The 68,936-nt window shown below is 38.6% G+C and overlaps 2 protein-coding genes and 1 pseudogene across 2 annotated transcripts; 2 read left to right on the forward strand and 1 right to left on the reverse strand.

Annotated features, from left to right (window-relative positions):
- The first annotated feature begins 6,937 nt into the window (after positions 1 to 6,937).
- Positions 6,938 to 43,374, forward strand: LOC110057105 (sodium channel protein 1 brain-like). Its single transcript, XM_089291274.1, has 25 exons — positions 6,938 to 7,084; positions 8,103 to 8,160; positions 16,729 to 17,051; positions 17,750 to 17,901; positions 18,419 to 18,499; positions 19,205 to 19,333; positions 19,970 to 20,061; positions 20,805 to 20,999; positions 27,714 to 27,771; positions 28,438 to 28,582; positions 29,039 to 29,176; positions 29,592 to 30,011; positions 30,403 to 30,576; positions 31,095 to 31,439; positions 32,148 to 32,424; positions 33,011 to 33,234; positions 34,209 to 34,382; positions 34,860 to 34,970; positions 35,667 to 35,936; positions 37,465 to 37,518; positions 37,941 to 38,078; positions 39,273 to 39,386; positions 39,719 to 39,857; positions 40,508 to 40,639; positions 41,260 to 43,374. Exons 3-25 carry the CDS (start codon positions 16,740 to 16,742, stop codon positions 42,177 to 42,179), a joined length of 4,794 nt encoding a protein of 1,597 aa, XP_089147400.1. The 5' UTR covers positions 6,938 to 7,084; positions 8,103 to 8,160; positions 16,729 to 16,739; the 3' UTR covers positions 42,180 to 43,374.
- Positions 23,535 to 26,045, reverse strand: LOC149110833 (uncharacterized; annotated as a pseudogene).
- Positions 43,375 to 49,977: 6,603 nt separating the features above from the next.
- On the forward strand, positions 49,978 to 52,111 carry LOC110057108 (adenosine receptor A3-like). Its single transcript, XM_089291217.1, has one exon. It carries the CDS (start codon positions 50,278 to 50,280, stop codon positions 51,208 to 51,210), a length of 933 nt encoding a protein of 310 aa, XP_089147343.1. The 5' UTR covers positions 49,978 to 50,277; the 3' UTR covers positions 51,211 to 52,111.
- Positions 52,112 to 68,936: the final 16,825 nt, after the last annotated feature.

A 68,936-nucleotide genomic window follows, 5' to 3' on the forward strand; every position in this document is an offset into this window, starting at 1 on the left:
AAGCAGGATTTAAGATTGCATCATGCAGAATTGAAGCAAAGAGAATTCTACTTCATAGTTCCGAAGACTTACAAAGCATTACAAAATTGTTTTCAATAATTCCTCCTTTGCGATTCGACTAACATGAGTTCCAACGCTAAGAAAGTAGTTATCTGCACGAGACATAACACTAACGGATCCTTTTAGGGGGGCGACAATAATGGCAATAAACGATTAGAGGAAATCGCGATAACGATGACACTGACCACAGTTGCCGATTATAAACAGGAAGAGTTCAACACGAGTTTTAAGTACTGAAAGAATGTACCGACTAAATGTGTAAAGGAAACTAACTCGTATCGTTTGGTACATATTTTTGAACTAAAAACCATGATTGAGGTTCTAACCAACCAGAAAAACCGACACAACTATAAGCCTGTCATAGCAGAAAAGTTGCCTTCAAAGTCAGAAGAACTCTGCCAAATGGAATAATAATAACAAAAACTTTAAGTAAGGTTGACAAGTCGACACAACATAGTAGCTAAGCAGCTGTGTCGTTTTCGCTTGTAATAACATTCATGCGATGTAGTCGCTGCTGAGTTCAATCGTGTAGAACCAATTTCTTTTTACCGAAATAAAAATTGATGACTTTAAAATGCAAAACAAACTGACGGGTAAGCAGTATTTCATTTTGGAGGTTAGACAAGGAAATAAATCAGCTTTGTTGCTGAGGATAAACGTTGAGTTAATGTAAAAGAGAAAGTACAAGAAAACATATCAAGACAACAAAAGTTTAGCAGGAGGACTTAAAAGATAAAAAATCCGCAGAAAAATCTTTGGGAGAGAAAATATAAGGTGTAAATGGGTTTTCTTTGATCGCGATATTCTTACGACATGTGCTGCAAATATTAACATAACATATAGGATATATAAAAACTTCTACATAAAGGACAAGTTCGTGATTTTTATACTCGTTATTTGGTGCTAATTCGGACGAGCAGATTACTATAGCATTACGAAAATGACTTTAATAAAAACGCTTGTTAAGCGTTTTGATATAGAACAGCGTTCAAATTCATAACGGGGAATTATCCAAGGTGAAAGATAAGAGCATTGAAAAGTAGTATTTTCTCAGGGAGTTAACCTGATATTTGACGAAACATCTTGTCGCTGTTTGTATCCATGCATGGGTTTTAGTCTTACACCGGAGCACGCTATATATTTGCGGTCTTTTGTTTCCAAATATTAAAATTTCATGAGAAAAACATCAATATACTAAAATTTCCCACCTGCTGATAAAACCTCTTCCCATTTTCCGCGTCTTGTTGGAGCCTTCGTGTACGGGAAGCAGTGTTTGGAAGCAGCGAGCATTTTCAAACAACTATTGCAATTCATAAGTTTCAATTCAGTCTGGAGACCTTAAGTGACTGGTCAGTGTCATTTGGCAAAATTTCCTTGTACGTGAGACTTTCACGGCACAATAATCATAACTTATTTATTCGGTTTTCGGGCGATGATATCGAATGATTGTTATAGCATTGTGTTCCCGGTTTGTGAAATATCAATAGAAGTGTAGACTATACGCCAAGAGAAAGGATTTTCTTTTGATTCGCACGCATATGACTCCAAACTGAAGTTTGATTGTTTTTAGCTGTCAAGTGCCCGCCTCTATAGGCGGTAAATAAATTGCTTTTCGATACTCATAATTTTTCGTTTACCTAAGGTTTGAGTGCCTTAAATTGACATATTTATGCTAAAATGCGACTTCATCGTTAGAATAAATCGAACACCAACGATAAAAAAACGGACCGTTCTTCCACCTAGATAACAGGAATATCCAATTGGAACCTAAACTAATAATACCTTTAGTCCTTTCATTCTAAGCTCGCGAAAGAGTAAATTTATTTTGAGCGACTCTGCAATCGAAAGCCAATACAGTTTAATCAGCTTCACAAACTAGGGCGAGCCTACCGATTACAGGCGCGAAGAAATATATAATTGTTTGTTCTACGCACCACTGGTGTAGAAAAGAAATCTGTTTCTTTATATTTGACGCTTAAGAAACCTAAACACAAGAATACCACCAACCTATGAGGGAGCTTTTCACGAACATGATGGCGTCGAGAAACAAGTTCCAAGACTGCAGTCCTTCTGGAGTTGTTTTTTTTTTTTAGTCCAAGTGATTTCACATTCTTGGCGAGTTACAAAATGTGAAGTGATTACTGCCAGGAGATTGTTGTATTTCTTCAGACCTCCTACTAGCTCGTGGGCTCATAACTTATTGATTTTAAACATGATGTCTGGTGGCAAATCAACTCATTACACACCAATGCTATCCTTAGGGCCCTCCCCTTCGTTTTAACAATACGGAAAAAAAAAAAAAAAAACTAATGGGGCCCGCAAAGGTGTTTAATATTCATCAAACATGAACCCAAAATTGAGGCAATTCTTACCAAGACTAAGATCTTAAACTGTTCTAAATTTGTGTGCAATCGTTTCTTTTCTATTTTTTCGCCGATATTATATTAGATGGTGTTAAACCAGCATCACTAAATAAGATAGTATGTGAAGATAACGCGACCAGGAAGTTGTATGACAGTACAGCGAGGGCTTCTGCAATTTTAGCGACTACGGAAAGAAGCGAAGCGCAAGCTAAAAGAGCTTGGAATAGGCGAGAATTGACATCAGTTTCAGTTTAACAGGGACTAAAACTCTTGTTGTTTATCGTGAAGGTTTGACCAGGTTTAAATCTGATGAGAGCCCACGAGAGTCCGAGTAGGAGTGCATCAGAATTAGTGGCCATCATGACCGAAAAGCGAGATAGTTACTCTGTTGACAACTCTCACAGACTCACAGACTGATAAACAAGGTTCGGATGTACTGGTTTTCACAGTGTTTGCTTCTGACCATGCTTGGTGGTAGAAGTGGACTAGTTTGCTAGTTCACGATTTCCTTAATTAATCTTCCTCATGTTCTTCTAACTTAACGGTCAAATACGACGTTGATCACTAAAAAGAAATACACGCAAAGGTTGAATGAAAGAGAAAGACAAAACAAAACAAAACAAAAAAAAAAAAAAGCAAAACAAAGCAAGAACAAACAGTAACCGACTTTCAAATAAGGTTATATTAATCTGAAAAAATTGCAAAATATATATATTTTTTGTCACGCTATGTGAAGTGCATAGGAAGCTCAGTTATAAAAATGAAAAAAAAAAAAAGTTAAAAAAGCGTAGTACATCTATAATGGTTTTTGCTCATATAGTTTTGTGGAAGCCAACCAGCGATCAAAAAAAAAAAAAACTTCTTCAGCCGAGGCCAGGTATTGATACTCGGTAATTATCTGCTACAATTTATTTGACTCTCTCAACACTTAGCACAGCAGTGTTATGTTAAATTTTCTTGAACATTATTCTGGTTGCTTTACGTAGACTGGTGGAAATTGGCACACAAAGGTTACTGCATCCATCCTCTAAACCCAGTAACAATTACTCGAGTTCCAAACGAACCGTATTTTGCTGTTTCGTGGACCGATTATCCACCCCAATTATCACTGACCAAGATCTTTTCTCAGGAGGCGGAAAACCTTTTCAAAATTAAAGCATAAGGGATTTTTTAGGGTGGTTGTTGTTCACCGTGAGGTAGATGCAGTTTAAGGTGGGTGCAAAGTTACAAAATCTTGAACTGTTGTTAGTCATTAATCTTATAAGCGTTTATGCACTTCTGCCTTGTTTTCATGAACGCGATAAGCTAAAAAAAACCTCTGTATTGTGTAAAACTAATATTAAAAAAGCTGTTCATCGCTTAGGTCTCCCTACTTGCCGTGCTTACGTAACTTTGGCATAACAGCTTTAAAGGTGCTATGAGCTATCTCCGATGAACTGCTTTGATTTCACCCAAACGTAAAATAATTATTTCGTAGAGTTTATTATAAAACATGTTGTTTCTTTTATCAACAGTCTACTACCTTACTTGTATGCCTAAGTATGATTGGTTGGTTAGCTAGCAAGCTAGACCACCAGATATCATTGGTTTTTTTATGACATCGTGTCCTGCCATCAGTGCGGTTACCCGTGATTTTATTTCCCGCCATTTGTGGCTCCGGATGACCTATCTTTCTAGCATTTGTGGTTACACACGAGCCACATTTAGACCATTTGTGGTTCACGTGTCTTTAACCGCAACATCGCAGGTGTGAAGCTTATGAACATTTGTAAAATGAGGAAGATGATAATTTACGCTTTGAAAAAACTTCCTTCGCGTCTAATAATACATCGAAGATAATATTTAAGTTCAGTAAAAATTATTAAGGTTTAATGAAGAAATCTGAATGATGTTACTGTATGGCGGAAGTGTACAATGGCCTTTTAGTTATTAACATTTTCTATACCTTTATTTCTGAAATTTAATGCCAATTTTGGCAGGATTTCTGGTGAAAACGTAGCATACAAAACGTTTGACTGGCTTTTCAGCTCGATTACATCTCTTCCCATTTGGCAGATTAAGACTCGTTTGCATGGTATCTAACATGCAATTCATACCACACTTTGCGCTAGGTTTGGAACATGGCGAAGAAAAACCTCTGAAAGGATATATTCCACTTCAGCGATAGACATCAATCCCTTAAATTGCTGATAAGAAACCATTATACTGTATTTCTATTAGAAAACACCCTGTAAAAAGAGTTCTCTCAACCACCACTCGTGTTTAGGCTGGATAGTTACACGGAATATGTTTTCAATTTCTTAAATAACGTACGTTCAGGAAGTTCGGGTTCTTTGTTGACATAAAAGAATACAGAAACATCACGCAATCAAATTCGAGATAGTATCTCTGATCTGCGTAATTGGTTTATTAGCTAAGGGATAAGAAAGAACACGAATTCGCAGGTCGTATCAGCTATTCCGTCAAATCTAAGGCCGGAAATAGTAAAAACTCTGTTGCTGTTGTAATTCATCTATCAAGTAAGTGGGCGATGTAAATGAGTTAACTTGATGGTGTAGCAAACTTTAATTATTATTATTACTTCCTATTATTTCGAAATTCTTCGCTAAATTTTATCCGTGGATTTAACCCTGGTGTGTGGCCATTTAAAACTGTATTTAGTAGAATTTTCATCAACTGCTCCTATGCTATATAAGGAGTTTTTAACTTTCGAGTCTGCTAATGAAACCATCTTTCATTCTATAGAAGCTATGGAACAGTACTCTTCTTTTTCTTTGGTTCTTTCTTCTTCCCATTACATCGTATACGTAATTTATAAATAAAAACCAAAACGATTGGTCGGCCAGGAAATCGTGTGCAAGCTCAATTGAGTTTACTTTTTTACCGAAGATCCCCGTTATTTATACTAATTAAGGTGCGTAGGAGGCATAATTAAGATATTGATGTATATTCTAGAATTATTTTTTGCTTCATTAATTCTATATTTCGTGTTGTTTAACCCAATCAGACACCAGGCAATTCCAATAAACTTCATGTTCAACATTCACTCATTGTCTACCGTTTTTCAAGATATATATGTATCGTGGAAACGAGATAGATGCGGTATAGGAAATATTCTAAATCCGCTGGTTGAAAATTCCGCAGTCAAAACTTATTTCGTAGCAAGCCAAAACTCGGTCAAAAGTCTTCCGATCAACTTCGGAACTCTTGGCAAGTCTTCGGATCATCTTCGAAAATCTTCGCAATCGGCTTCAACTCAACTTCGAAAATCTCCCGACGCGCATCTTCAAATCGACTCCGAAAGACTTTAGCAAAACTCAGGTACATCAATTTTTGATACCAGAAAATGCGAGCTCATGTTGTGTCCTTTGGCAACATACTTGTGATACTGTTTTAGACCTAGAGTGAACTCAGTGCAGCCACTTGCCATCCGATAATACTAATCGCGTCATACTACAGAAAAAACAAAAAACAAACAAAAAAAAAAAACAGTTGTTTAGTCCTGCATACGAGCCAATTGGCCCATCAGGCCAGTGCTATCACCGGTTTCTGTAGCATGAAGCGACTAGGAGTATTTCTACTCCCCCCTGGATGAGATGAGAAGTCCATCGCAGGGTTACCTGAAGCATTAAATTCGCCGGTACCCATTTATGCACCTGGGTGGAGATAGGCATTGTGAGAGTAAAGTGTCTTGCCAAAGAACATAACACAATGTCCGCAGCCAGGGCTCGAACCCAGACCGCTTGCTCCGGAGCGCACTAACAATGAGGCCACCTCGCCTCCAGAAATCCGGGTTTAATTGTGTACCTTCAGTAGATAAAATGACTACCTTAATAAAATGACGTAATTATAAACATATATACTAAATAAAAAGGACGGTATTTTTTGCCAGAGATTGAAAATTACTTGTGATAAAAAAGGAGCTTCGCCACAAAAATGTTCACATCGACATGCATGTCGGGGCTCTTAGTCGAGGAAATACGGTAGCTTGTTTATTGATATGAATTGTGTACTTAGTTTGACAGGTAAGAACAAGAAAAGAATGCTTTGACTTGCAGGTGAATTATCAAGAGTTATTAACCAGTCGGATACGTGGAAACGCCAATAAACGACCCAATGATCTAATGGACTTGTAATGCATGTCGCTGTTCACTGTAACGAGTCTTCGACGCCCAAAGTCTCGAGGAGCCGATCAATATTTAATGCACTAAATGATAACATGCGATAAACACCACACAACGAAAACAAAGTCCGATTTTCACGTGGTGATCTCTTTCACACTAACATTGATTTCAGCGACGTTTTTCTTTCAAACTGAAAGTTGATTCCCAGGTGATTTGCAAATTGGAGTGCTGAATTGTTCGTGCAAATAGGAACAAAATAACACCAATTTTCGGCGCCCTTGTAGCGCGAACTATCATTGGCTAGGGATTTTTGTCTATAACCTGGGCAACTCTTTTCTAAACCGCAAATAATATTCCGAGTCAACACCTAGTGATGAAATCTATTTTAGCGGCCACGGGGTAATCCCAATATGAATTAAAAAGCTGTCATGATATTCATTTTCCTCAAACAGTGATGAAGGTAACATGTCTTTGAATCCAAGAGGAATGGATTCATGATCTTCACATTTGACCTGTGGATCCGAGGAATTCCTTCAGGTATCGTCAATATGACTGAATTCGTTTATCTAACTTCTGTTATTGGTAGCCTAACAAAGCGGCGGACAGCTTAGGCATTCAGCCAAATGTAAGTGCATGTTATTCGAAATGATCATGGCTTCCAGTTACAAGACCAAAGAAACCATGTCTCACTGCAATGGGAGACCTAAAGAAGAGCATCTTACGTGGTGCAGGGAATCTTTTTCACAAAACCGGTCAAATGTCACTATTTTGCGCAGTTTGAAAAAATATGCTTGTAGTTTTTTTAGTGTCAAATATACTTCACTCGCCTATGTGTCGCTTCGTGACCGAAATTTACTGATTTTTAAGCCGAATGCAAAGGATAATTTTACGAATGAAACATTTCTGTTAGGCCGTCCGAACAGCGTTTTTAAAGAGATTCGAAAATGAAATTTAAGAATATTGATGTTTAAGATCAAACACGAGATTTCCGAATACTGTAACCGCGTTTTGTAATCGCGTGGCACTTAAACATTATTCCCCTCTAACGAAGTTATTTTCGCGAGATGGATCGCATCTTAAGGAGAGTGATTTGAAAGTTTCGGCCTTGGCAATCTTAATTGTGTTAATCAACCACTAATTGGAATCTTTTACTGATTAATATGTGTCGGTTGTAAGATTTTTTGTTCCCTACATGAGTGATCCTTCCAAATAAAATCGAGTTTTAATCATTTCTAGCCTATCAGGGATGGTTTCATTGACTTTTTTCAAATAAATGACTTTTCGAAAGAAAAACAACAAAACCAAACAATTTTCTTGTTTAAATGTCTCCTCCTTCCACTCTTCCACAGAACAAAGTTGATTAAATAGTTATGCGAAACCATCGACATTACCCCGGACCAAGTTGGAATTGTTTCGTCAGCTTTGTTCCGGGAGAAAAAAGTGTTTCGATATAAGACCACATTAAAGTAAAGTAAGGCACCTTTTTTTTTCAGGCAAAAAGAAAAAACTTAAAAGCCTTGGAAATAAACAATTTACTGTACTTTTCGTTTCACAGGAACTTCTGAGAAGTCTTAATTTGCCAGTGATTCGTTTTAAAGACATCCTCCATTAAGGTACCTAGGAATTATCGCTAGATAGAATACCAAATACAATTTCTAGGACGCTGCCAACTCTAATAAAGACAGTATGGCATAAATCATATTATGGTTACCAAATGTACTCATAAATCGCCCTGATGTCGCATCACTCAAAACACAAACGGACCACAAAGCACAATCGTACACTTTCACCATCTTGAATGTCTCAAGCCTATACTGATTGGTGTTTTCTCAGTAAGCAAGATATAATAGTTCACACTTTGTGATTGCCTGGAAACTGCTATGAATGATAAGAGTATCGAAACAGAAATTATTTCTGGCGAGCGTTCATTGTATAAAATAAGGTAAGGAAAATAAATTTTTATTTTCATATTGTCAGTTCATAGAGTAATGAATGCTATAGAGTTCCCGGAATATTGGAAGATCTCAAAACAACAGCAGAAATATGCGATGTTGGCGAGCGCTTTTACAGCCGTACTCTTGCTATCACAATTTCTTTTTTTAACTATGTATTATTTGAGAAATTTGTGGCTCATTCTAGGAAGAAAATGTTTTCCAGTTGTAATTGATGAATTATAACGTGTAAGCTCCTATTAGCTAACAAACCATAGACTATAAACAAGGGGCTAAAACAAGTGTTATGTTATTTCGTAAGTGTGCAAATTTATTCTATTAACCATATAAGGAAATCAAAGCCACGTCGTCTTTTAAAAGCCAAAGAACAGATTTAAACGCCAAATACGCTGATGACCCTCGCCTAGCGCCATGAGAGAGCGGTACACCAGTATGCTCTATTTTCTTTGTGACATGTTGAATGTGCAGCGACAAAATATGTTTCCTTTCGCGAGGAATTGCGAGGAAGGGAACCTTTGAAAATAATAGTTTAAAATACCCAAGAAGAAAATAAGACCGAAAAGTTGTAAGATTATGTCGAGAGGGCAGAGACCGGAGACCACGATTCAAGCTCGAAAAAATACAGGCTATATTTTTCCGAGATTCCGGCCAACGATGTTACTCAGCTGTAAGGAAAATTTCACAGAAGTAGCTTAGAAATCATTAAAATCAGATGTTAACCGCGGATAGTGTGTGACGTAAAGACACCATAGAAGCAAACAAATAAATAAAATAAAATAAAATAAAATAAAGTAAAATAAAATAAAAGAAGAAGAAGAAGAAAAAGAAAATCGTCAAAAGCAGCATGCCAGTATTTGTAAGCTCCGGCTTCTCAGTGGGAAGACGGATGGACCACATAAATGGGATATTGTTAAAACCCTGGATTCCTCTTTATATGCTGTTTTGAAAACACATCAATTATCGGTCTTTTCTGTTCACTATCTTGTATCTTTAACAAGGTACTTCTAGCAGCGAACAGACTCACTAAAAACCCACTTCTATGACTTTTCCCGCAATTTTCAAGAGCATTGGCATCAAAAGAAAGAACTTATGATTAACAAGACATTTTTTCCGGAAGTATACAATTCTAAAATAAGCGTTAACGATTTTTAAGAAGACCAAACAGGAAGTGCTTAGAGTCCAGTTTTAATTTATGAACTTTTTATTAGCGATATTCCAAGTTCCTTTAGTAAAATCTTTTTGAAAGTGATTCCAACAACGAGAATACGAAACTACTTAGTATCCTTTTTTAAAAAAAGAAAGTTCTGTATTTTATATGTCATTTACATTCTTGCTATTGTAGCTATTAGTAATGACACCTGACCCCTTTCACAGACGGCGTATTCGTAATTAATCTTGATCAAAATGATTCCGAGCTTTAAAATACTTTTTGTCACGCAGCAGCATTGACCGGGTGGGCAAATAAAGGAAAAATAATTTGTTTCTTTTTGTGTCAAAATATATGAACTTCATATTTTGAACTTATGCCATTTCTACGAACCTGAAAGTGCCCTAGGCTGTTGGAATTAAAGGTTCGCACTCGGCATGCATGAATTAATATTTAAGACTCCCTGATTAGACATTTAGTTTGCACTTCAAAGAACATGGCCGATTTAATAACAAAATGTCTTCGTTTGAAACATCCGCGAAAGCTAGTCGATCGTAGTTGATCGAGAAAGGGCAATTCTTGAGATAAACTCGTTTGACATTCAGCCCAGGTATTATAAGAAGACGCTAATGGCACTATTCTACCAGTTCACTGACCCAATGAGGTACCTTGTCGCGTGTTTCTGGTCGCGTGTGGCCACGGAGCGGCACTTATTCGTCGCTAAAACTTATGTTTCTAGACAAGATGTATAAATTTGTGTGGCAGGCGCAGTAGAGATTCAGATCATCTTGTATTGTGAGAGATTTTCGATGGACCTAAGTTTTGTTACAAACGTATGTCATTACATCTTGGTATAATTTCGTGTTTTTACCACGGAACAAAAAAGTAAACATTTTTGTTTCAATTTCAGTATAAAAATGGCTGCTAGAGTGCTATTAGGATGGTCAAGAGAAGCTTTCTCGCTTTGCAATTTGCTATGCGCGTTATAATTTAAACTGAAAGGAAGGTTTACGCAATAAGGCAACAAGTCGAAAAACTGTTAAAACACCAGTTCCAAGACATTGGCAGCTGATGCAAGCCGTAGTCAGGATAACAGTCCACTTGGAGATAAATAGAGCCTGAAGTATCTCAAATAAATGAAATGTTTCCGTGATAACTAACCAAAACAAACGTATATGTATCAAGAAAATAAACAAGTGCGCCCGACAAGAGTTACTTAACACACACACACAAAAATTGCGTAACTGAATCCACTTACTTCAGATTTTCGATTTTTCCATGATTCTCTGCTCAGTGTAACGCAAACTTCTTCAAGACGGTTTATAGTCCTCAATCTTCTCACTACGCCGCAAAATGTCGTAGGACTCTAAAATTACTTCTAAAAAATATAAAATATAAAGGAACGCTGTTTCGTGACTATTTCGAGTATAATAAGACAAACAAATGCACTCTGTGAGAAATGCGTTAGCTTCCGTACATGAATTGTGTTCGTAAATGTAAGATACACGTAAACGTCAATCAAAAATCATCAATATGAATTCTTTTCTACGTATTCCCTCACCCAATTGGCCAAGAAATATAGCCTATTTTAACGTATTTGATTAATTTTTATGGAGGCCTCCAGGGTAAGTACTCGTATAAACCTTTTTTTTAGCTTGGGCGGTATGTAAATAATACTTAAAAAGAGACTGCTTTCTTTACACTTTAGTGATTCTCTTTGCGTATGTATCTGTCAATATTAGCAACTAAAAATTTCTTAACCCCAAACATTCTCTATAAAGCGTGACAATTCAGGACTATTTGGCATTACAGGTCAAATTAATCGTTCTTTTCACGGTCTGGGGCCAATTTAAAAGCGACATAATTGTCAGGTCATGCAGAGCAATAATTTTACGATATGTTTGAATTGCTCGTCTGAGAAACTTACTAACAAAGGCTGCATGGGTTTCTAGCACTCGCCAGTAAATATAGTTAATCGGTTTTCAAGCATTTGAAATAGCATTTAGGACTTTTATTTTAGCGCAACGATTTGATAAATGGCAGTTTCATGGCGTGTTGTCGGTACTATATAACGCCCAAACAAATACTCTGTGGCACAATTGAATAAGTTCTGGTCTTAGTCACTTCGTGCTGCAGGCCAAATATACCATACTTTTTGTAAAATGTCTAAATATTGGAAGCATATGATTGCGAGTCTTCGGCTCTTCGGCTCTCTTCATCCGTGCCACTGGAATAACACGGAAATCAAAGCGAAGGTAAAATTCAAAGATCGATCGATCAATTTACTTGTATTGCTACCTGTACCTAGCGGGTATGTAATAACGTCTTACTAAATGGCTCACGGAGGGACTCTTCTTAATTAATCAACACTCTATCATCTGCCTGCCTGCCTGCCGGATACGGTATAATATATTACATCGACTAAAATTCCTACATAAAACTGAAGCGAAGCGCCCATGTCCAAGCTGCACGGTTTTTACAGATCGTTCTCTAGTCTGAATTCACCCAAAATACTGATATGGTCACAAGTGAAATCTTTAAGGAGTAGATATTACCAACTATTTGTTGGGTAACATGAATTAAATATTCGGCATTATTTCAGGCTTATCGGTGCTTGTTTGACCGCTTGACCAACCACGTGCAAGAGATACAGTACATCAATTTGTTATCTCTATCGATGCGCCTGTTTCAAACTATTAATCGACAGCTTTTTAAATTATTTATGGCGGCGTTATCTCATCTTTTTGCTAGCTTCGCGAAAAAGAGAATACAATAGTCAAAACACTCAAGCCTACCCATCTTAACAGGTGCAAATTTTAAAAAAGTTCAACGGAAAATATACTTTCCTTGCAGTGCAGAATAAGTGGAAAGTGAAACGTAAGCCGGATGTCTTATAACTGAAAGCTGCCAATTCTGAAGTCACTTAAACATATTGGGCGTAGCCTTACATGAGCGTTTTCGGGGTTTAAATTACTTTGAATGGAATGGATCTGGCGGTGATGTTTTCACGGACGTTGAATTAATTGGATGAAACCTTGCGGGGATATAGCTGAACACTTCAGCTGGCGTCTCGGTTAGACAAAGCTCTAAAATAAACGTACTGCAAATTGATAATACAAATTCTGTGAGTTCGTTGTGCCACACGAGGGATTGCATAATTCCTACCAGAGTACACGTGACCGTGTACTAAACGCTTAACAATATTTGTTTGTTTGTTTGTTTAATTATTTGCACGTAAGTCCGTCTTTTTGTTAGGCAAAAGATTTATCTGTATTCTGTTTTACATTAACATGGCTTTTGAGTGACATGCCTGCTTTCACATTTAGAAAAACCAAAACCCATTAATCCTTACAAAATTTTATTTTTTCGCCCGTTTTTGATAGTTTAATAGTGAAAATTGTTATTTGCAAGAATACGTTTAAGCTCTACCAAATTTTCAACTGTTGTAAAATCTTCACTTAGGTTGCCATTTTATTGGAATGAAGAAGAGGAGAGACAGATAATATTTTTGGATTGATATGAGATAGAATTTCAATTGGAAAAAAATCCCTGTAAACAGCTGAAGATAATCCCATCAAAGGACCTTGCACGGATAATAACACAGATTTTTGACCATTATTGTTTGTTCATATCATGCTATGTATTATATTTGGAGAGTTGTGTTTTTTTATTGGATCAAACGCTGTTTTTTATTTCATATATCGGTGAAATTAGCTTTGATGCATATTTCGAGACTTGTCCACCTGCATTATTGTGTAAGAAGCAAATTTCTAACAAAACTAAGTAAATTCTTAAATATTGAATTGATAGATAGTTTTTATATGGATTTTGGTCGCCAGGCTCTCTCTGCGTTTAAATTACAAATACAAAACACAACAAAACAAAAATTCATACTCATAGTTTACCAGTCCATGCGTGCAGAGTGTCTAGCTTTACATCGGCTCAGTCGGTGGAATGAGATTCATATCTCCATTGAGTCCTTCGATATTAATTTCTTAAACCTCAAACTTAATAATCGGAAGTAATACTTTAAACGAAATATACTCGTGACTGAGGGATTATTGTGGATTCTTGGCTCTTTGGTTAATCCTCCCGTAGAAATAAAAAAAATGAAAAGCTAGTATTTGCTCTTGTTCACCAAGTGAAACTGAATTAAATTACAAAAGAAACAAAACAATGCAAATCAACAACAACAACAACAAAAAACAAAAAAAAACAAGAAGGATTGTTACATTCATACTCATAGTTTACCAGTCCATGCAAAGAGTGTCTGACTTTACTTCCCAGTCAGTGGAATGAGATTCATATCTTCTAGGAACCTTCGATGTTAAGTTCACCAACCCCATCGGAAGCAATACTTTAAACGAGACATAGGCTTAAGGGCTCATAGCTATTAGGGCTTATGGGGGATTTTTGGCTCCTTAGTTAATCCTCTTGTGTAAACAAACATGAAATGGCGGTAGTTGCTCTTGTTAACCAAGTGAAATTGAATAAGACATTAGAAAAACATTAAAAACCTTCTTTGAGGTTTGACTGAGTCAGCGGATATGTAAATGTGACTATTAAATGCGATGTGACACGAAATTGTTAGACAGTGATTAATTAATTTGAAAAAAGGAATCAAAACCTTTAGTAATATCAGAGTCCTCGCGATATTGCTCAGAACGATAAGACTGAGCAATAGCGTTACTGTTAAAAGTCTTGACGGCAGTTTACATGTAAGTTTATCTTCTTTGATATCTTTCAATTTTCTGTTCTGGAATTCAGGGTTTACATGTACATTACAGCGGAGCAGCTACTTGTCGATTTGATTCATGCATGTCAACAATTCATTCGGCCATGAACAATTTCCATATCAATTAGTCCTTTTTGTTTATAGGCCACAACTGAAGTTGATGCTCGGATTGAAGTGTTCCGTCATTTCTTCTTTTGTCCTTTTTTTAAAACAAGAAGTTGTTAAAAACTGATTTTTTTTTTTTTTCAGGATTTTACTGGTAATAGTTTTGCATTTTTTTAGAATGCAATGTTAGCAAATCCTGCATGCGCTATTCATCAAACCACCCGTTAAATGACGGCACTCACGTTCTTCGCTATAAGAAGTAGTTGTGAACCGCTCCAGCAAATCAGCTTTTACCTCAGAACAGAGCAACTTTAAAATTAATCTTCGTTTAATTATTTGCTGTTGTGACGAAAGATTTTACAAACAACATTTTTTGGAGAACTGAAATACTGCTACTCTGATATTATGTTCGTTGGCTACTTCTTTCGCCAATATTCGTATTTCTCTTTTGCTAAAACCGCAACACCGAAAGCTTTTATTTTCGTCATATAGAAACCGGTGGCTTATTATATTTCAAAAGATATCTCATATATTTATAATTATCTGCTGCAACTGACTTCTAAACCATATAGGTACTCAACAATTTATAAATCAACTACTAAAAACGCGGTAATCAATATCGCTATTGTGTCTTGTAGATATATTTTATCGGTTCATTTATAACATTATAGTTCACTTTAAACACCCTCGTTACTTCAGTAACACCTACCCGAGGCTGTTGAGTCCCCAGCGCTCGACGAATACTGTTATGAGTTGATTGTTTGGGCAAAGTTTCCGAATGAGTTCTGTTCCTGTGAGTTAATGTGGCTGTCTGAAACGTTACAATCACATTAAAGTTTGAATCGGTAATATGCGCACAACATGGACAAATTATAAAAACGTACGTACTCACGAGAAATTCCCTGGTTGTCTTTCGATCTCTCACTCGTAAGCAGGATATCAACGATTCCAAACCAGATGTTTTTGCAAGCTATAAAATTTTAAACCCTTTATGGCCACTAAATCTTTCTTGAAAGATTTTTCATTTAATTTTTTTCTGATCTCCTGTCAGGCATGGCTAAATAATACAGCTCAGCTCACACCAGGTACACCAGCTGCAACAATAAAGAAATTTCAGATTTTCAATTTATTACGACCTTGGTCAATTCTGCACGACACTCTTTGAAATTCTGTTTTGACTAGCCAAGGTGGGGAACAATTTTTATCGTCCACGAGAAATCATTATTACGAGAAAATACGTAATGAATAAGCAAGTCAAAGACGCAAATTTAATAACCGGGCTATTGAAATCATGTTTTTAGGGGGCTGTCTGTTTGGAGTTTACATTATTGCTGAGAAAGGCATATAACAAAAAATATTCTCAACGGCATAGATTAGCGGAATAAATGCTAGCTTATATATAACTTCCTTTTGCCTCACAGGTTGCTTTCCCAATTATTTTAAAATTCTCTAATTCTGATGTCTTTGAATAAAAATAATAAATTTGCTAAGGAGTTTAATTAATATACAATATATTTAATTAAGTGCATTTAATTAAGTCTTGGTTCAATGAGATCGCGATATATCATAAAATTCGCTGACCTAATGTATCACTAGAATTTGTGTTTTAAACATAACTTCAAAGTCGATACTTTGGTCTCTTTCAGTTAGTAATTAATGCAATTTGGCAAATTACGGTTGTGTCAGTTTCACGACAGTGGTTGTTTTTTCGAAAGCATTGTTCTCAAAATTAATTTTCCTCAGTGAAACATAACGCGTTCGGGCCACATGTAGTTGACCATAATGCAAATACAAATGTTTCTACATGTGATAAATGGCATATATCCTGATGATGCGTGCATAAAGTATTCCTAGCCGGGTGATATTTCAAACCACGTATAAGTTATTCATAGAGTTTATTCGAAATTTGAAAATAACAACAAGAATAATAATAAGCATATGGCGGTGCTCCAATTGGCGGTGTCCACATTGTAGAAACCCAAAAGAAACGCCATTACATGAACTGGAGAAATTTGTGATCAAGTTTCTTGCATTAGTATTTACGTTGTATCAAATCATAACCTTTTCTTGTATTCGTGCTTGTAAACGCATCGTAGCACTTAAACGAGGTGTAACAGTCACAGATATAGGACATATAGCGCTGGCCGATTAGCTAAACGAAAATAAACGCGAAATGGGTATCTAATCGTATAATCAATTAATATCATGATTTCCATCTCTCTTCTCCATCTTGGTCACTCAGACACGGGGTTCATGTCTTGGGTCGGCAATTTGCAACCTACCAATATGACCAGGGACGAGGATGACGAGCACATCCCCACGATTAACGTGGTTGCCCCTGATGAGAAATCTGCAGTGAGCTCTCGACGGCGAAAGAAGGTGGTGACGTTCGCTAGTTTGGCGGACCTTGCGGAGATACACGCCTTAGCGGTATGTGAAGCCGATTCCCAAGCTCTAGAGATAGGCAACACAGATGGCTCCGAAGACGCAAAACCACAAGCTTTGCCAGATCCAAGCTACTTCTTGAACATGCCTTTAGAGGATTATGACGCAACAAGTAACAACGTGAGTACAAATAATTTGTAATTTGGTACAAATTAAAGATTTAATTTATTGATTTGCAGATTAGGTCTGGTTAGTTAACTTTGCAAAATGTTAATTCCGGAGAGGAAGTAAAGACTAATTTTTATTCTTAAAAAAAATGAGAAGTTTGCCTCTACCACATTGAAAGAAATAAGCTAGACCTCCGCCGAACGTTTTCGGAAAAAAACTGCTAATTCTTTTAAGATAGTGTTCTTGTTTATTGACTTAAAACTATCCCATGGCCATGGCCACTCGAAAGGTAGTCTGGAGACGCGAAAACTAGCTTCACTATCATTAAACGAGCCCCATTATTAACATGTTAATGGAACAGCTTTGCCAAATAGGTGATTCGAATTTCATCATTTTGAGTACTCAAAAGCTTCAAACTACCAACTGTACCTGTGCCCACACTGTTCTTCGCAGTTGACTTTATCATCACATCACCTGATTAGTTCCTCCTTTCAAAAGGCTCTTCAGTTTCCCAGTGGAAAAAAATAGTTTTTTGAAAATTCTGATCCTTGATTATTCGTCAATCCAGTTTCCTACACCTGAAGTTTTGCACTTTGTAGTATTTGGTCCATGTAACGGAACGGTATACTGTCTCATGTAAAATAACTTTACATATAATTACACACGCAACCTCAAACATTGGTTGCCATAATTTATTTTATGTCACTTAGATACCTGCCGATGACACCTTTCTTGTATTGCGTCAGTATGGGACAACATCCCGTATTCAGCACGTGTTTCGGTTTAACAAAGCACGTTCGTTGTGGCTCTTTGGACCTCTGCAGCCTCTTAGACGGTGGACTATCAGTGTCGTCACGAACCAGTATCCTTTAAAACCAAATCCATCTAAGGGGAATAAAATAGTTAAAGCTAATTTAAGTTAAAGCTACTAATTTATAGGTAGCTCTCCAATAATTTTTTGTTGAGGTCTCAACTCCAACCAATCAGGTCAATCGAAGGAGATGCAAAATTTGGTTTTTGCTTCGTCGCGCGGGAACCTAGTTAACGGTCCATTATTTCTTACAATAAAGCGTATTTGGAATAATTAAGTTACAAAGTAGAATTGTCTATGTTCCACCAAAGAGAATCTCGAGCACTGGTGCTGCAACCAATCAGAACGAAGATTCGTTATTTTGATTAATAGCAAAATAATTCTGATTTGACTCAAGAGAATTTTCATGCTCTGTTTCCAGGTTACATGCTTTCTCTTTGTCTTTTGACTGATTTGTGGCACTATTAGCTGTCATACATGTCTGTAGGTGCTGACTAAACTAGTTTTTGTTTATACTATAAATACGAACCAAACGCTTTATAGTTTCTTCCTTAATTTGAGATTAAAGATATTTTGAGATGATTGTGATCGTGGTGATACTAATAAACTGTGTGTTTCTTGCGTTTAAAGATCCACCAGAGGAAGCCGAGTAAGTGCTAAATCATTACGTAGTATTACGTCGGTTTGCAGCATCAGCGAATGTGAAAGCAAAGTCAATCCCGCTGCATACCTATAAGCAAAGAGAAATAGATGTAGCTTCTCGTTTAAACGGCTATTCCGTTGATATATCCTCTTTATTGAACTTCAACTTCAACTTCATTTTATTTTGCACTTACATTCTGAAATTACAATATTAGCATAAAAAAGAAAAAAAGATACGTATCTAACAATTAAAGGTGACAATGGTATATAGTTTGTGCATGGAGGCTCAGATAGAACCGCAAGGTTATCGAGTTAGCCTCCATCTCGTTTGAGTGAACATAAAAAAACATGGGAGTAGAAGGACGGATTACTAAAGGAAAGAGCTAGAAGAATTTGAATTGATATTCAAAACATTACTGCAGTAGCCTTTCTCACGGATAACTTTCCTCACTCGCATTACTATATATTCTATCATATATGTGAGGTAATTTTGTAGCTTCTGCCCGCAATATTCTTGGCGTCATGTTAACGATAAGGCTAATCGAAGCAACAACTTTCTGGGCATCCTTTGTTTATTAACCAGCATTTCTTTATAGCTGAGTGTACTTAGTCGTATTAACCCGGAAGAAAACCTTGTCTTTCCCAATTGTCGTTTTCATGATGAATTGCTTTTTATGCAGTTTAGCATAAGCGTATGTTTCTTTGATGGCAGGTACGTGTTTACAGCAATATATACAATGGAGATGATTTTAAAGATAATATCACGTGGATTTATTCTCCATAATTACGCTTACCTCAGAGATCCCTGGAACTGTCTGGACTTCATTGTCGTCGTTTTGGGGTAAGTGCAAGGACTGCTCAAGGCCTGTATTCAATTTGTGTCTTGCCCAGCCAGTTGCTGTCGACGGCCTTGCATTTGTACCGCGCTGATTTTTTCCATTGCCCTTTTACTGAAACATACTTCATCTAAAACAGAGCTAATCCTCCTTGGTGATTTACCTTGGTTTTCGTTGTACCATAAAACGATTAAAGAAATTGCCATAATTTTGAGAATGTTGAGATCAGATGCTACCGCATCGCAGGCTCTTCTTGTTCCCCAACAACTTAATAGGGTCAATATATTCTCCTGGCCGGGTGGAAAGACTCTCTACACTATGTTACTGACTAATGATTACGCCAATCTGCAACCAAAGGTACTTGTGGAAGAAGAGCCACGCTCGCTCAATGGCATATCATCATCTAGCAGGCTGCCCAAAGAATTTCCGATTATTACCGATTGCCCAATAAGAAGTAGCATTAGCACTCTAAGTTGTTTATCGATCAACAACAAGTTTCCCATCGGAAATTGTCGAATCAACGTAGTTTCTACAATAGGGAGGAGGTTCTTGCCACCCCCGCCTCCAGCCACGGCATAAATGTGTTTCTGTCTCATCTGCCATAAGTCTCACTAAATTTGCTAATTGTTTTAATTTCGAAGGTACATAACCATTGCTCCAAACATTGTGAGCTTCACGGCCATCCGCACGGTACGGGTACTGCGGGCTCTGAGGACTATCTCTGTTGTTTCAGGTGAGTGTCTTATGTTATTCCACCAGAGTCTGTGAGCTAACGTGTGTTAAGATACATTTCATGATAGAAGTTAGTTGGATTTGACTAAGCCATTTTAGGTACAATATACCTCTTAGGGGAGGCCTGATGCGACTATGAGGCCCCGCTGGATATTGTAGAAATGTCCATATGTCTCATTGAGGACTCGAAGGGTTTTACCACTCCAAAGAGAGGAGGTGATAGCACATTGTAGCTAATCATATGTTATTCCCGTCATTTTGACAAGCTGACCCGATAATTCGCCGTCAGTTATAGCACACACTGATACACAGATGCTCTGCGAGTGTCATCCCCCATGGTTCATGGCAAATTTGCTTAGGTCTCAAGGCTCATAGCTGATCACAAGCCAGCCCAAAGCACATGCTGTTGTCCTCGGCTGGGGAGTTTTCAGCTTTATAGCCCTGACAGTTTCATTGTTGTTTTTCTTTTTCTTCTGTATTTTTCTTTGTAAACATTGTGTGGTATAATCTCGTCCAAAACACAACTTAGTTTGTTAGCAGTTTAAGTACGTGTCGTTAATTTTGAAATACAATTGCTGGTTTTAATAACATTTGAAAATCGTTTAATGATACACATAGAATCGTCTTAAAATCCCCAGTCAATTTTTAACGTAGTGCATCATGTTTCATGAAGGTATCACATTCAAGTCAGTCTGATTTGGAAACAATGCAGGTCCATAATACCCTTTTTTGTTTATATTTTAGGTCTCCGGGCGATGGTGAACACGCTACTCCGTTCACTGAAGCTCTTGAGCGATGTCTTGGTTTTGTTTTTGTTCTTCCTCGCTGTCATGGCGCTCATTGGACTGCAGCTGTTTGTGGGAGAATTGAGGAACAAGTGTGTTCGTGACATGCCTGTGAACTTCACGATAGATTTCAATGATTATCTTCAAAATGAAAGTAAGCACTTAGTTAAACTGAATAGCTATTTTGTGCTGGGCTCATCATTTTTTTGAGCTTCCATGTTTCCTACTACTAGAAAACCCTCTTTAGAACCTAACACTGAGGGTTTAAATGAATGATTTGGGCCCTTAGAGCTTTGCCAGCTCAGTGAACAGTAAGATAAATTCAGGTGCAACATTTGAAACATTTTAAGGTATAGAATAAGTGTTAAGAGCTATTGCCTGAGAGCATTGAGAATCTTGCGACAGCGACTATTTTGGCACATTGCTCATATTTTGCCTCAAGATACCCTTTGGTGAGCTGTTTTCAAAAATCATAATTTTAAGTTCCAGGGCTTTTTTATTTTCGAAAAAAATTCGAAAGTTTGAAAATGCGGTCAAAGTGCGTTTTCCGCCCAATGGCATGGCCCAAATAACACAGAAAGACGAAGCGCTCGTAGTTGAAATTTAATCAGTTACTGTTAAATTTTACTCAGGCATAGGATAGCTATTTATCTTTAAGTCTAACGTAATAAATATATCAAATGCTCCAATATTCTTAATTTTCAAGCCATCCTAAAAACGCGTGCGACGACCGCTTAACGAAAGGCAAAATATGGGCTAATTTGGAATGGGTAAAACCCTTCCTGGTACGTTGTTTTTTTAAAATTTAACTCCATGGCCTAAACGTTTTGCTCTTTAGCTGTTATCCCTCCAAATCTCAAGCTCGAACTCAACGCGCTTCCGTCTCTGCAAAACGAAGTTGTTTGTCATGTACAACTCACAGATGACCAAATAATTTGAACACGAAATGGACGCTGAACTTTGCTATTGTATTTTCTGGCTTGACCTTACAATTAATTTATTCCAAAAGTTAAATAAATCATTTAGAAACCATTGAGAGTCCTGTGAGTGAAAAAAAATTAAAACAATGATAAAATTTGAAAACCAGTTGTCAACAGATAATCTGTCGATTTCATGTGGATCTTATGGCCCAGTTCAGACGTCGTGCTTCTACCGTGCCGAACTAAATTCAGGAATTAAGTTCGACAAAAGCACGGCAGAAGCACGGCGTCTGAATCAAACTTTTGAATTAAGTTCGGCAAGCAATTAAGTTCGACAAGCTCTGCCTTGCTACACGACTCTGGCACGGCAGCGATTCAAACGTCGTGCTTCTGTCGCGCCAAACTAAATTCATAATTTATGTCAATGTGTTTTGGCGAGATTTCGTTCCCGCGGGGAGTTAGGAGGAGAATTGTTACGAGGTTTCAGTAAACCCTGGATTTGATTCGACTCTGGCCCGACGTCTGAATCAGAGTTGATTTCCTGCCGTGTAACAGTCGAACCAAATTGCAATTTAGTTCGGCACGGCAGAAGCACGACGTCTGAACTGGGTCTAAGAGTACATAAACACTAGTCGCAAACGTTTCTGAACAGAGTTGCAACGATAACAACAGCATTATATCCCTACTATCGTATAATTTATGATTTTACAAGACAATTTTAAGGAGCTCAACAGGTTAACTTCGCTTGTGACTCTTGTAGTTTTATGGTCAACATTATAGCTAATATTAATTCCGCCCGCTTGTCGCTAGCTCTTAATGTTCAAGAAACAACTCGGCTCATCGTGCGGAGTTTATATTCAGATCCAAAATAAACGCAATACATACCAATGACACCGCATGCAGCCTCTAAAGCCATATTTTCCCATATTTTCCCGAATCAAGTACCTTTACCATAAAGGATAACTGACATTTTATGACGGCGGTTTTGCTGTTGAAACGCGAGAGACCCGGAGTAACGCAACACTCCTTTGAGTCGCGCATGCGGAGACGGGGTACTATATCTGTTGCCAATGTAAAATGTCGAGTTAGCAGACAAGTGAGCTTAAGTAAGCAGTATTCTCAAGTAATGTAAAATCGAATATAACCCTGCTTATTTCCAGGTGTCACGGTTGTCTTAATATTTTACAAGCAAAATACAAATTGTGGCCAAACTTTTGCCGCGCATTTTTCACACATTGTTTTTGGCGGGAAGCGAGGGGTGGGTGGGGAGGTAGTCGGCGTCGTAAGGGTCTGTTAACAAAGAGGAAGGGTAACCCTAATGCCAGAGTTATCCTAATAATAAAGTCTCTAGCACTCGAAAGTTTGTTGTTTTGTATCGGCGTGCTTATGAGGCAGCCAGAATACACTAAGATGACAAACCCTAGCTGAACGTGAATGTTACCCTTACACCTGGGTTATATGTTGTCCTTGTAAATACTCGGATAGGTACAACTCAGCTACCTGAACAACTTAATTTCGATTCCATAAAAGAAAATACGTTCTACACACTGACGGTCAACAGTTTATCACCAAAATTGTTTATATTTTGTTTGGCGCTAAAGTTTTCGATACGTTTGTTGCTAATGTCGCTAAAATATCCTTAAGCAGAATTGTTTATAGTCTTGCCTTCAAACGCGTTCTAAAATCAAGAAAAAAAAAATGGTATCTGGATGACAAAGAGCTTGAAATTAAAAATTAAAAATTTGATTTTGCTTGTTAACTCGGGCTAGGATAACCCTACTAATACGGTACCCTCCCTTCTTGTAAGCAGGCCTCAGTATAGTCCTTGTGGATCGTAGGGTTTGTTCATTGTTGATAAGAACAGTTTTGTGTTATGTCCTTTAGTAGTTCCATGTAGGGAGCTCTCCTGTGTACGAGAGGGCTGTGGTACATCTAGGCCCAGGCCCTCGCGTACACGCAGCAGCGTTGGTAACTTTAGCATCTTCAAGGTATCACCTTTCGCCATTGAACAAAGATCGAACTGGTCATACGTAATGGGATGCTGGATCTGGCTTGCTGTGGCCGCCACGTCTCTGGCCGGCGCTAGAGAAATTTGTCTCCTCTTCTGATGCCTGGATATCTAACTCATCCATATCTTGCTGGCGAGCGGCAGCATTAAGACGCGAAAAGGAAGAGCCAATCTTCGAGGCTGTAAGGAATTCATATGACTGGAAAAGTCGCAGACAGTCAGCACCACAAGCACGGTGCATTTCACCTGCAACGACCTCCGCATCGAGCTTTCGGCCTGTTGTTTGGCCGATACGAAATTTAGCCGAGAGATAGGACTTTTGTTTATTGCTGAACCGATAAGCTTTTTTGACAGCTCTTAGAGCCTATCCCTCTTTGGCAACTACAATAGGGTAATCCTGGGTAAGCGGACTTGTCACCCATTTTGGCTAGATCTATCGCAGTATGTCTCTCAGGTGACCGTGTGCATTTCTCGAGGGACAAGTGCTTTTCAAGCGCCGATTCCCATTGAAAGATGCGCACGCACCCATCCTGGGGACATGAATAAACCCCAGCAACCTTGTTGCTCTCCTCTGGATTGACATTCGTATTTCACTGACATTGGCATTTCCTCCGTGCTGGCTTCAGGAGTTGTGGCTTTGGTCGACTTGTTGCCCTAAGGTTTGAAGTCTCCCGGGGAAAATGCTGCCACTAGTCCGCTCTGACTAGGTTCTGTAACATGATGAGACACATATCCACATTATATTTTAATCCAGAAACAAGTAACAATGCAGTTATATTGTTATTGGTAATAACAGGTGTTGAAGAGGTACTACTGAAAAGCAAGTATTACCCATCCCTCACTGCCTCTCTACCTAACACTATTAATCAGGGAGGTTTCCGTACTCGTTATTGTATCTAATTAAGGTCGAATTGTGAAGAACACCGTAGTAATGGTGAATGAGAAATGAGAAATGAGAGAGTTTGTCAGTCCGTAGAATAAATCGTGACATTATGTATACAATATTTGGCTACTTACCAGAAGACCTAGAAGACGATGCATCCAGTTTGATTACATCACCAGGACCGACAGCAAATACATGCCAACAAGTAACGGAATATGTTGAAGTAAACTCAAAGTTGTTCAGTTTTGTGATACCCGCTATTGTCTGGGCCGTGTCTTGCGTCTCGGCAATGGTGTCCATGGAAACCACTCGGACTCTCTCCAATCCTCCATTAGAAATCAATGCAATTTTCATGTCATTTGCAGTGCACACGTCCTGTCCTTCATTTATGTATGCCCTGATATGGAATTTGCATGACGTAGCCAATCGATCTGCCGCACCTTTACCGCCTTGTGGATCGCTAAAATCAATGCGTGCCATCCGATTTCCGCAACGTGTTCCTAGACGTCGGCACGCCAGGATTATGCGAGAAGAATGGTAACACCAGGCGTTATCCTGACGAAAAAAGGCCGTGTTGATTTCCGGATGCTCCCGTTTAAGTGTGGTCAGCACGTCGTGCATGATGGCTACGACTGCAGAGCTTCCCTGGCTACATGACTGGATGACGTGGATGAACCCTTGCCAACGTAGGACCCCTTTTTTTCGTCGGTATACGACTGATATGTGCCACGATATACCCCGCTTGCCAAACCAGTTTGCTTGCGACTCTCGGTACCTCTGCGGCAAAACCTTCCTTGCCCAGTCGTTTACAATTCTTGGTTGAGGGCATCGATGACATCCAGGCGAGCCTGATCTTGGTGTGCTGATCGTAACCAATGATATTTCCATGACTGGATGGTAAGCGTGGCGTAGTTGGGAAGATACACAGCTTCGTCTCTGTCGTCATCCGTGTGAAACGGCGCCTTAGCTACAGCTTCTGAAATGGCAGCCAGCGTAGAATTTAGGTTTTCGCACTGCTCGCATACGTCTTCGTGTCTGTGATCGCATTGCTGCCAAAGGTCTGGAATGGTGCAATCGCTAAGGGCAAACACCCTGCAGTGACTGGCTACCTCGGAGTTGGTGCTAATGTGAACCTGCCAAGGAATGCATGTGGACACTACCGGTTCAAAAATAGCATAAATGACACTACTCACCAGCTCTCGCCAACAGCAACTTCATCTCTTTATTCATACTCTCATCCCTGCTTAGTTTGAAGCTTGCCAAATGACTGCTGACATATCTCGTGCGGTCCTTTAGACTTACGCACTCGAGGTGTCCTGAACAGTCGCTCGATTGCCCGCAAGTGCTGGACCTACCTTGTAGAGTAATGTAGCTAAAGAAAAATGCCATATGAAAAATACAAATACTTAGGAGCACAAAATGGCACAGCTAAGCCAACAGCAGGACTGGTCTCATATGTTCCAGATTTTCCTATTCAATGTAGCCAATAATATTACTGCACCTGGTGTGCGCGTGACTTGGCTGTTGTGTTACTTCGTAAATAAACTGACCTGTATGGGTCTTGTATGCTTTCGGGAAGATTTCAAACACATCTGGTACTTATAACGGATGCTTTAATGTTAGCTGAAAGCTGAAGCGATAGCAAGTAGATGGGAAAACGGGTTTTGGTGCGTATTTTGTGTTTATTTTAGAAACATATTTATATGATTGTGCGTGGGATCGGGAAGTTGTAGGTGAAAGGTCAAATTAGGTCAAATTATAGTCCAGTCGGAAAATGAGAAATAACAAATAAGTTTACACCATTGCGCGTAAATTAAGCGCTGTTAGAAACTGACGAGATGTTATCTTTTACCAAATCTTGTTTGGAGAGATCTGAAATGTATTCATTAAGTTGAAAATACATCCGAGAAGAGACGACCATTTCCGGAATGTTTACATAGCAGGTCGCCATGTCATTTCGAAATAGCTTTCCCAGAACAACTTATCTTGAAATCTCAAGGTAATAATCACACGATAAATATATATTTTAGGGTTTTATTTCGCAAGTTGCTCAGAAATAACGATAATCCAGTCACTCAAATGTACAAACATTGAGGTTTCGGTCTTTCTTTACGTCGAAATGTAGATAAATATTTTGAAAGATGTGCTGAACATTGTTCGTAGATTCCAGGTTTTTTCAAAGGGAACCAGTTGAAGTCCGACCTTGGTATTTGGCAGGATAACATTTAAAAGACAAATCTTTTCAGCTGTAAAGTTAGATTCTGAAATAATTAGGTACCAGAGAGGGTTTTATCCGGTCAAAAATAGCCAATATTCTGCCGCTCGTTAATAGGTTGAAGGAAGTGTTTTTTGAATGGCTTGAAACTTAAAATAATAGAGCATTTGACACATCTTTTAACTTGAGCCGTAAAGAGGAATAGCTATTCAATATCTGAGCAAAATTAAACAGCAATTGACTGAATTTCAAGAATTTACCAACGCTTCGTCTTTCTGTGTTATTTGGTGAATTCCTTTGCGCGGAAAACGCACTTTGACCGCATTTTCAAACTTTCGAATTTTTTTCAAAAACAAAAAAGCGCTGGAACTTAAAATTGCGATTTTTGAAAACAACTCACCAAAGGGTATCTTGAGGCAAAATATGAGCAATGTGCCAAAATAGTCGCTGTCGCAAGATTCTCAATGCTCTCAGACAGGAGCCCTTAAGAAACCAAGAACCCTGTCTTCACCCAAATGATACAAGTCCTGCAACTGCTTAATACTACCGTACAAGGATGTGTACGTAGGTGTTCAGTGAAGCCAAATACGGTTTTAAAGACTTCTGCCACTGTTATATTTGTGTTAAGACGGTTTTCAATCGCGTGTCGTAAAACCAAAACTAAACCAATTACTCACCAATTAGACTACTCCGCCAACCTCAAACCGCTATATAAATAAAGTACCATTATATAATTATTACTTTGAACACTCAGTAGAAAACCGCTCTAAGCCCTAATTTATCGATAAAACTGAAAAATCTGCCGGAACCTACTATTTTTGTTAATTTAATTTGTTTGTAAGGTGCGTGGTACATGCGTCAGGGTCAACCAGTAATTTGTGGAAACTCTTCATGGGCCGGGTGAGTACATCTTTTTTATTGTTTAATTTTTTTTTTCGACAATTCCATTCCTTACACAATGCTTAGATGTATCTAATAGCACTCTTGCTAGGTTCGGTACAAAGTGTCCCAAAATTGTTTGAGCATCATCTTGAGTCTGAACTCATTGTAACGAACCCTACTTGACAGATTATTTTTGTTGGCAAAATCTGATGTTTTAGAATGATAATCGTTGGTGCGAAATGGGAGGGACTGGGATGCAGAGAGCAGTCGGACGTAAGGGAGAAATGGGGCTCGTTACTATAAAGAGAGAAGAATCCTCTTTACTCTAATTTCGTTCTTAAAACGGAACATTGCTATAAGGAGTCTGCAATACGTTGTTCGCCGTTGGCTTTCACTAAATCTACAACCACGAAACCTATTTTATTGGAAAATGGGCAAAAACAAAATAATGTCCGTAATACCAACAGAATAAGTGTCAGTACCCTCATTCCCCTTTTAAATGTTGGAAAATGGTAAAATTCGAACTTCTGTATATGAAAGTGTTTTGTCAGCATTGCACAGGGGTGGAAGGTTGTAGGTGAAAGTTTCACCTAATGTAGATCAACAACTAAAATAAAGTGAAGAGAAAAATTGATATCATCCCCTTCCTCTTAACCATTATATTCACATTCTTCGTCTTCGTAGGTCTTGTCCAACTAACTACACATGTATGGCTGACGCTGGACCTAACCCTGATAATGGTTATACCAGCTTTGACCACATTGGATGGGCCTTACTAATGGCCTTTCAAATTCTAACAATGGACTACTGGGAAAACCTTTACAACAAGGTACTTTAATGAAGTCTCATATGTTCGATATGATCTCCAGGGTGATATAAGAAATTAAACGTGGGAGGATTGGGCATTGCGTTTATTAGACGCATAATAGACCCTTGCTTTAACATTTACCTTTGCTGACATAAAACACAACCTTTAGCCCCGTCGTGAGTTAACCGTTGACCAAGCACAACTAACAGTTCAGTGAATGTTGATCGAGACCATGACATGGGAGTTGAAAGAACGTTTGCATGGCATTTGTTGCCAGAGACCTAAATTCCAAGGAACAAAATCTAAACAAAAATGACTACAACATGCCAAATGAGGTGTCAGGAATGGTCGCTTTATAAAAAACCATTCCCAAGAGCTAACTTCATCCAACTCCTTTTATCTTATTACAGGGTAATTCCAATTTGCTTAACACCTCACCACATACCACACCTCATTTCCATTTTTTTGGAATCGCAGGTTGTCAAGGCTGTAGGTGTGTGGTATGTCTTTTACTTTGTGATCACCATTTTCTTCTGCTCGTTCTATCTGCTCAATCTTGTGTTAGCTGTGGTGTATCTCTCTTACGAAAAAGAATTGCAATCCCTTGAACAAGAGGTAAGCGAAATCAATTCTTTGTCAACTCATGGTTAGGCAGGCAGGTGAGGTGACTACAGAATTCGAACAGAATGCATCAATGAGAAGATGGCAGTCCGCTCATCTTACGCTTGAATCGCTCATGCATTAATGCGATTTTTGGAATACCCAGATCAACAGTTTCAAATAGTATATCATATACGGGTATGGAGGATCTTTATAATTAAATTGGAAGAAAGTCCCAAAACCTCCTCTTTTTCAGGGCATCAAAAAAATATCATTTTCGTGTGATCCACAAAACTAAATTAAAATGGAAAAAAACCATAAAATGATGCTTAACAGAAAAAAAATAAACAGTTATTTAAATCTATAAATTAATTGTTTGACGTCAAATTCGTAGAAAATAGAGCGCACTCTGTATCCATTCATTTCGCAGGAGAGAAGGAAGGAGCGCTTAAAGAAAACTGCTGCTTCCTACATCGCAGACAATGACACTCTCAAGATCCTCAAACCGCTAAAGAAACTCAGCAAGACGAAAGGAGCTATGGCTGAAGTCACGCAAGCAGCCTGTATAGTGACTGAAGTTCCAGAAGTCCAACAAGGAGATACCAGTAATCGACGAAGTCTATCGGAAACAGTCTTGACGTGCTTTCAACACACACAGACGGCATGTGACTCCTGTTTGAACAAGTTGCCGTTTTTTAAGCCTATGAGAAAACGCATGCGTTCTGTTGCTGAGAGCGCCGCATTTGACGCTGTTATTATAGGAATTATTTTGTTGAATACCATTGTGCTCGCTCTCTATCATTACGGGATTGAAAGGACATTCGAGAAAGTTCTGGACTTATGTAATATGGTGAGATAATATTATTCCTTGGGTGATCTTAACTTTACTAGCACGCATTTGTAGAAATTACATTCTCCGCACTCGATTTGATCTCTCATCGTCGACTGCCTGTTAACTGTTCCTTTAGAAAATTAAACTGAATGGTCAACTTTCTTGATCACAAGTCACAAAAGTGAAAGAGACTCTCCTTAAAGGCGAGTATACTTAGGTTGATGAAGGGCGAAGAGAAATTCCCAATCTGAATCGGTGTCCGACCTCTTAAGATCGAAGAATGTTATTTAGCGTTTTACAGGCTTGGTGCGAGGTTTTTGTTGTTGTAGTTTTATTTTAATAAGTTTTCATCGTATAGAACTAATTTCTCTTTCGTTTCACTTATACAAATTTGCATTATACTCTGAAGGTGTTCACGATAATCTTTGTGATAGAGATGATATGGAAACTTATCGCCTTTGGTCCGCTGACTTACGTCAAGAGCCGGTGGAACGTGTTTGACGCCGTCATTGTGATTGCAAGTGTTGCTGGGTATCTTACAGCGTCTGGTGGAAGCTTCAGTATTTTCCGTAGCTTGAGACTGGTAATTAACTTACTGGCACTGTCCTCAGTTGTTACCCAAGCAAAAGAAGATCATACGATTATCAAAAAGAATGCTTTGATTTTGTACACTACTCCTTAACAAAAGATAGGATGGTATGTTGAATGTAAGCAGACTTTCTAAATTTGGCTATGATTATTTTGAACATTTTCTGAGATCATTCTTGCAGATTGAAATTCTCTGAAGAAGCAGGCGTCCATTTCTGGAGTTACTTCGTGTTTCTGTTTCAAAATGAAGCCCGGGTCAAAAATTATGTGAAAATGAACATGCAAGTAAAACAAATTGTCGAATGAAAGGTATTGCATAAGGTCGTATCTGAAAGTAAAACAAACTTGGAATGGCTATTATTATTGATCTGAAATGGACCAAATCTTTTAATGCATAATTTGGCATTCCCTGAATTTGTCTCAGTTTACTTGTGAACAAGTGTCAATTAAAATCCTACCTTTTCTTTTTTTGACTTCTTTTTTTAAACTTTTTTTTTTCTTCTTCTTTTTAAGTTCCGAGTACTAAACCTTGCCCAATCCTGGAAGACCATGGCCAAACTGGTCGCAGCCATAACCAAGAGTGTGGGTCCTGTTGGAAACATCACCCTCATACTCGGTGTCATCATCTACATATTTGCCGTGGTTGGAATGAGGGTATTTGGTGATGCTTACACGGAGGACAAGTTTGGAAAAGACGGTGTACCTCGCTGGAACTTCAATGATTTTTGGCACGCGTTCATGATGGTGTTCAGAGTGCTGTGTGGGGAATGGATCGAGCCTCTCTGGGACTGCATGAGGGCCACCAACCCGATGGCCATTTTGTTCTTTTTACCGGCCTTCGTTATTGGTAACTTTATTGTGAGTATATCTATTTCTATATAGCACTGCTCATATGTAGCTTAGAAATCAGACGAACCGTGATATAAAAAATCTTAGAAAGATCTAGCCTCGAGGAAGGGAGAACTCGACATCTCATCCGCGATGGTCACCTTAACATTCTTCACTAGCAAATAATCTCCTTTGTAGGCTCCGTTCGTCGTAACACACCTCTGGGAGATATGCGTTTGTTGAACGACGGTCTTTAAAAATATATACTAGTTATGCAAGACTTTCGAGTGGTATACTGTGCAATATCCCACGAGTCACTGGAATATTCTAGATCTCGGTACATTCAAGGGGCTTTAGACGAGTGTGTATACCATGAAACTGCAAGTGTCAAGTGGGATATTCCATGGTGTACCACGAGAGATCAGAGCATTGCATAACTGTTCTATACCATGCCATAGAAAATACAGTGGCCAACACAAGCAATGAGACATACGCCAGGCGCATGATGGGAAGGTTGGATGTAATACCGTCGAATGTATTGGCTGTATTTTCTATGGCATGGTATTACTGTAAGACAAACAAACCTGTCTCGCAGAGCAACGCATAAATATTTCATCAACAAATTGGTTCTGACAAATTCCCGCAGCTGATACGAGGAGCCCATTATATCAAAGAAACTATTTGGCAAGGGGCAAGACAAATAAGAATTTTAAGCGAAATGATCATTTCTCACTGCAGGTCCTTAACCTTTTTATCGCTCTCTTGTTGAGTGCTTTTGACACTGAAGACGACGAGAACGTTTCCGATGACGAAGAAGGACAAAATTCCAAGCTGAAACGTATGCTAAAAAAACTTACCAAGACCAAAAAGACCCGGCTATTTGTGGCTACATTCAAAGAAAGATACAAACTATACGAAGTGCAGCTACTGGAGAGTAATGTCGCATCACAGGGTACCCCTGTGGGTAGAAAGACTACAGAAGGAGTAACGGAGACATCCGGAAATTTCCAAAAAGGTAGGTAAATGTTTGATCGAATTGTGTGAAAGAACCTCTTGTACAGGAGTTTTGAGTTTCTGTGGTTCATGCAAGAAGGGCAAATAAATGATGATGATGATGATGATGATGATGATGATGATGATGATGATGATGATGATGAAAAATGCTGGTATTGAAGTTATCTTGACAAGATATTCGTACTAAACTCTCAAAACTTGATATTTAAACGAGAACGAAAAGTGATTTGGGATAATCGACACTATATATATAGAAGTAACACAAGAATATTGTAATACTATTGCGGATTAATATCACTTTTAACTTTTTATTCTTTTAAATAACTAAACATTACAAAACTTTCCATTACTTCTAAACGGTCCAGTCACATTTTACTCTTTTTGAGAGCTTGGGGTCACGGGACAGCAATAAGTAACTAAGACGCTAAGAATTATTTTGTTTGGTTTTAATTTTTTTTAACCTGAGAATGGTTCTAATACAGTGATATCTTGGGCACCAATCAATTACAAGAGCGCACATTACCAAAAATAATCACATAAATGTTTGTAAATCGATTAAATTAAAGCCAGCCTATTAATAATCTCAGGTAAAGCGCAAATCGTAGCAAGTGATAACCAATCTCCCAAGAGGACACCCAACAGGTACATTGTTGAAGTGGACGACTGTCTGCCTGAGTACTGTATGTGTTCAATGTCGTCACACCAACACTTCAAGTGGCTTAAATTCCGGTGCAGCATCAGATGCGTGGTAGAGCACGAGTATTTCGAGTGGTTCATTCTCTTCACTGTAATGTTCAGTAGCTTTGTCCTGGTAAGGAAACTCAGAAATAGTCGTTGATCTTAAGTTCAGCGGAACATTGGTCCCACGAGGTAAAAGTAATAACTGGCATCAAGGCTGGGTGACGCATAAGACCGGCCAATCAATGTCAGTGCTTCGTCTTATAGGAGGACCTTTAGTTACAATATTTGCCTCATTAAGTAGCATAGGTGATACAGTTTCGGATGGAGTTACAAAGACATTACTTTTGAATATTGAAAGCGAACAGCACGATTAACTGTCCCAAAGAATTTAAACCCGATGAATCTAACGCTTTTTGCGCGACGCGGGATTTTATAAAGAATGTATGAGCTCATTAGCGCTTGCCACCCAAAAATTCTGCAGTTTTTGAAAGCCAATTTCTCCTCGAATATTACACCTAAGGAGCCAAACATTCACCAGTTACTAGTTTCCACAAGCTCCTTAAATGTTTGAAGTCATTAATTTGTGTCTAGCCTTGATGCCTTCTCTGCGCAAAGTCGTATGTTAATGAGAAAAAATGTAAACAATGACGTCAGCAAAGATTCGCTTATAGTCCGAAGAGGCAAAACCGTTTTCTTAATCCCCATCATGGGATCCTGGTTAACCCCACGTTTCTCCCAGCATTCTTTTCCCTAACAATTTACCGGTACCCTGCCCAATCATATGTGCGGGTGGAGGGACACACTGTGAGGGAGGCACTTACAATGCGAGGTACAGATTTCAAATCCTCCTAACTGCCATCAGCTGGATTTGTCTTGGTTAGTCCCGAAGTCCCGAATTCAAGTCCTCCTCGGTATGAATACAGCAAAATTGGTTTTGTTCGTTCAATATTTGTTCATAAAAACTTCTAGTTTTGTCACAAAACAAACATAAATAAAGTTGCTTCAGTTACGTTTAGTTGATGCACTGAAATAGAGAAACTCTTTATCGATCAACTCCGACTTGAAATTGAGAAAACTAATGCCACAACATTTTACTTTTTTCAGATTTTTGAGGACATTCACCTTCCCGAGAGGCCACTCCTTGAAAAGACATTAAACATTCTAAATTATTTCTTCGCTGCTGTGTTCTCGCTGGAGTTTATTCTTAAGATTCTCGGTCTAGGTGTTGTCAAATACTTCTCTTCAGTTTGGAACTGCTTGGACGCTTTTATCGTGGCGGTGAGTAGAACCCTGCACAAACGGTTGCACAAATGACCTGACAAAAATATCCTCTAGTTGAGTTTGAGACATCCAAACTCCGCGTGGTTGACATTCGCAAGGCCATCATCATTTCTAGTTCAGTGTTGTGTTACGTAGGACACCACGAGAGTTACGAGAGGAACATGTACAACGCGTCTGAAGAGCCATTGTACTGCTCAATAGGACACCTTGTGCCTCTGTTTCAAAACGAGTCCTCATGCAAACCGTAGGAGGAATGCATTATCATATGAATCGTTTCGCCCGAAGACTCGTTTTCAAACAAATGTAAACGGCGGCAACTCGGAAATGGCCTATTTATTCTTGTTTGTTGACGTTCGCGTAGCCGTAGCCGTAGTGGACTGCCTTTAAAGAACTTCATATTCGCAGTGTTCTTTTTACGGATTAAAGTGAATAGGAAAGTGAAATGAAAAGAAGATGTATTGTTTTGTTTTACAGATTTCCTTGGCTTGTTTGTCAGAGAACAAACAGTTGTCAGTGTTTCGATCTCTTCGAACCCTCAGGGCACTACGGCCTCTCCGAGCCATATCCCGTATGGAGGGAATGAAGGTACATGACATGAGATTTTCACCAGTCCGACTGATTTATTGAATTAAGTAGATTTAATTAGTTAAGTGAACGAACTGGTTTGAACATGTGCAGTTTTTTTCTGTCACAGTATTTTAAAAAGGAGTCTTACCACAAATAGGGTTTTAAATCTACGAGAATGATAAACAAATGATTGTAATTTATCTAGAGTGGGGGGATTTTCCCGTTCTAGAATTATCTCTTTTTTAGCTGCTGCTGGTTTTATAGATAAGGCCATTTTCCCTATTTATTCCCCAATACAGACCGAACAAGCCATTTCAATAAAGTATTCATCATAATGGCTCTTTTAAGACTCTTTTGATGCATTATGCGCCCCGCGATCCATTCTTGAATAACACGCGCTCGTAAAAGTAAGCATTTGCTTAGCAACAAACTGTGTTCTTTTAGTCTCGCAACTCTTCATAATTAATTCTGTGGGACGTAAAAGAACCCACACAATGATCGAAAAGAGTAGGGGAAGTAGTTCCCGGTGTGATGATCTGATGGTTAAATGCTCGGAGATATTAGCTGCATAAGCTACTCTGAAATCCCAGGGTAAATAAAGTAATGTATGTATGTACAGTGCATTTCTTTACTTGACTTGTAAAAAAATACGTAGCACCATTTGTGCTTGCATCCATTTTTACGTCCAATCACCGGTCATTTTAACACACTCAGGTTGTCATCAACGCATTATTCGCAGCCATTCCAGGTATCGGCAATGTTCTTGTGGTGTCGCTTCTCTTCTGGTTGATATTCAGCATTCTTGGTGTCCAGTTGTTTTCTGGCAAGTTCCAAGCATGCGTAGATCATGAAGGCGAAAGGGTACCAGCCAGCGTTGTTCCAAACAAAACAAAATGTCTTCGTTTCCCGGAAAAGTACGTCTGGAAGAACTCTGAGGCGAATTTCGATAACGTTCTCAATGGCTTTCTCGCACTCTTTCTGGTGGTACGTATGTTTCATACGGCAATAGACGGATTCGACTAACATGTGTACATTCCTTGTTACCACCCAAATCAGACCACTTGACAATTCATTTGGGAGGTCACAATTGTGCAATTTGCCACATGCAACTAGGGAGGGTGTATAAACAGAACAATTGTAACCTCCTCCCAAATGAATCATCATATAACCTCAATTGATTGGCAACAAGTAAACACATTAGTCAAATCTGTCCATAGTTTATATTTTCCATCGCAAGCGACATGCTAACCTTACGAGATGTGTGAGACACAAATTGTTGGCTTAAAACTTACTTAAGACTATAAGAATGCCGTGCGTTTGTGAATACGACACTTTATCTTTCTACTTGACGTTTCGTATATTTCGACATTTATCTTCAGAAGTGACCGTTGAGAATAGAAATAACAACTGAATTTAAGATAAGTAACTAATTAACAATAAAAATGACAGAAGCTGAAAAAAAAATTGCATCTTAAAAGATGCAAACTAATAAGGATAAAGCTTTTCGCTGCTGACATTAGAATTTAGGGAAGGTTTCAATTCCCTAATTAGCAGAGTTTTCTTTATATTCCAATGAGTATCTGACCATCCTTTTCCTAATATGTCAAAGTTAGCCCTATTTTAAGTTGTCTAAGTTATGAACAGTTGACGTGACGTGGTCTGCAATGGTAGATGCATGACGGCTACTCGTGATCGCATTAAAATGCTCAGTTTTTCTGTCATGCAAACTACGTTTTGTTTTTCCAGTGTAGAAATCCTGTTTGTTTTGCCAATCTACATTGTGAAACAAAACGTAGATTGCATTTCTCGAATGCAAAATTATATTGAAAAGCATGCCGGAAGTCGTAAACCTATTAGCTCTCGCAGCATATCAGGTAATTAATTTTATTGCTTATGTCGAGTGAAGATGCATTCCACTTTTTTCAATGATTATTTTATGGATGCTTCAATTGATGGATAACCAAGTAAGTAAAATAGATGAAAATGAACATACTGATTTAGTCACTGGTAATAGATAATACTATCAGAAATGAAAAGAACATTTTAAAATAAGCTTACATGAAATTTTCAGGTTTATATCCATTCATTATTTCCAAACACATACTTGTAATTTTGCAAGTTTTCAACTTGCCATAAAATCTCTGTCTTTTGGTTAAGAGCCTAGAATTTTCCATTCTTTCCTAATATTTTATCCTTCTTTTTATATCATATAGTTATTTGCCAGTAGCTTCCTTTTGTAGTGATTAACAACGGAAAAGGTTTCTGAAGGACAAAGCTTCCTCACTTCCGTACAAAACCTTCCAATTTTTGCAATATTCATATCTTCATGAAATCTCAATCAACATGGCATTGGTCTGAAAATAGCTGCTCTGGCTATTTAAAACATGCTCTTTCCAGTTCTGAAATTTATTTAGTTGTATCTAAAAGTTTAGAGATTATCGATCACGTGACCAACTGTTCCAAAAGGCCTATTCATAGGGACCAAAGTTGTCCCTTCTATATTCTGTTCCAGGCAACATTTGAAGGTTGGATTGACGTCATGCATAATGCAGTTGATTCCACAGAGGTAAACTATCATGTATTATTTTGCAAGCGGTGGTGCAAGTGGCTAATGAAATTGCACACTATTGGGGAAAAACATGTTATAGACCCGATTCATAAATGGTTGCCAATTTAAAATTCTTTTGTATGCGTTTAAATTAGTCCAACTAACCTTGTTTGAAAGCAAAAATTCTTTTGCTTTATCAACTCAAAAACAAGGTTAGTTGGGCTTATTTTAATACTTGTAAAATAATTTTTAATTGGCAGCCATTTATGTATAGGGTCTATAACAAAGCTTGACATTTATCTCCTGGCTTTTGAAGGAAGCGTCTGAAGCAAACTGATCATTATTAATATAAGTTGCATTCACGCAAGAGACTATCATAGTATGTTGATTCAATCTAGCCCCTTCCTTTTTCACTGACGATGCTCTTCTCCTTTTTTCAGCTTGACGAGCAGCCACAGAAGAATAGCAACATGATCGCGTACATCTATTTTGTAGCATTTATCATTCTTGGTTCTTTCTTTGTCCTCAATCTGTTCGTCGGTGTTGTCATTGACAACTTCAACTCCTTGAAGAAGAAGGTACGTGTCAATGACTCAATCGAATAAGTAAAGGAAAAATGTCAATAGGACTTGAAGGAGCTACGTCACGCTTTGCGCATCTTGAAAAGACTAGCCGTAAATTTTCAATTTCGTCGTTTGTACACAACTATGTCAATCTTCAACATGCTTAACCATCCTTGCTCCTTTATGGTTTACTATTATCTCTTTGATGTTTTTCTATCTTAGTAAACTACTATTTTCAGGTTTCCTCCAATTTAAAACTTGCAGGAAACCGTTTTTAAAAAAAGCCATTTCGTAGGAGAACTAAAAACGAAAATCAAAACACCGTAACTGAGATCCTCTAAGTGCCTTCTCTGGCTTCGAAAGATACGTGTTTGAATAAAAGTGAAACAAAGGAACTTTCCAATTGTTAAGGTGTTCTCTGTTTAGCACTTTTTACGTATTTTCATATGTACATAACCCTTTAGACTATATTCTGCAAAATTGAGTGCGTAAAGTATTTTTAAAATTCCTATTGCTTCCTTTAAGATTGCAATAATAAATTCAAATCACTTGACGTAAAATTGCTATCATCTTGGCAACCTATTCGATTCGTTTTGAGGTTTCTAAGCCATCAAGCATGGGAGGCGCGGTGGCCTCATGGTTAGTGCGCTCGTCTCCGGATCAAGCGGTCCGGGTTCGAGCCCTGGCCGGGGACATTGTGTTGTGTTCTTGGGCAAGACACTTTACTCTCACAGTGCCTCTCTCCACCCAGGTGTATAAATGGGTACCGGCGAACTTAATGCTGGGGGTAACCCTGCGATGGACTAGCATCCCATCCAGGGGGGAGTAGAAATACTCCTAGTCGCTTCATGCTACAGAAACCGGGATAAGCTCCGGCCTGATGGGCCACTTGGCTCGCATGCAGACTTTACTTACCTACCTAAGCCATCAAGCGCGGCACGTTGCAACGAGTAAAGTTTCTGATACGAGGAAAACAGGACGCCGCTACTCAATTATCCGGCATGTGTATATTCCCCCCCGCCCTCCTCCCTTACCTCGAATATCCTCAATAAAAGCATGTGTCTTTCATCAAATACTGGGCACGTTTAGCAGGAATTAGCAATTGCTCACGACCCGCTATACAAATCGAACGCGTACTATGGATAGTCCACGAAAAGTCCGTGCAACGCAGTCTTCAAGAACTTGACGTATCCATGTTCAATTTTGCAGTACGAAGAAATAAGCAGTATGGGCATGTTCCTAACAGAGACACAAAGGAAGTGGGTGAATTTCCTGAAAGAGGCAGCCAAGAAAAAGCCTCCTGCAAAAGGTTTAAGACCGAAGGTATGTTTTAAAGCAACTGAGATACTACACGCGCTGTCATTGGTCGATGGGTGCGTTTAGATGAGAGTATATGTAAAAACGGTTGTGACGTTTTAGATTCGCTCGTATTCTTGAGAAATATGTCAAAAAAGCAATAGAGAACGTTCTCCGTGTTTACTTTATTGTTTAAATAGCATAAGGCGTAACAAACATTTTGAATATTGAACGTATGACTCTGAAGGTTTCCGATCGGGAGAGTTCTAGGAGAGAGGGCCACTCCTTTATCAATAACTATTGTAATGCTCCTTCCTCTGTAAATAAAGCTGCTCACCTTAATTGCCTACTTACAACAGGACCGATGTCGTGCCGTGTTATACGACGTGGTGACAGGAGACAAGTTTGAGATCGCCATTCTGACAGTGATAATATGTAACATGGTGATGATGATGATACAGCATTACGGACAGTCGGCCCAGGTCTCCAGCATCTTGCATATCCTTTGAAAGATATAACATGTGATGTATACTAGTAGATTTTATCCAATATATCAACAAGCGTGTTATTATGCTCGATCTTGTATCGCAAATAGTGCGCATATGTTTTCTGGTGGATGGGCTACAGTTAACATCCGGTAATGTACCTCCCCGTTCCAAAACGTCGCTTCTAAGCCCTCCCTACCCCCATCCCCCGCCCGCCTCTAGTTTAACATGTCTCCTCACGAAAAGAATTTTTAGCCCCATTCAACTTTTCTATGTTAACCTAACCAACCAACGTCTCCATAGAACATTGCACTTCAAGTAGATGGATGAAGATTTTTGATCAGAGTGACCTTTTTACAACTCAGTTTCTTTAAGTCATTCCTAGTCAGTTCATTTCCAAGCGGTTTTTCAGTTAAGGCCGTCTACAGTCCCCCTCCTTTTACTCTCTGTTATGTACTTCCTAGGTTTTAGCTCTAAGCCCAGAGGTTACGACCGCACCAAACGATTAGTTATCTTTCTTGTAAGCAGTGTAAATACGGCCAGAAGATGTCTAAAGGACCATTTCGTGTTTAACGGAATGATGCAATATTCTTCAACAATAACATTATTCATTAAAGTGAACTCAGGGCTAGTTTCCTTGACTATCGCCTGATCGGCTAACACGGATCTCAAACTGGGTTTTCACTGGAATATTCACAGCTGAAGCTATCGCGAAACTGATTGCCTTGCGACAGCATTACTTTAAGAAGGCGTGGAATGTATTTGATTTCATCATAGTTATTTCATCACTCATTGGTAAGGAGGTGGTAAAGTTATTTGTTGTATGAAGTGATAAAAGTATGTGCAATTATATATATGAATTGGAAGAGAGAGACCAATTGTGCTGTTTGCGTAGCACCTTTCAGTCGAAACCATTTTATGCTGATCCTAGAGAAAGTGTTCACATCAATGAAAACAGTATCGTTAACGATGATGTTTGAAAATTCCTTTTCAAACTCATAAGTAATTCGTCAAGTTTAAAAAAAGGAAATCATGACCGTGACAGTGTTAAGATGTCGAATCTTAATTAGCACATATTTTTACAATTTAATTTCTTCTCCTCAGTTTCGATTGAGAAGATACCTATATAACAAACACTCAAGACAGTGTTTGATCGCATTTCCAAACATCACAAAGTTCATCAAAAATACTCCGCTACGCGTCGTATTTTCAACTTCCTCCTCGGTGTTTAGAAACGTGATCTATTACGGTCTTCCGTGTTTGATATATTACTTCAAATGGCACTCGCCTAATTCGTGCAATTTTGGGAGAATTTTGGAATTTCACTGGTAGTGTAAATTCTTGATTGCACTCGCAATCGCATAATTATCTATAAAAACCGAGTGTGATGAAAGTGAGTTCTCCGTATTTTACAGGGGTAGTACTTGACGAAATCAGCGTCAAAGATACAGTAGTCAATCCCAGTCTCCTGCGCGTCATGCGGATCTTCAGAATCGCCAGGCTACTAAGAGTGCTTGAATTTGCCAAAGGAATTCGGCAGCTTCTTGTTGCACTGATGATCTCACTGCCGGCATTATTCAACATCGGCACTTTGCTATTTTTGGTCATTTTCATCTACGCCATCATAGGCATGTCGGCTTTCGGTCGAGTCAAGAAGCAAGGAAATCTGGATAACATCGTAAATTTTGAAACGTTTGGGAGTTCCATGATGCTGCTGTTCCGTCTCTCCACTGGCTCGGGCTGGAATGACGTCATGAGTTCATTGTCGCTTCAACCACCGGACTGCGACCCAAATTACGAAGGCTTTCCAAAAGGGAACTGTGGTTCTCCTCTCGGAGCTGCCAGCTACCTCATCAGCTACATCGTTATCGTGTTTATGATCATTGTCAACATGTATATCGCTGTAATTCTTGAAAACGTCAACCGCGCTCACGAAAACGACGATTTTGCCATAACGAAAGAAGATTTTGACAGGTATTATCTTAAATGGGCTGCCTTTGTTCCAAATGGAAAGCAATTCATTCCTCTAAGTCAACTATCGGACTTTGTGGACGCGCTGGATAAACCATTCAGGCATCCCAAACCTAACGACGAGCGGTTGCGACAATTAGATATCACCATACGAGCCGGCGAACTCATTCACTGCTTTGATCTGCTCAAGGCGCTCGTGCGGTGCATTCTGGAAGAGCACGGCGAGTCGCCAGATGTGTTCCAGGATATTACAGTCAGAATGGAAGCACAGTTTACAAAGTCTTTAGGAAGGAAGCATTCCATCGCTGTCCTTGGCTCCACGCAAACAAAATTTCAATGCGGTGAGCAAACTGAAGTGGTATAAAACAAAGGATTAAATGGCATCAAGGGGAAAGGCGATAAATCAAGAATGTTTGGAGCTGTTTGGGTGCTTACCTTAAATATGAGTCATTGAGAAACAGAGCAAGGCTTGTGGATGGTCTTTTTAAGAAACCAAGTTCTGGACATGCCCCAGAGACTGCTACAAAATCCTCACAATAATGGCGACTATGCTGATTTTTCCAGAGGAATGAAATCGATAACAGTTAGGCCTGATTTATTTTAGAAGCAGAAGCCAATGTTAGCTCTTAAAGAAAGATTGAAATTTTAAACAGTGTTGAATATATTGCTCGTAATTGATAACTACAGTATTTCCAGTTAACCGGGAAAGATGGTTTCTTTCTAAGTGGGCAATCAATATTATTTGCGTTTTTCCCCATTTGTTAGCAGCCACTTTCGTTTTGTTATGTTGGAAGCATAATACAAATTATTTTGCAAGGTTATTGCCCACGCCTCCTTACACATTTTTCTTTGCACTTAAGCGTTAAAATAATAAAGACCTCGGAATAAATTTCGACATCCGGACCTCGCACTAGGTCAATAACTTGTTGTAGTTCATAAGTGGAGAAAATCATTTTTGAAGAACCCCGAGTGAATCTCTGCATCCGGTTCCTGAGCTTGGTCAATAATCTTTTTGTAAGGCTTTTGACCCTCACTCCTCCCCTCGGGGACGTTTTTCCCTCTTTCTCGCTGTTTTTTCGACTCTTTGCTTGAGCTATATTTTACGTCCCATATCTTAGTTCCGCCTACTGTGCACTGAGCTAATGTTTTGTAGTAGTAACTTAGACCTTTGTTCTTCATATGTTCAAGAAATTGTGTCGACTTTATGTTGTATAAAGTAATGTCATAATGACTTAATTCATAACTGTCCTATCGGTCAGTATGTATTACAGCTGGCATCTTTACAGGTAACTTCATTTTCAAGGTCTTCCTGTCCACTTGGGAATGACTCTTGAGGAAGTTTTACAAAGAGGAAGTTAAGTTATAAATGACAAGTTGTTACGATTATTCGTTGCTATTTTTATCGGTGCATACAGCTTTCCCTCCCCGGCCAGGTCACGGCTAGTATTTGCGAAACGGAAATGGTGCTAAATTCTACCGAGGACGAAAGTGGGGAAACATACGAACAAATGTATTGCGCTGTAGATTCGACTGGTGAATTGAATTACCAGGGACGTGCCTTTCAGCGGTGAACATTTTCTGTCCATGAGCAATTATTACAGTTATTGGGCGTACCCACAATGGGCGACAAAAGTCTTGAGAGAGCTTGGAGAGCTTAAGGCAAATTTTCCCCTCAACTCTACGAAACTACCCCCTCCCTGCCCCACTTCCTGTATCTAAAACTTGGCTCTTTCCTGAACAACATTGAAAAGGGGGAGAGGGTGTGGTTCCCAATGTAAACCGAATTTGAAATGGAATAAGTGAAATATTTAAATTAGCACTCGTTGCAATCAACTATCTCAACTACTTCTGTCGCTCGTTACGGATCCTAGCGTTTTCTTATCTCCCCTACCTCTGCAAAACAACAACAACAACAAAAAGCAAACCACTAGCGCCTTCGACTCTTGATTAATTTACCCCCCTCCCCCCCTGAAGCGAACATATGTGATTTTAATGTTCTTCTGGGATTTCCTTCCTGCCCTTGACACAGTGTATTTTTTCTATTACCACGTAACTTTGTGGATCAGCTACGCAGTTTTATCACTGCGTCGCAATAATCGCAATCTTCTCTTACACAATAGCTTTTCTGTCTCTACGTCATTATCAATTACGTAATCTCCACAACTAGCTGTTTCAGGACATATCCTCTCTAGTCCACACTATGCCAGAGAAATATGAAAACGGCGGTCTTTACTCTTAAAACATCTCAAATGTTTTACGTGCACACTACGTCAGAGAAAATTGAAAATGCAACAAACATCGATGACGGAAACCCTTGAATGCAGTGTTGCTCCCGCCATTTCGGACGCCATTTTGGATTTATGTTTGAGGAAGACTCGGATACGAAAATTGCGTGATTATCGTGACGTCATCGTTTTCGGAAAAACTCCGTTTTCAAAATGTTTTCTGTCTACACTTCACCGAAAAGCCAGCGTTTTCAAATTCCTCCTGTTTGTGGAGCGTTTACGAAAAGCTCCGTTTTTCAATTCGGTGGTCAAGTTATCCAGATTTATGTGGACGGCGGGCCTAACCCTAAAATTGAAGCTGTGTTTTCAAATTTTTCCTTTGTTTAAATTTGTTGAATTATTAATTTTGAGAAGAGTGATAATTTGCAACACCGATCAATGTGCTTTATAGTACATTTACTCAAGATGTTTCTGGGTGATATACACATATTAACCATTTACCTTGCTTTACCCTTTAGTCCTGGGCAATGATCATGGAAGGGTTTTTGTAAATTTCCCAAATTGTCTTAATGATTGTCTTCATATTCAGTGTTCTCCCTATGTCTTTCTTATTAAAAGACCTGCACCAGCAAATATACCACTCTTCAACGCAATCCTGTTGAATGACCAACCATCAGATTGTGAAGCAGATTTCCTACTCAGGCCGCCATTTTGAATTCACACCCGACAGAGAACACGCGAGTGAAAAAAAGATATAAATGGGCGAGAATCTTTACCCAGGCATTGTCCAAAGCGACAGACTTCCACAAGTGAAATACACGTGTGCAGATTTGAGAAACGGCCAAATCTAGCATCTTTAAAAGGTCCAATAAACATAGTTCAAGATCCCGACAGCAAAACCGCGAGTGTGGCGCATCTCTAAACGCGCGAGAACCTACGAGAGAAAAGAAAGTTGATATGGGCGAGAATCTCTAGCCCAAGCACTGTCCAAAGCAGTAGACTTCCACAAGTGAAATACACGTGTATCGATTTGGGGGAGAGGTAAAAGTAGCATCTTTAAAAAGTTAGGTAAGCATTGGTTACACCTAAAACGCGAATGTGGCGCATCCCTAAACGCGCGAGAACTTACGACAGAAAGAAAAGTTGATATGGGCAAGAATCTCCAATCCAAACACTGTCCCAATCGATAGACTTCCCCAAGTGAAATACACGTATGTAGATTTGAGAAAGGCCCAAATCTAGCATCTTTAAAAAGCTAGGTAAGCATTGGTTGAGACCCCCGCACCTAAAACGCGAGTGGGGCGCATCTCTAAACGCGCGAGAACTCACCAGAGAAAAGTAAGTTGATATGAGGGAGAATCTCCAACCAAAACACTGTCCAAATCGACAGACTTCTACAACTGAAATAAACGTGTGTAGACTTGAGAAAGGGCCAAATCTTTCATTTTCAACAAGTCCAGTAAGCATAGTTTGAGATGCGGACACCGAAATTGCGAATGTGGCTCATCTCTAAACGCACGAAAACACGGGACAGAAAAATATATAAATGGGCGAGAATCTCCAACCCAAGCATTGTCCAAAGCGACAGACTACCACAAGTAAAATACATGTGTCTAGATTTGAGAAAGGGCTAAAACTAGCATTTTTAAAAAGTCCAGTAAACATAGTTTGAAATCCTGACACCAAAACCGTGAGTCGGGCGCATCTCTAAACGCGCGAGAACTTACTAGAGGAAAGAAAGTTGATATGGGCGAGAATCTCTCACCCAAGAACTGTCCAAATCGATAGATTTCCACAAGTGAAATACACGTGTGTAGATTTGCGGGAGGGCTAAAAGTAGCATCTTTAAACGGTGAGGTAAGCATTGGTTGGGATTCCCAAGCCTAAAACGCGAGTGAGGCGCATCTCTTAACGTGCGAGAACTTACAAGAGAAAAGAAAGTTGATATGGGCGAAAATCTCTTACCCAAGCACTGTCAAAAATCGATAGACTTCCACAAGTGAAATACACGTGTGTAGATTTGCGGGAGGGCAAAAAATGCATCTTTAAAAACCTAGGTAGCCCCTGGTTGGGATCCCCGCGCCTAAAACGCGAGTGTGGAGCATCTCTAAACGCCCGAGAACTTACGAGGGAAAAGAAAGTTGATTTGGGCGAGAATCTCCAACCTAACCACTGTTCAAATGGATAGACTTCCACAAGTGAAATACGTTAGTGTAGATTTGGTGGAGGGCCAGAACTAGCATTTTTAAAGAGCCCTGCAAAAATAGTTTTGGATCCCCACACCCAAAACGCGAGTGTGCCGCATCGCTAAACGTGCGAAAATACGCGAGTAAACAATATATAAAGGGGCAAGAATCTTGGACCCAGGCATTGTCCAAAGCGACAGACTTCCACAAATGAAATACACGTGTATAGATTTAAGAAAGGGCCAAATGTAGCATCTTTAAAAAGTCCAGTAAGCATAGTTTGAAATCACCAGACCAAAATCGCGAATGTGGCGCATCTCTAAACGCACGAAAACCCGCAAGAGGAAAAAATATAAATGGGCGAGAATCTCCATCCCAAGCATTGTCCAAAGCGACAGACTTCCACGAGTGAATTACACGTGTGTAGATTTGAAGGAGGGCTAAAAGTGGCATGTTTGAAAAGTTAAGTAGTTTTTAGATTTGGGGCAGGGCTAAAAGCAACATCTTTAAAAAGTTAGGTAAGCATTGGTTGAGACCCCTGCATCTAAAACGAGAGTGTGGCGCATCTCTAAACGCGCGAGAACTAAGTAGAGAAAAGACAGTTGATAGGGGCGAGAATCTCTTACCCAACCACTGTCGAAATCGATAGACTTCCACAAGTGAAATACACGTGAGTAGATTTGGGGGAGGGCTAAAAGTAGCATCTTTACAAAGTTAGGTAACCATTGGTTGGAATCCCTGCACCTAAAACGAGAGTGTGACGCATCTCTAAACGCGCGAGAACTTACAAGAGAAAAGAAAGTTGATATGGGCGAGAATCCCTCGACCCAAACACTCTGCAAGGTGATAGTTTTCCACATGTGAAATACACGTGTGTAGATTCGGGGGAGGACTAAAAGTAGCATCTTTACAAAGTTAGGTAAGCATCGGTTGGGATCGCCGCACCTAAAACGCGAGTGTGCCGCATCTCTAAACGCGCGTGAACTTACGAGAGAAAAGAAAGTTGACATGGGCGAGAAATGACCTCTACTGCACTTATCTCTTCCTGGTGTTTTTTTGTGTTTTTTTGTGTTTTTTTTTTTTTAATTCTATGAGAACAGGGCTGTATTCCTCTAAGGCTGTGGGTGTAATTCGTAAAAACACTGAGTTCTTATAAATCGTTCAGAAATTCTTCGATCCAGTTGAAATTTATGTTGCTGGCACATGGGTGGGCACTTTACAGGTAGACCGTGATGTAAGATACTTTAAACTATTTTTACTGTACATGATGCACTGCTACATTAGTCTGCTTTATAAATATTTAACTCAGGAAAGGTCCTGTTAGTACCTTCTTGTTACTTGATGAAAATTTTGCGGGGTTTGTTTTATCAGGGCGCTTCATGATGCCTCCTGGAATAAGCTATACCTTTCCCAGTTGAATCGTCATCAGTTTATCGTACGTTATTCAGGTTATTGATTGGAAAAATAATTATACTTTTGAACCTTAGTTACTCTTTTTTCAGGGGATGGGGGGTGGGCTTCTTTCGGAGGTCGTTACTTACGGACTTTTACAATTCGTTGTGTGTACGAGCCATTGGCCAAGCGATTGGCCAAGCCATTGGTAGCCGTGCATGGTCACCTAAAGCACTGACAAACTATCTTAGCTCCATGTACTAAGTTTCTCCTCGCACCTTTTTTTTTTTTTTTTTTTTTTTTTTCTTTTTTTTTTTTTGTCCTCGGCTGTGTAATTATGCGATATTTTCTACACAATAACTTCAATTGCCGAGCATGATAATACTGCACGTGGCTCCCACTGCCAACGACATACTCAGACAAGTATTCCAGATCATCTGGGTTTTTATTACCTAAGGTCTGTGTTAGATTGATTAATCAAACGCTCCTTTACTTCCGGACAAGCATCTCGATGCAGGCTCAGAGTTTATTGTGATGGCTTTTATTGGGTAAACAAGACATTTACGTCTGCCCGCCGCGCTCAACATCCATTCGTAGGCACTTTGGTGTCTTTAAGTTCATTTCGTAGATCTGAACTTGGTTCGGGGGGAGAAGCAGAGGAAGGTTTATGTTGTGTAATTCGTTCATCATTGCGGGATTACTTGATTTATCGGCATTCCCCGGTTTTGTCCGCTCACGTTTTTTTCCTGCCCAAGTCTTTCTTCACGTGTGTTTAGACGTGATCCGATATATAATGACCTTGTTTTGTTCCAGATTATTGGCGTCTGTGGAGTCCGCCATCATTTGAAAGCATCGGGAATGACTCGAACGCACTATTTACTTTTAAAGCACTATCAATATCGTGACTTCATTTTAAAGCTTGTCTCATATTCCATTGGCCCTTTCTGGTTTATTTTTTTTATTTAATATCATCGACATGTCACTGAAACAGATTATAACGCCTAGTGAGAGTATGTAAGGAATGCTAGGAAAATTTCCCTTTACCATTTCCCTTTACCATTTCTCTGCGGTACTTACAGTAGAAGCCCCGTGCGTCCCGTCATGGTGCAATCACAACCATAACCAACTCACGTAAGAATGATGTACGGACGTGTATTGTCCATACAATTTTAATTTCGAGCGCCATGTAGCAGTGAAAACAGTGGTCAAATAGTTATTCTCTTCAATCTCGAAAGAATATTTAATCTCGGCAGAATATCTACCTCGCACTTCGCGACTGGGTAAATATTCTGCCACTGATCACGTTCACTCTGGGCAGATTATGCAAGTTAAATTAATGAATTTTAATTCGCTTAAAGGGACAAAACTTTTTCTTTCATAAATATTCTTTGATGTTACGTCTATGTACTATATGTTTCATCATTTTGTCGATAACTGCACATTGGGCATGGCATTTTTTCAAAAGAGTCTTTGATATGCTTAATTCCCTAATGTTTGCACTTGTTCTACGATATCATCCTGGCCGAGGGCGAACAGTCCTCACTAGATTCCCAAAAAACTCTATGCAAACATTCATTGACGTTTTACTGACAAAATGTCGTTCACGTTTTTATTAAAGAAAACGAGCTTAAAAACAGAACAATATTAACGCGTGGCAATGGGAACTTCCTTTGCTAAGAAAAACACTAATGGTAACCTGTGCTCCAGCCTCCATTTCCAGAAAAAGAAATCTGTGAGAGAGCTTTCTCTCCCACTTTTCTTTCGGCGGGGGCGTCTTTAATAAAGGCTAAACAATGATCTTTTGAGATGATTTGGGTGTACTTGATCAAAAATGGAAAATAAGCTCTCGACATAATTTTTCGTTTCATTGCGCACCCTAAAGCTTAAAAGTACATCAAGTCTTAATTAAAATAGGAACAAAGGACTCATTTCCTTAATCACACAAATGGACGTCATCTGGCGCTTGATATAGACAGGTCTGAAGACATGATCCAAAGCGCTTATTTTACCATCTGAATACTTTTTTGCACACGCCCGTTATGTAACACATGAAATTTTAATGAAAGCACTTATTAGAACATGTTCATGTCATATTCTAGAGACGTTTTTTATAGAAAAGACAAATAGCACATCCATCAATGATGGCAAAAGTAAACAATTGTTCTTTTTAAGAAAGAGGATCGTATATCCTTCCGTGCTTTGTTCATTTTAACAGCTGCACAAAGTCAATTCTGATAGCCAATGGCAACATTTAATGTGCCAGCTATATGTTTAAAGAGTTTTGATCACGTTTGGGAAAGACACACTCGAAGACAAACAATTTCCTTTTAAGAAAAAAGTCTCACTTCGTTTTCGCTTTGTTTAGTTTGAGGTTAAGTTTGACATCATAGCAGTGTAGAACTTTACTTTAGTCTTTTCGATAGCCTATAGACAGTTCTATTTACATAGGGCTCTGTGCACCTTTATAAGAAATAGCGCCAAAGGTTGATCACGTCGTTAATCTTATACTTTTTTTCTGATTCCTAATTTGCATATTTTGGGGAAATATATAGGTGACCGGAGAAAGTTATAAGCCAGGTGTTCATCAATAATATCACAGTCACGCGCAAGAAAGAGAGATCTCTCTGAGGAACAATTGAGGATATTCAACTGCTAGAAAATGTCGATAACAAATCATACTGAAGGCGAAAGCCAAAAAGTATTTGAAGTGCTTTGTTCAACTGGCTTGACTACAGAAATAAGTTATCAGTTAACAGGTCTTGTTGTCTTCAACGTATTTATTGCTCTCACCACAACTGTAGGAAACGCTCTGATCCTCGTGGCCCTTAACAAGGTTTCTTCTCTTCATCCATCATCCAAACTGTTGTTTCGGAATTTGGCAGCAACTGATCTCTGTGTTGGTGTTATTGCACAACCTCTTTACATTGGCTATGTGGCACTTCTACTTACGGAAAACTGGAAGATTTGCCGCCATGCATTAGTCGCAAGTTTTGCTGTGGGTTCGATATTAGGCGCGGTGTCTCTACCCACCTTGACTGCAATAAGCGTGGACAGACTTCTGGCCCTGCTGTTGGGACAGAGATACAGGCAAGTTATAACTTTGAGGCGAACAAAAGTGCTTGTATGCAACCTTTGGGTTTTAGCTGCTGTTGCTACAGCAATGTACTTTTTAAATTACGATATAGCCCTACAAGGCACCATCATAGTCGTATCGTTGTATTTAGCAACTTCAATATTTTCTTACATGTGGATTTTCTTCGCTCTACGTCATCACCAAAGCCAAGTACAAAACGTTTTTCAAAGACAATCGAGCCAAACAACTCCACTGAACATAGCGCGATACAGAAAGGCAGTGTCCAGTTCACTGTGGGTGCAGTTGGTGTTAGTCGCTTGTTATCTCCCCTATGGAATAGTAGTGGCTTTGTGGGCTTACACTGGACTTCCGTCAGTCGTTTTTCTAGTGGCTCAATGCACAATCACATTGGTGTATTTGAATTCTTCCTTAAACCCATTCATTTACTGTTGGAAGATTAAAGAACTGAGACAAGTTGTGAAACAGACAATTAGGGAATTTTTCTCTTCATCGAGTTAGTTTTTGTGGAACTTATTAAAATGGTTTAGATAGAATCTCATATATAGCAAAAAAAATCATTTTGCGCAAGCCAATATATATAGACTATTGCTGATGAAGTCCTCTTGCAAACGCGTTGCCTCAAAAAAAAAATAAGCACGTTTTTTTTTATTCTTCACATCACTTACATCAGAGAGAGAAATAACAACTGAAAAAAGAAATCGATTTATGTCGATGGCCATTTTTCAAACTGATAAACCGAGCTTTAAATTTATCTTCGACATTAAACCGACGGTAATGAAAGAAATAATTTACTGGCGTTGAAATGGCTCGAGTTCCGTGCAAAAGCCGGTTCCGGTCAGGCTTTTAACTGCTGTTTCAGATATCATGTTTTAACTGACGAAAACCGCTATCATTAACGGCTTCATCACCAAACACCGCTTGAATTGCCAAGCCATGCCCTTTTACTGGTTGTAAAAACTGAGGTTTCTTCAGATAGGAACGTGATTATGTTACTACTTTCACATTCTCGCCATTTATGTTAAAAAAAATAATAAATAAGTAAATAAACTTGGTTGAAAATACTGAAAAGACCAGCCAATATAATCTTTTTCAACTAAATTGACAGTGAAAGGGTTGTTGGTAATGAAAGGAGACTAAAATAAAACAAAATTATTCATTTCAAAGATGAAAATCGCGTTTTTACGTTGTTATGTAATAGTGCAGCTTTGTACGTGTGTGACCAATTTCTTCAGGTAATGACACCATCATACTCTGACAGTCTGGAACAACACTTTAATAAAACTAATATCGGCTCCACTACTTAATTATCCCACAAAATACAGGTCTGTATTCTGCAGTTTGAGATCGCATCTAAATGATTTGTAAAAGGAAATAAAATGTGCTATCGGGAGATCTAAAATAGTTTTTCTCATTATTCTTCTAAACTCGGCTCATGAAGAAATACATTGTTTAGGGACATTTATTATTACATTTGAAAAGGTAATCAAGTGATTTTGAGTGTTATTATGTGGCTAAGAAAAGTACTTCGTTGTGACTGGCTGAGAGCAGGCCAACTGATCGTTAACTTTTACTTTGCACCGCAATGCAAATTAACGCGCGCGTTTGCAATTTTCTCAGTCATATAATAAATGAGCAATTGTATGAAAGTTCGATCAATTAAGGATTTACACTACTAGTTATATTTCCTACCAGAATATTTTGAAATTAATCATATAATTTCTGCCTTTCACCGATAACCTATTCTTTTCCTTTCTTGAAACTTTCTTAGCGCGAAATGTTTTCGTCCCTTTGCTCTGAGGATTTTGTGTGCGGTGCTAAGCCTGTGCTTTAATATTTTTAGTCGCTGTCATTGGCTTGTCGCGTCATCTCATGGCTTCTATGAGAATCAGCAGCTTGATCACGAAGTAAAATAAAGTTTCCTCTCATTGATAGACTATTTCCATAGTTGTTTCACTGAAAAGCAATATGTGTGGTTACGTGGGGTACTTTTATCGTGATAAATGACCGTTTTGCCACGGGAAATTGCACTTAATGTGCGTGATCGACATTTTCCGAGATAAATTTCCCTCGTAAATAGCCATGGATAAGTCAAAAACACCAAATGAAGCGCCCATGCATTTGACGTGGTAAGTCGCGATGTTATTTCGATACCAAAGGTACAAGGGCCAATCAAGACGCTCCGTCTGACATCAACACGTAACCCAAAAGTAAAAGTGGTTGCTTCGATGGTTTCACACGCGCCGTTGCCAGATTCATTAACTTTGACACCGCTTGGTAAGCAGAAAAGAGTTTGAAGGCTTTGTTGGGGAGGGGGGGGGGGGGGGGGGCGAATACAGCTAGAAAGTTAAGGTAATAAAATATGCGCTCATTTTTCTCCCCGATGCATGGTTTTATCTCGATCAACATCAGTTCTCGATTTTAATTGAAAAACATATATTTTACTGTCCAATCAGTGGGAAACGATGAGAAAAGTCTGAACTACTGTCCAATCAGTATGGGTATAGATGAGCTAAGTCTGGGCAAAGCTGTTTTGCCATACTGTGGAAGAGGGATGCAGAAGACAACTTTTAGCAAGCACCAGGAATTTGTTTATAAGAACGGATAATCCCCTTATTAGCATTTAGGCCATCAATAAACAAGACGGAGGACTTCTCTGAAAGCTTAAATAACTTCTTACAGACGCCCGTTACGTGATTTATTACATTTGAATGGAAGCATTTTAGTGAAACATGTTTACCTAAAAAAGGCGTGGAAGAGTGTTTCCTCCTATTCTTGAGAAGTTCATTAGACAAAAGATAAATATCACATCCTTCAATAATGGCAAGAGGAAGCAATTGTTCTTTTGTAGGAATGAGCATCTCATATCCTTCCGCCCATTTTTCATTTCTAATCACGTTTGACAAGACACACTTGACGAAAAAGAATTTGCCTTCAAAGAAAAAAAAAAATCTCACTTCGTTTTAGCTTTGTTTCGTTTAAAGTTTTGACAGTGCGTGTACTTTAATTGCTTTACTCTAGTCATTTCGTTAGTTAATAGACAGCTCTATTTCCGTGCAGTTCTGAACACCTTCATAAGAAACACGAAAGAAAGAGAAACCTCAGTCTTTGAGAAAAAACCTAGGATATGACACTGCTCGAAAATGCCGATGTCAAATCATACTGAAGGCGAAAGCCAGAGTGTATTTGATGTTCTATGTTCGATTGGCTCGACTGCAGAAATAACCTACCAGTTAACAGGTCTTCTGGTCTTCAACGTATTTTTGGCTTTTATCGCAACTGCAGGCAACACTCTAATCCTAGTCGCCCTTAACAAGGTTTCTTCTCTTCATCCGCAGTCCAAACTGTTGTTTCGGAATCTGGCAGTCACTGATCTCTGTGTTGGTGTTATTGCACAACCTCTCTACATTGTCTATGTGATACTCTTACTTACGGAAAACTGGAAGATTTTGCCGCTATGCAGTGGTCTCAAGTTTCGCAGTGGGCTCGATATTAGGCGCGGTGTCTCTACCCACCTTGACTGTAATAAGCGTGGACAGACTGCTCGCCCTGCTACTGAGATTAAAGTACAAACAAGTTGTAACTCTGAGGCGAACAAAAGTGCTTGTATGCAGCATCTGGGTTTCAGCTCCTGTTTTTGGAGCAATGTACTTTTTGAGTTACAATATTACCATACGGGCTGCCATCATATTCATATCGTTGCTTTTAACAATGTCGATAGTTTCTTACACGTGGATTTTCTTCGCTCTGCGTCATCACCAAAGCCAAGTACAAAACGCCTTTCAACAAGGACAACCGAGCCGAACACTTCCACTGAACATAGCGCGATACAGAAAGGCAGTGTCCAGTGCTCTGTGCGTGCAGTTGGTGTTAGTCGCTTGCTATCTCCCTTATGGAATAGTAGTGGCGTTGTGGGCTTACTCTGGACTTCTGTCAGTGATTTTTCTTGTGGTCCATTGCTCAATCACATTGGTATATTTAAATTCTTCCTTAAATCCGGTTATTTACTGTTGGAAGATTAAAGAACTGAGACAAGTTGTGAAACAGACAATTAAGGGATTTTTGTCATCATAGAGTTAGTTTTTATCGATCGTACTTTTCAAAGCATTTCAGGGAACGTTTTAAATTGGTTTATAAAGGATTTCTATATATTATTTTTACAAAAGGCAGTATACAGACTTCAACTAATGATGTCAGTATTCTGTTCTATTTCCTATCTATCGAACGCACCTTTCAAAAATTTTCAGGGAACCTTTAAACTAATAAAATTCTAGAATATGGTAAGGTGGACAAGGTGAGACTTCAAAGGAAAAGCTCAGGACTCTATTTAAAAGATTTTTTTAGTAGTTTCCAGTTTGGAAATATTGGAAAAATCATGTAAACAAGACAAAAATAATCAGTGTTATTTCATTCTTCACGTTACTTACATTAGGGAATAAACGACTGAAAAGACAAAAAAAAGATTTAAATGTCAATGGCCCATTTCTCACTAATGAGGCAAACCTGCAACAGTGATTAAAGAAATAATTGTCTGGCTTTGAAATAGGTTCAAGTTCTGTGCAAAAGCAGATACCGATCAGGTTTTCAACTGCTGTTTTAGATGTCACGTTCTCACTGACATTAATACTATTATCAACAACCTCATTAAAAGTCTCATCAACAGCTTCACTAACACCCTTATTAACAGCCTCATTAACAGCCTCATTACCAAACACCGCTGGAATAGCCAAACCACGACCCGTAGCTTTAAATGGCGATATAAAGTGAGATTTTGAGGCCTTGAATATGACTATTCTTCATAAATCAAAATTTTCATAATTCGAAAACCATTCATTGGACAAAGTCCAGAAATTTTTATGTTATAGGTTAAGTTTTAGGTCTGTTTGTTTTCCCAAACTTCAAATATTCGTCCAAATATTTTGCACAAATTTACGGAGCCTAGTATGGAACCGCCATGTTTGTGTACCTCCGTTGTACACAAACATGGCGGCCGCAAAATAGTGTAAACACCTGGAACTTACTTTGGATATCTGGACGACTGATTATCTGAACTGAACAAGCAAACAATTAAATAAGCATTTTTCCTAATGCTAATTAACCTCTGAGAAGGCTTAAAATCCCGAGATAAGTATATACATTTCAACAAACGCGATCGTAGCTTTAGTCACGCACCGTCATAACTCTGAAATTCAAATTGCGCTGGTTTCCAGACGAAACAAGCTATTAGCTGAAACGTTGTACACAGATAAGGTTAAAAGTTTTAAAAACATGATGACGTCACGTGTAAACGAATTTCCAAATTATTAAAAGACGCTTGGACGAAGGTACTGAGAGAGACCAGGTGATATAAACTGCATTAATTATCACAAAATTGATTGTCAAACGCAAGCGGAAGTGATATCATTAATTAGAGAACACTAAAATAAAACGAAATGAATTATTTTGCAGATGAACATTGCGTTGCAGCTTTGTGTGCGACCAAGTTTTTCGAGTAATGAGTTATTCATACTCTGACAATTGGAACACCAGTTCAATAAACTTAATATCGGCTCGACAAAAAATACAGGTCTACATTCTGCGGTTTTCGATATAATGCGCTATCGGAAGATGCTCAATAAAATTAATATCAGCTGCACAATTTTGTTCTTCACACAAACTATAGGTTTACATTCTGCGATTTCAAATCTCATCCGAATGATTAATAGAGTTAATATAATGCGCTACGGCGGGAAACGTGAAAAACGTTTGTGTCGTTATTCTCCTTAAGTCGCCCAACGAAGCAACAAATTTTAGGGATTTCAATTATAACATTTGTTAAAGTAATCAAGCGATTTCGAGGGTCATTTAATATAAATAAGCAAAAGTTGATTCTCAAAGAATCCGTAGGGCGAGTGCAATTTGTAGTCTGAAAATTTCACGAAACTTATTTATTTCAAATAGCAAGCGAATTTTTTTTTTTGACTTGTTAATAATAAACATGCAATTTAGTTTAAACTTTCTGCCCTCAATTTCAATTTTTTACACTCGATTTCTATTTTCTGCACTCTTTGGAATTAATTGACGAGCTCTCAGCCAATCAGCGTGCTGGAATCGATGGCAATTTTTTTATGTAGACACCATCTCAGGAATTTTACCAGAAATGAGCTGGATGGTTTCTTTGACGAAGTTTCTGCGAAGTCAGAAAGCCTCAAGCCTCGTAGTATTTTTTCCTTGATGTTATTATATTAAGCGTTGCCCTGTACAGGGACGCTAAACTTTGGTGATAAGATATATGGGCATCCAAAATAACAAGCCTGAAAAATATGTCATTTCTGGTCTCTCCTGATTTTCTTATAGGAGGCCTACATTCTGATTAGGGTAATTCCCCTGAAATAAAACTGTCAATGGATTTTTTGTTCAAACTTTCTCCACTAAATATTTATCATATGAGAACTTTAATTATAAAATAAAAAGGGGGGGTACCCCTGCTCCTTAAGGAGCAGTGAGGCATTGAAAATGTCCCATTTTTGCATTATTTAATTATTACAGGAACGCATTCCAAGTTATTGTAAACTCTTTGTGAGCCCAGGTTCATGAAAACACGCCTCAAACTACAGTCAATACTTGTGTCGGACACAAATAAACTTTTTAAGTTTGATTTTGACAGAGAGCTGAATCCTTGTTAAATTATTGGAACCAAATTGTTTGCCACTGCTATCAAACTGCAAAATAGAAAAGACTACAGTGAAGCTGCTATTTTCCTTATTATTCACTTTTCAACAATAGAAATCAGATCAGTCTTTTCTCACGCAAAGCTAATGATTAGTTGATTAAAATGACTAGAAAAAATTTCGGGTGCCCGAGCTCGTAAGTGAGCTATAGCCATTTTTCAACTGACAGAACTCAATATCAAGGCAAATCCGCCATGTTTTCAATATGCGCGTGCACGAGCGCGCGCAAATGACGCCATAAATTATGCGCTGTAAGGATGCGCAATGCAAATGTGAGGAATCACCTCAACAGGTAATAGCAATATTCGTATAAGCCAATATGTCTACCTATGAAAGCTTAAGCATTGAGCTTTGTTGTTGTTGTTGTTTTATTTTGTTTTAATTTATTTGTTACTCTGTGGGGGATTTGTTGAAAACTTGCCAAAATTTTATTCGAACATTAATATCACGGGAACCATATGGGGTGATATCCAGAACTCACGTGGCAGTACGGGTGGGGATGTAAAATGAATACAGACCAGGAGGGCAAAACATCAAATACTTTTACTGGTCACTGGTCAAGTATAGAGACTATGCGAGGAGAGAGTAAAACGTCAGAAAAATCGAAACAAAAAGTTGACCAGCAAAACCCGAAGAAAATCAAAAATTGGACAGCAAAACCGCGACCGACTCTTCTCCCAATCTCTCATCGTTCTAAAAAGTTTCGAGCGTAACTCTTCATCAATGTGATCTGTTGTCTTTTGTTTTTGTATCACAGACTCTTGTCTGTCAGCAATTATCAGTCTCTTTTCACCACGTTATTTTCATAATTTGTAAATGTTTACTTATAGGCCTCTCAACAAATACTACGTAAAATCACCTAAATATCTACAATTCTCAAAAAAAATCTTAATATCACAAAGATTTTTCTGAATATCTCAAAAACTCTAAATATCCGTTATCTTTTTTTACAATGTTGAAAATTTTATTATATTTTTTATTTGTTAGTTTTTTTGCACTTAGAGGAAGGAGAAGAGGAAGAAGAAATTCACACCCCTCGATGTTACCAGCATCCGCCATTTTCGGAAATTACTGCTTTAGTGCTTTTTGTGACATGGTCGCTTCCTAAGTTTGTTAAAATTTAACTGGAAAAAATAGCGAAAGAACACGCTTAACAATTACATGTTCACAGTTGATCATATTTTGAGTTCCTAATCCAAAGAACCAAATCCTCATTTTTCTTTATGGTTAGTTATTGCAATCAGGAGCTCCGCTTTTAAGCTTGGCTAAATCTATATATGATTTGTCGTTCTAACAACCATTCAGGGCCTTCTTTCTTCGTTTAACGATAACTGCTACACATAAACAAGGCTCTGCTTCCTTACAATTCAAACTTTGTAAAAAGGTCTGGGCGTTTTTAAAGTTCTAGCAGATTTAGTATTCTTGTATGATGCCGTATATTACTAAAACATCGCCAAACATTAACTACTTAATAACCGAGAGTGAGGTCGTTAGGGGAAAATCTCAAACTGAGGCCTTGCCGTATTGACCGAGCGATAGCGAGGTCAATACGGTAGGCCGAGGTTTGAGATTTTCCCCTAACGACCGAACGGTTGAGGTTATTAAATTGTTTATTATATGGCTCATGAATTAAAGAAAAGAAAAAATCATTCGAGCGGAAGTCGTCAATTTACATCCGGCGATGCGCGCGTTTACCGATTCATTCATCGTCTCAAACCCAGGGCAAAACTACACAGTCAGTGAACTTCACTACTGTATTACGTCTTCCGTTAAAAGTACACATTTCTTTACGGGAAAAATGATTGTCCCAGCCTCAAAAAGGTATTTTAGTATCGTGGTGCCACAACTTGATGGGAGAGTTTTTCCAACTTTTGCGGCGAAACCTCAACGCACATGGAAAAGACAGAAAGTGCTTCAAAATAGTCCAAACCAACGGCCTTTCGGTGAAACAAAATACTAATGCTTCAGAATGCACTGCTTAAAATAACTCGATCTTCGCATTCGCTTTCGACGACATATCTTCGCCTTCTTCATTCTGGGATTTATGGATTAACTTTTCAAGCTTTGTGAACGTCTAAAACTTCCTGCAGTTATCAGAAACACTGCTACCGACAGAAACCGCACGATTGTTGACATTTGATGATCCTGGAAGCTGATTTACACTTGCTTGTGTTAAAGAGAGGGAATCTATTTGATGAGAACTGTGACGGAGTTCGATATTTCGGTAATTGTTGTGACTAAGATGATAACTTATAAGTTTCGTCGTGGTGTTCTGCTCAGGATGCATGACAGATCAGCCGATGGTGTTTTTCACTTAGCGATTTTAGCTTTACTTAAGACTAAGACTAAACTTTGATTTGTTTTCACTAGTGCCCGCCAAGGTTACCGGCTGGTAAGTCAAAAACGACTTCTATAGAAATTTTATTAAGGAAAAATCCCTAAGCTTCTAGCTAGTCGGAATTAAATTTACTTCTCTTACTGTTTTTAATCAGCTTTCATCCTTCCAATGCGCTTGAATTTTCCGAGCCGGGCTCATCCTAATTTGCATAATCCGTAATCGGCCCGTGGGCATTACGGCTGCATAATGACCGCACAGATTTTGCTCTTAGCCAATCAGAGCGCGTTATATCGGCCACAAGCCAAAGCCATATAATGAAAGTTAATTAATACTTTACAAGGTTCAAAGAAGTTTGAAGATCGTTCAAAGCCATTTTCACGATTTAAATGACTTTGCAAAGCAAATATTTCTAGCAAGTGAATTGCAAGGATTGTAAAGCACTCAAAGGAATGTGGGATTTTATTTGAAAAACATATACGTTACTGTCCAATCAGTGTGGCTATAGAGCAGGCAAGTTTGAGAAAACCTGTGGTCCCCTATTCAGGAAGAGGAATCATTATTTAATAGTATGCAACAAGACAACGTTTAGTATGCAGCGGAAATCCCCTCATTAGTATTCAGCGGGGTATCTATATTAAATATTCATAACAGGAATCCCCTCATTAGTATTCAGGGAATCCAGGAGAATTCAGGGAAATCCACTAAACGGCCTTTTCTCTGCTGACCTGTTACTACTTTTAAATAACTTCTTACAGACGCCCGTTATGTGGCACATGAAAACTTAAAACATGTTTCACTAAAAAAAAACGTGAAAGACTCTCGTCTCATGTTCTTGAGAAGTTCATTAGACAAAAATAACTAGTGCATGCGTCAATAATGGCAAAAGGAAGCAATTGATATTAAGGATAAGCATCTCATATCCTTCCGCCCATTGTTCATTTCTGATCACATTTGACAAAGACACACTTAAGGACAAAGAATTTCCCCTTATCGAAAAAAAAACCCTTTTGTTTTGGCTTTGTTTAGTTCGAAGTTTTCATATATTGCATGTGCTTTATTTGCTTTAATGTAGTCATTTCGTTAGCTAACTGACAGCTCTCTTTACATACAGTTCTGAACACCTTTAAAAGCAACACACACAAAAAGAAGAACCTGTCTGAGGAAAAATTGAGGATTTTACAGAGCTAAAAAAATGTCGATATCAAGCCATAACGAAAGCGAAAGCCAGAGAGTATTTGAAGCTCTATGTTCGACTGGCTCAACTGCAGAAATAACCTATCAGTTAACAGGTCTTGTTGTCTTCAACGTGTTTTTGGCTTTTATCGCAACTGCGGGCAACACTCTAATCCTAGTCGCCCTTAACAAGGTTTCTTCTCTTCATCCGCCGTCCAAACTGTTGTTTCGAAATCTGGCGGTTACTGATCTCTGCGTTGGAGTTATTGCACAACCTATTTACGTTACCTATGTGATACTCTTACTTACGGAAAACTAGAAGATTTGCCGCCGTGCATTAGTCGCAAGTTTCACAGTGAGCTCGATATTAGGCGCGGTGTCTCTACCCACCTTGACTGCAATAAGTGTGGACAGACTGCTCGCCCTGCTACTGAGACTAAAATACAGACAAGTTGTAACTTTGTGGCGAACAAAAGTTCTTGTATTAAACATTTGGGTTTCAGCTACTGTTTGTGGAGCAATGTACTTTTTGAGTTACAATGTTGCTCTACAAGGCACTATCATATTCCTATCGCTGCTTTTAACAGCCTCAATATTTTCTTACACCTGGATTTTCCATGCTCTATATCATCATCAAAGCCAAGTGCAAAACGCTTTTCAAATACAACCGAGCCGAACACTTCCACTGAACATAGCGCGATACAGAAAGGCCGTGTCCAGTGCACTGTGGATGCAGCTGGTATTAGTTGCTTGTTATCTCCCTTACGGGATAGTAGTGGCTTTGTGGGCTTACTCTGGAATTTCGTCAGTGGTTTTCCTAGTGGTTCATTGCTCAATCAGATTAGCATATTTTAATTCTTCCTTAAACCCAATTATTTACTGTTGGAAGATTAAAGAACTGAAACAAATTGTGAAACAGACAATTAGGGAATTTTTCTCTTCACGGAGTTAGTTTTTGTCAACCTTACCTTTCAAAGCATTTCAGAGAATTCTTTAAAATAGTTTAGAAAGGATCCCTAACTCGCTGCTCAACCGATAAAATCCCAGAATATGGCGAGGTGTGCAAGGTCAGACATTTTAAGAAAAAGCTTAGGACTTTCTTTAAGTAATATCATAAAATTTTGAAATATTGGGAAAATCATTTTACACAAGCTAATATGAACTAACTGCTGATGAAGTCTGTATATATTGCTTTCCATTCTCCCATCCAAACACGGTACTTTTCGAACAAAAAGCAGTCTTCGGCGTTCGATCTTCACGTTACTTACATCAGACAAATATATATATATATAGCCCTTTTGAAACTAATCAACCAAACATACAGCCGTGATATTGAAATAAGTTCACGTTTCGTGCAAAAGCCGGTTCCAGATGTTACGTTCTCATTGACGAAAACTGTTATTATTAACAGCCTCATCAACAGCTTCACTACCAAACACCGCTAGAATAGCCAGACCAAGTCGACTTTTTAATGTAGATACAAAGTGAGGATTTGAGGCCTTGAATGTGACTATTTTACTCCCCCTTCCCATTTATTGAAAGAAGCTTCGACGTAAGTACTGAAAGAGACCACCAAATATACTGAATTAAATTACGGTAAGAAAAGAAGACTACAATAAAACAAAATAAATCAGTTAAAAGATGAAAAATGTGTTTTTCCTTGCAAAACGAAAACGTTTAAGGGACGTCACATTTGTTATATAATAATGGAGCGTTGTGTGCGACCAGTTATTTCAGGTAATACCTGATTCATAATCTGACAGTCTGGAACACCAACTGAATAAAGTTAATATCGGCTCCACTATTTTGGTATCCACACAAAATACAGGTTTTTACATTCTGCGGTTTCAAATTTCATCCATTTAATTTCTAACGGAAAGTAAAATGCGCTACCGTGAAATCTTAAAGAGTTTTTGTCACTATTGCATAAAACTCGGCCCATAAAGAGATAATTTTTTTTACGAATTTCAATCATTACATTTTTGTACAAGTAATCAAATGATTTCGAGTGCAATAGGCCATTTCCGAGTTGCCTTTTGCCTCGGTGTCAAAATGAGTCTTCGTGCGAAACCATTCATATGAAAATGTGTTTCCCCTACAGGGTCATTTTCATGCAAATCAAACTCATTTTCATATGAAGGTTTTGGTCGAGGATTCGTTTTGAAACAGAGGCACAGAGTAACTCGGAAATGGCCTATTTGTAATGAATAAATACAAGTAAGTTTCTCAAAGAGCCTGTAACTCGAGTGCAAATTGTAGTCTGAAAATTTTACGAGTACTTGTTTATTACAAATTGCACGAAAAGAACAAAAATTATTTTTAACTTGTTGATAATGCACATGCAAATTAATTTCAACTTTCTGCACTCAATTTTTCAATTTTTTCAATTTTTTGCATTCTATCTCAACCTTTTGCACTGTTTGGGATTAACTGATGTGCTGTTGGCCAATCATCATGCGGAAATCGATGACAATTGTTTTACCATCTGAGGACTTTTACCAAGTGTGAGCTATATTTCGAAGTGTGACCCATATTTCCAAATGTGACCCGTTTTTCCAAGGGTGTCCCATTTTTCAAGCGTGACCCATCTTAAGTGTGACCAATATTTTTTAAATGAGACCCAGTTTCTTAAGTGTGACCCATTTTTTCAAGTGCGACCCGTGTTTTCAGGTGTGGCCCATATTATAGAGGGTGACCTATATTTTCAAGTGTGACCCATTTTTTCAAATGTCGCCCATTTTTCCAAGTGTGACCCATTTTTTCAAGTGCGACCCGTGTTTTCAGGTGTGGCCCATATTATAAAGGGTGACCTATATTTTCAAGTGTGACCCATTTTTTCAAATGTCGCCCATTTTTCCAAGTGTGACCCATTTTTTCAGGTTTGAGCCATTTTTTTAAACTGTGACCCAGTTTTCTAAATGTGACCCAGTTTATCAAGTATGAACGTTTTTGTCAAGTGCTACGCATTACTCTTTCCAAGTGTAACCCATTGTGAACCATTTTTCAAGTGTGACCCAGTTTTCCAGGTTTGAAACTTTTTTCAAGTTCTGCCCATTCTTCCAAGTGTGACCCTTTTTTCCAAGTGTGTCCCTCGTTTAATTTGACCCAGTTTTCAAAGTGCGACTCTTTTTTACGTTTGACCCATTTTTCGAAGTGTGACCCATTTTTCCAAGTGCGACCTCGTTTTCCAAGTTTGACCCATTTTTCCAAGTTTGACTCTTTTCCAAGTATGACCTATTTTTCCAAGTGCGACCCTTTTTTCAAAGCGTGACCCATTTTTCCAAGTTTGACTATTTTTTCAAAGCGTGACCCCGCTTTTTCAAGTGTGACCATTTTTTACAAGTGTGACCATTTTCTACAAGTTTGAACCTTTTTTACAAATGTGGCCTATTTTCCAAATGAGATTCATTTTACTAAGTGCGACCCATTTTTTTCTGGTTGGCAATTTTGCTCTAGCGCGTCTCACAAAAGGCCGCGTATCACTTAGCCTGCAAACGGAGACGTGTTTCCAGCTGTCGCTTGTCTCCACCGAAATATATCTCTAGGTTTGATCGCTTGAAATTCTGTATTTCATCGGCATCCAGGATCTTTCTTTGTAACGCTCTTTAAACTATTCCGAGCAGAGTAGCAACAATAATTGTGTCTTTCTTTCTCGAAGATTGAAACCATGATGACCACGATGAATCCACTAACCCTCCATTTGTATCTGACAGATAAAAAATATAAACTTCTGCGATGTCAGCTTTGAAAAACGATGAATTTTCGTGGTTTATGAAATCATTCGTTTGACACGACGAATCAGATTTGGCTCGGATCGAGTGATGGTCCGCGAATTTGACCGATAGAGGCGAACAGAACATGGATTTGCCGCCATGCTCTAGTTCGCATCACCCGTTCTTTGATTGAATTTCGCACGATACTTATAAGGAGAAGCCTCGTTTTGTAATATTGACTATTTTAACTTTTTTAACCAAGCTATATATGGTTGGTGATCTGGTTTACCGCATTAAATTATTTTGTCAAATGCTAAGCGGCTCATACACCACGAACACCCAAAAATTGTGCAGTAAGGACAGATTTGTAATCTGATTAGCACAAGCACCATGACGTCACCGCAAATTAGAACCAACGTCCTGCTGGCTATTTCAGAGTCTCGTGAATCTCGTCATGGTATTTACGACTCTTAATCAAAACCAAGAGAAACTTCAAAACAGATTTAGAATTCCATCTCTGGAACGTTCTCATGGCTCTTTATTGAAGCAAACTTAAAGAGTTAATCTGTTGTTACTTGCATTATTCCACAGACAGAAATGGTACTGATACCAGAGGAATCGAAAACCAACAACGGCGAATCAATATATACAACAGCTTCGTTAACGGCCTTATTAACAGCCTCCTTAACAGCCTCTTAATAGCGTCATTACCAAACACCGCTAGAATAGCCAAACCACGACCTTTTAATGGCGATACAAAGTGATGTTCGGAGGCCTTGAATATAACTATTTTCTTAACCCTATCCATTTGTTAAAAGAAACTTGGACGAAACTACTGAAAGAAACAGGCCAAAATAAACTAGATCACATCATCAAAAAATGACAGTGAAACGCAATCGGAAGTGATGTTGTTAATGAGAGAAGACTAAAATGAAACAAAATCATTTTAAAGATGAAAATTGCTTTATTTTGTCCTAAGGGGCCTCACATTATTATATGATAAAGCACCTTTGAATAGGCCCAATTTCCTCAGGTAATGACTTATTCATGCTTTGACAGCCTGGAACACCAGTTAAATAAAATTAATATCGGCTCCACTATTGCGACCTATATTGGGGTTTCCAATCTTATCCAAGTGATTTCTAAGGGAAAATAAAATGTGGTACCGGTAAATCCACAAGAGGTTTTGTCATTATTTTTTCTTAACTTGGGCTATGAAGGAAAACAATTTAGGGATATCAATTATTTCATTTATGCGTACATTGAACAAAATACCTAACTCTTAAGATCCAGTTCAGACGTCGTGCTTCTGGTGTGCCGTGCTGGATTAAAATCAGGGATTAGATTCGAGCAGTTAAGTTTGACAAGCTCTGCAGTACCACACGAATCTGGCATGGTAGTGGTTCAGACGTCCTGTTACTGCCTCGTCTTACAAATTTCATAAATTATATAAATGTATTTTGGCGGGATTGCTTTCCCGCGATTAGTCAGTAATTAGTTGGTTATGTGACTTCATTAAATCCTGAATTTGAAACGATTCTGGCTCGATCGACGTCTGAATCAGAGTCGCGTTTTTGCCGTGCTGCAGTCGAACGTAATTGCAATTAAGTTTGGCACGAAAGAAGTACGACGGCTGACCTGGGTCTCAGATCGTTTAGATCGTTAGATCGCTTGAATTGCTGTATCGTTAGCATCATTAAATCGCTAATCGATTTGAATTTGGATTGATGGTTGGAACTTTGGATTGATCAGTAGATTGGTTGGATTCTTGGATCGGTTTAATCGTTGCATTTTCAGTTGAATCATCGGATAATTCAATGGTTCTAAAAATACTGAATTTGTGGGGTTGCGTCATTTGATATTTGGATTGTTGCTCGGTTTGGACTGCTGGAATTTTCGATAGTTCGATCGATGGATTGCATGTTTGCTCGTTTAGATCTCTGGATAGTCGCATCCACAATTTTATGATCTACATGTATACACGTATATTAGAGGCGCAGTACACAAATTGCAAAATGATAACGGAGACGAACTTTACTGGAGAGGGAAATCAAAGACCACAGAGAAATTCTCTACTTATAACAATGTTTTTCTGTCCTTCACTGCCTTGTTTGAAAATACTTTGATTCTTACGGTTTACGTATGGAGAAGGAAGTAGATAATAAGTTAGCTTTCTTGGTCAATAACAACCCTCTTAATCTCCAGACATCCGTTTTCCGTAATAAAACATTCATGGGGCTCTTAACTAACTATTTTAGTTTCACTTCATTTTCCTACAAAATGGGTCTTGTTAGAACACTGGTGGACAGGGTCTACAAAATCAACAATTCTTGGCTAGGCTTTCATAAGGATATTAAAGATCTTACCCTTATTCTACGGAAGAACCTTTTCCCTGTTCACATTGCAGAAAAGGTCATCAAGAGATACTCAGTAGAGGTACAATCCGCCCATCAGCTAGCTCTCAGGTTCAGCAAGCCGTTTCAACTTAATATTTTAAGTTACCCTAAGTAGGCTCCTGCACTAGAGAAACACAGACAAGCTACGCAAACTCGTTCAGCGCTATTGTACTAACATCGAAATTAAGTTAGCTTTTTCTTCTTTTAAAGTTAGTAGTATGTTTAGTTTTAAGGATCCTGTTCCTCTCGATCTCCGTTCGCGCGTTGTCTACAAGTTCTCGTGTGCAGGATGTAATGCCTGTTACATCAGCGAGACTAGTCGACGTCTCTCGACGCGCGTTCGTGAGCATCTAAGCAGGGACAGGAACTCACATGTATATCACCATTTGCAGCAATCCCAGGCGTGTCGGTGTTTAGCTAATAAGAACTGCTTTTCCATCGTGGATCATGCACCTAACAAACTACAACTTATGTTGAAGGAAGCAATGCACATTAAATGGGAGAATCCCACTTTAAATAAGCAGCTGAAACATGCTGACTTAACTCTCTGATATTATTCTTTTTGTATATACATTTATTTAGTACCGGTTTATTATATATATCTATTAAATTTTTAACTTTTTAACTTTTTGTACCGTCAGAAGTTGTCCGCCCTTGCTTTATCAAACGTTTTATATATATATATATATATATATATATATATATATATATATATATATATATATATATATAAAACGTTTGATAAAGCAAGGGCGGACAACTTCTGACGGTACAAAAAGTTAAAAAGTTAAAAATTTAATAGAAAAACGTTTCGGTCTTAGACCTTCATCAGTTACAAGAGAAAAAGGACGAAAACTAAGTTTAAATACGGTTACAGTGTGGGAGATTGCGTAACGAAATGAAAAATACAATATTGTGCTATTAATACATCGTGATTAATACAATACAGGAAGAAAACGCAAAACGAGAAATACAATGCTGTACTATAAATTGCGTCATACAGGGTGATAATTAATAGACCAAACGAAAAGAATACAATACTGTGCATAAATTACATTATAGAGCGTGATAATTGCAGAACTAGGTTAAAAAAGAAGAAACCTATGTTTACGCTGGACAAGGTTAATAACAAAAATCCCAAATCGAGGCCTTTGGAGCATTAAAGGGTTGACAAACAACAAAATCCCTGGAGGGGCCCTTAAACAATAAGCTGTAATAAGATCCCAGGCAGGGCCTTTGAGCATACCTAACACCCAAAAAGCTGACAAAATCCAAGGAAGGGCCTTTGAACTGCCTTATGGCGCGAACGCAGATTTACACAAGAGAAAGTTAATTATAACAAATTCTGTTTTTGGAGTGAAATTCTTTTCTTTTATTTAAGCCATGGGGAGCCAAAGAGAACAGTTGAGCACTCCAATAAGCCTCTTTCGTAATTAAAAACCTATCGATCTCGTCTGAGTCATTAGGGGCCTGCACCTGATCAATGCATTGGAATTCAAAATCATCCAAGGAGTGTGGAATTTTATTGAAATGTACTGCTACCTCACAAGTGGTTTTGTTTGTGAGCATAGCAGACTTGTGGTTACGAAACCTAACCCGAAAATCGGTGGTAGTTGATCCTATGTACTGTAAACGACATTTCTTGCAGGAAACTAAATAGATCACGTTTTTAGAATCACAAGAAAGCCTTGAATGAATGGTGTATTTTCTGCCCGTTTTAAAACTTAGAAATGATTTAGATTCAACAAAGAAATTTCGACAGAGATCGCATCTATTTCTTTCACATTTAAAGCAGCCATTGTTTGGCTGAATTGTTTGTCCCTCATCGGCGGTTTTAAAACGAGATGGTGCTAATAATTCTTTCAGGTTTTTTGTTCTACGAAAAGATGGTATGATA

This window comes from Orbicella faveolata, unplaced genomic scaffold (genome assembly GCF_042242905.1).
Source record: "Orbicella faveolata isolate gen_17 unplaced genomic scaffold, um_ofav_v1 contig_24, whole genome shotgun sequence".
NCBI classification, from domain to species: domain Eukaryota; kingdom Metazoa; phylum Cnidaria; class Anthozoa; order Scleractinia; family Merulinidae; genus Orbicella; species Orbicella faveolata.

Bases quoted from the DNA above. Each gene is read 5' to 3' on its own strand.
- LOC110057108 (XM_089291217.1), top strand. From the start codon at position 50,278: ATGTCGATAACAAATCATACTGAAGGCGAAAGCCAAAAAGTATTTGAA.
- LOC110057105 (XM_089291274.1), top strand. From the start codon at position 16,740: ATGTCTTGGGTCGGCAATTTGCAACCTACCAATATGACCAGGGACGAG. The intron at 38,079-39,272 runs GTACGTGTCAAT...TCAATTTTGCAG, and splicing joins TCAACTCCTTGAAGAAGAAG to TACGAAGAAATAAGCAGTAT. The intron at 40,640-41,259 runs GTAAGGAGGTGG...CGTATTTTACAG, and splicing joins AGTTATTTCATCACTCATTG to GGGTAGTACTTGACGAAATC.